The following is a 72,089-nucleotide window of genomic DNA, read 5'->3' on the forward strand; positions in this document are numbered from 1 at the left end:
AAAATATTTATATATTTTCAATATTTCATCAAAATGGATACATAATTTGTATTACTTATTATATACGAGAAAGATCCAAATCGAGTTTTCCTTTTTCTTTTCAACATTAATATTATTATAAAACAATATTTACAAATTTTACAATTTCTCTCCAATGTAGGTGTATTTTACGACCTCACCGAATGTTATTATTTGTAGGCAATTTGACAAGCATGTAGTGGGATACATGACCACTAAGAATCCGTGTTTACTTGACACATGGCATGAGTATTAGATAATAAATAGATTGACACGTGGCTATGACCATCTATTTATATTAATAGTATTTATAAGGGAAATTATATTGGGTGATACAATAAAAATCTTATTTAGCAATATTAGCACTAACCTTTTCAATTTTGCAAATATAGCAACTTTTTAATTTTGGTTGATATTTCTTATTTTATTTTTTCGTTATTCCAAAATTGCCCTTCTTTGGTGTTTTCTCTTCCTCTTTCGTTTTTCTTTATTGTTCTCCTTCATTTTTCGTTTTCTTCTTCTCTTCTCTGTCGTTCTTCTCCATTTCTCCTATTCACCTACTTCTCTTCTCCTCGTCTTCTTCTGCATCTTCTCCACCATCCTTCTCTTCTCTCTTCAGTTTCGTTCTTTTAGATTTCTCCCTCTCGTCGGTTTTTTTTTTTTTCATTTTCTCCTCGTCTTCTTCTCCTATTCTTCTCATTTTTTCTTCAGAGAAAACAAGAATTATGCATGTATTTCTTCTCCTTTTTTGAAGCCCGAATATTATTTCTGTGAATTGCTCATATATTATTTATTAAAATTAGGGCTACGATTAGTTCTTCCTCGTCTCTTTTATTTGTTCTTTTATTTATTCCTAATATCTTTTATCGAAAGGAACTTCGTAGATTAGTTTGGTTTTATTTAGTTACGTTCGGTTCTGTTTTTTTTTTTAATTTGTATCAGTTTTTTATATCAGCGATATGATATACTTATATTATATGTATTAGTTGACTGATATACTTACTACGTGTTTTTTATTTTCCCAAAATTGTTGCAGTTCATTGTAGTTATGGTTAAATTGGCAGTAATTGTTTTTCAGAGTGGTCAATGGGATGAGCAACATTACTACGTGGATTACAAAACAAATTGTGTTTTGGTTGATGGAGTGATATCATCATTTGATTCTTTTCGTGAACTTGATTCATACTGAAATTCAGGTTGAGTCATGTATTAAACTTTCAGTTTTAATTTGTTGACTATAGGTGATAATGATGTTCAACATGTTATTAAGATTGTAAACATACCATAACAACTGTATCGACAATACATAAAGTGTATCATGCTTAGTGCATCAGGTGTATTTAATTAATTGAGTGTATCAACAGTTTCGCAAGTGTATCAACAACATATCAAATGTTTCAAACTAATAATATGTATCAATGAAGTTTAGCAATTGATTAAGTGTATTACATCTATCAAATGTATTAGCAAACAAACAAGTGTATCAACGATATATAAAGTGTATTATTCTTAGTGCATGAAGTGTATTTAATTGATTAAGTGTATCAATAGTTGAGCAAGTATATCAACAACATATCCAGTGTTTCAAACTAATAATATGTATCAACAAAGTTTAACAAGTGATTAAGTTTATTACTCAAGTCTATCAGCAAACAATAACAAGTGTATCAACGATATATAACGTGTATCAATGATATATAAAGTGTATCATTCTTAGTGCATCAAAGTGTATTTAATTGATTGAGTATATCAACAGTTGAGCAACTGTATCAACAACATATCAAGTGTATCAAACTAATAATATGTATCCATGAAGTTTAGCAAGTGATTAAGTGTATTAAATCTATCGAGTGTATCAGGAAACAATAACAAGTGTATCAACGATATATAAAGTGTATCATTCTTAGTGCTTCAAGTGTATTTAATTGATGGAATGTATCAACAACATATCAAGTGTTTTAAACTAATAATATGTATTAATGAAGTATTAGAGAGAAAAAAAGTGTACGAGCAGTACATCAGAAAACAAATCAGGTGTATCAACGGTATATATTGGTGTATCAATGGTATATATTGGTATCAGTAATGACTGAAGGATAGCTTCGTAATTTCGTATTTTTAAAATGCGGGCTGAGCTTCAATTTTGTTATTTTTGCAAATTTAAAAATGATGTGCTATGGGCCTAATTTATGATACTATAATTGTCATATTTGCAAGAGTCCCTATTTATAATATAATTAAGCTTTTTAAAACATATATATAATAATTAAAAATTAAAAATTACATTTTTTCAAAATTAAAGAAAATGATTAAAAAAAGGAAAAACATTGAAAACTAAATCCACGGCCGAGACTCAAGACTTGCCCACTTCTTAACATTTAATTTATTTTTTTCTTAAATATTAGTCAAGTGTTCAATGCTCGACGTTTTGGGTTTTTTTTTAAATGTATTATTTAAGGATGGTAGTCTTTGAACATCTTGTTTCTGCTCGACCACAGTTTTATTAAGATGTTGATGTCTTCCCAAATGTTTGTTGTGCTTTTTTCGAGATTTTTGAATATTCTGTTGTTTCTTTCCTTCAACATAGACCATAGCACACCTAATCCAACATTGAGTGATATAACATTCCTTCTATTTGATTGAGCCAATTTGCTAAAATACTAGCTGGGGGACGTGATGTTTTGAGTATCAAAACCCAATCCAATGTCTAAAGATATCCTTTCCCAAAGAAATGTAGATCATTTTGATGTAGTCAAGTGTGTGAATTCATCTTGTATTTTTTGCCGAAGCAATTGAGAATTCATTATTTCCATTTAGGATCTAGTTTAATATGTTATATATAAATGTACATACATACTTGAGTGTATAATCTGTGGTGGTTGGATTGTGTTTATATTTAAAAAAATGCAAGGGTGGAGATTTGAACTTGAAATCTCCAAGTCTACAAGTACATACAGATGCCAATTGAGCTAAGCTTATATTGGCCACTAAACTACTTTCAACCTAAGAGTCCTAACACCCTTAATTTGAATTAAAAAAAAAAACAAAATTCAAATGACAAAACTTTTTTTTTTTTTTTTTTGCAAAATGCACATGTTTGCATGCCATTTTATAAAATAATAGAATATCCACATTCGAGGATCGTAATTATTTCAATACTTGTACTCTTATCCGAGTCTCTCCAATGCAATAAATTTCGACGAATAGAGATATAGCAACCCCTATCATAACCTTCATAATATATGTTTAAAAACTTTATTTAATTTTTTTAATTTCAAAATAACCATATTATTATTTTTTATTGGTTGAATCTTAACCCTCGCTTTTATTTCAAAATATTCTAATAAGATTTATTTCCAATCATAACCTTTTCATATATTTCAGGATTTAATAGTTGTTTTGAATATTTAAATCAATTTAATAGTTTTGAATTTTCAAATGTTGGACACTAATTGCAATTTCTGAAAGTTGTTTTTAGGTTTAAAATACTACAAATATATTAATTACAAATATGAGATTTGATTTTTACATCATAGTTATATCAACAAGTTTGAATTGTTTCAGAGTTTTTTAGACTTCTTTCCTAAAAAAGTGAAATTTTAGCATTTTTTTCAAAAATGGTCAATAGTAGTAAGAAAACACGCATGATCGCTAGTTGTAACATACTGAACTAAAAATTAGCATTTTGTGAGTGTATTTTGGTAATTGGATATTTTTTCGCTTGAGTTAAACTTGTTAATTTGTCATTTCCTGCAACAATGAGGCTATTGAATAAGAAATTTTGGAACCAATTACAAATTGTCACGTCATTTACTAAAATAATTGTATTTGAAATTAACTATAAATAGAGAATTCTCCCAAAAGCTAGAAGTCTCCCAACTCCTGAAGTCGACCACCCTCGAAGATTGAAGCTCCTTTGAAGATACAAGCTTTCTTCCTAGACTCCAACTTCAAGAACATCACGTGCTCTACTTCCTCAAATCAAGTGTAAGTATCCAGCCAAGAGAGAATCAGAGGATCACATTCTAGATCAAATCACATCGCATTAAATCAACATAAATTCAACATCAACCAAAGTTCAACTCCATGAATCAATTTCTTCGAAAATATCGTGTGAACAAATTGGCATGGCCAATCGGATATCTCCACCTCTCATCTCTCTCTCGTCATCCAAATCTACAAGAAAATCAATAGCATTAAAGAATGTTGGATCCAAATCTTCTGTTGCAAGCAACGCTTACACAGAATCCATCACCCACAGTCATTCTAAGGGAATCACTCAGGAGCAGAATCAAGGTTCTGACATTGCTAAGAGCATTCTTAAGCAGTTAATGGAGTCTCTTAAAGCCGGGATTGTCCTCAAAGAAAATTCTTTGTATGATAATTATGATTCTGCCTCTAGCAAGTCAAAGAAGGAAGCACACCTTGAGTAATGTCTATCATAATGGCTAATATAACAGCCGAGGCTGTCATGGCAGAGATGGAGACGAAAGTTAACTTCCTGATGAAGGTTGTGAAGGAACGAGACCATGAAATCACAGCTTTAAGAGAGCAAATGCGGACTCATGAAACTGCTGAATCAAGTCAAACTCCTATTGTCAAAGCTACTGATAAAGGGAAGAATGTGGTACAGGAAAACCAACCACAACAATAATCAGTTTCTGTTGCTTCTCTCTCAGTTCAGCAGCTATAGGATATGATCGTGAATTCCATTAGAGATCAGTATGGAGTACCGCCACAAACTTCTTTCATGTACTCTAAGTCGTACACCAAGAGAATCGACAACTTGAGAATTTCATTTGAGTACCAACCTCCAAAATTTCAGCAATTCGATGGAAAGGGCAACCCAAAGCAGCATATCGCCCACTTCGTCGAAACATGTGAGAATGAAGGATTAAGAGGAGACCAACTTGTCAGGCAGTTCGTTCGAAGCTTGAAAGGAAATGCTTTCGAGTGGTACACGGATTTAGAGCCGGAAGTCATTGACAACTGGGAACATGATGAAGCTTACAAACACCAAACAACGGAAGGTTGTGCTCTAATGTGGAAAGGTAAAGTGATAGCTTATGATTCTAAACAGTCGAAGAAGCATGAGTGTAACTATGCAACTCATGATGTGTAAATAGCCACAGTAGTGTTAGCAGTAAAAATATGACGACACCTTTTTTTTTATGGAGAAAAAATGTCATATCTTGATAGATGCTAAAAATATTTATTTTTTGTCAAAAGAGTTATATTAGACATGGAGGATATGGTTAGGGTTGATCAATGATTTTAACTACACCATTGATCACCATCTAGGAAAATGAATGTGAAAGTTGATGCTCTGAGTAGAAAGGCGACCCATCTTTAAGTTTCCTTGAAGACCAGAAGTTTTTCTTTGTCTTGGGTCAATATCGTAATTCATTGTTGAGTGTGGATTCTTATGGAGTTTTTCTTGCACAAATTTCGATAAGGCTTACTCTTGTTGGCAAAACTATTAAAGTAAACAAAAGATGAAGGTTTAAAGTAGAGAGTACCAATAAAGCAAGGCTTTCAAGCAAACTATGATCTAAGAGGCGATGGAGTAATAACAAGATACAATCAATTGTGCATTCTGAACAATTTGGAGTTAAAAGAATGAAATGATATAGGAAGTTTAAGTCTCAATTTATACTATGACTTCAAGAAGTACCAAGGTGTATCGAACTTTGAAACAACATTACTGGTGGCCTCAAATGAAGCGAAAAATAGTTGAGTGTGCATTAAGATGTTTGATTTGCCAACAGGTTGAATTGTTTAGACAAAAGCAACATAACTATTGAATCCATTTCAACTACTAAAGTGGAACTAGAAACACTTTATGATGAATTTTTCTTTTGGACTTCCTTGAGCATGGAGAAAACACAGTGGTGTTTGGGTGATAGTCAACAGATTGACAAGGATAACATGATTTTGTTTTTACCTTTACATGCTGCTTAGTACTTGGATTAATTTGGCTAAGTTTATAGCAAGTTGTAGTTACTAAACTAAGGTTTAGTACAACCTTTTATCCTCAAACTAAGGGAAAGTCAGAGCAAACTACTTCGACATTATAGGATATGTTACAAGTCGATGTTTCATAGTTTAAGGGTAACTGGAACTCATATCTCTTATTGATGGAATTTGATTGTAACAATAGTTCCAATTCCAACATTGAAACGACTCCCTTCGAATTTGTTTGTAATGATATTTTATGGGATGAAGTAAGGTTGAGAAAGTGACTTGGCCAAGTGATATAATTCATCAATAAGACAATAGAGGTTATCTGAAGCAAACAAAAACCAACCCATTATCGCAAACGGAGTTTTGTAGATAAATGTTGAAGTTAATGTTAAAGTTTTCCCCTTAAGTTTCCTCTTTGGAAAGTTTTCTTTGTAGAATAAGGTCTTGAATCATATGAGATATTGAAAGGTTTTGGACCATTTACATATCGTTTAGTGTCGCTTATGGAACTTGCTAGGGTTCACGATGTGTTTCATGGTCGTTCTGGCGTAAGTATTTTCCTGATCCCTCTCATATTCTCGAGGCACAACCGATCTCCATTTGAACAAGGACTTGTCTTACGAAGTGGAACCAATACAAATTCTTGACAAGAAAGAACAAGTGCTAAGGAACAAAGTTATACCGTTAGTTAAGGTTCTTTGGAGGAACCACAATATTGAAGAAACAACGTAAGAGACAGAACAGGCAATGAAAGCTCGATACCCACAACCCACAACTTTTCACGTCATCACCTTGATCGAATTTCGCGGACGAAATTCTTAAAAGGAGATAGTAACTTGTAAGCCCCATTCCGTTTTCTTCTATTTTACCTATTTATTTAATATCTCCTTAAGATTTATTTGTGTGATAAGAAAATTTTAGAACTACAACTTCTTCTTGTTCTTCTTGTTCTTCTTCTTCTTCTTCTTCCTTCTAGAGAGAGAGAGACCGACGGCTTCCCCCTCCTTTCATTCAAAAAAATTTCTTCCGCCGCCACATCTCCCTCTTTCTCTCCTAAAACCGACACCATCACTTGTCGATGACCAGCATGCCACCGTTCTAGCTTGGATTATGGTTAGCGTCGTTCGACCCTCTTTCTCCTTGCGCGGTGCTTAAGAGTTCAACTTGCACACCACCATTTGCCGCTATCACACCAAACTCACGAATATGGTAGTAACTTAGTTTTCATTCGAATTGCTGAACTTTAGGGCAGGTTACTGCAATGTTCTTGTCTCGTATTTGTCTTGTACCGCAGCTATAAATTCTATGGCTCCGCCGTTCTCACTAAATTTTGGCTTCGGAGTAAGATCTATTATATTTTAGTTGGGTTTCTTGTACACTTTCAAATACCCACTAAGTCTTGACTTGAATTAAACATTACCCACAACATTTCGATGCTAGATTGGACTATTTGAGGAGTTTGAGCCACTGTCCAGTACTTGAAAGCTCGAATTTAGGCATTTCGGCACAACTTTGGTTAGATTCTAAGCTTTATGGAGTCGATCTTGAGCCCATCTAAATTGAGTGATAATATTTAATAGCCCATGATAGTGGATGATTATTTTCGAATTAGGAAGTTGTTAGGGTGATGTCCATTAAGATTAAGGCTACTTTGATAACTGTTTCGTAAGATTTTGGGTAATTTCGGTAAATTTTGTGAATACCCATTTGGTTTTAACATGAACTTGATATTACCCATAACGTTATGTATAAAAGATAGAAGATTTTGTGAATTTGAGGCTGAAGAGGAAGAAGAGAACTTTGGAAAAGTGACAGCTATAACAGAAGTGTGGTAAACACATACCACCTCTGATGTTCTGATCGGTTTGAGCTACACAAAAAGAATTAAGAGTTGAGGTTTAAATTTTGAAATCTAATTCATTTTTGAACAAATTTTATGAAGGAAGCTTAAGCAAATTCTGAGGTTTATTGGGTGAATTGTCACACAAAAGACAGAGCAAGTGTTTTCACGCGAAATCAGAAGATCTCTGTTCTTTTTAGTATTTTAGGGTGTACCAGTGAAGTTAGGATCTCTATTTAGTATGGTTGGAAAGCTTATTCAATGTACTACAACTTTTTGAAGAAATTGTGAGCTAAATATGATTAGAAGTAAGCTTAATTTTATAAACAAGTCAGGGGATAGCAGAAGACTCTGTTTTTGAACTCTCTCTGTTTCGAGCCATTTCTGTAGCAATCTGTTGCGAATCCTATTTTCCTTCCTTCAGGTAAATTATAAAGGATATCAAAATGAAGGTTTGACATAAAGAACACTCATTTTGGTTTAGTATTGGAAGAGTTGTGATCATTTAAAGTTCATGTTGCGAATCTGAAAATTTTTTTAGATATGTGTTGTCGAGGTGATTTTGATATGGTTTTAGATAAATTTTAGTGGGTTCTCTCATGTTTGGGTGCTTGTGGCGTTAAGAGATTAATGTAATGCTAAGGTCCAAAGTTGGAATTTTTAGAATAGATTAAAGCATGAAGGGATAATTCAATTTAAGTCTTGAAAGAGAGCAATTGGAGTCTTTGGAACATAAAATAGTTTGAGTTGGCTTTATGAAGTATGTTGAAGATTGTTGTGTCGTTTTTCTTGATGAAGTTAATTGATAAACCTTAATCTTTGTTTCAGGCTAAATTGAAGTGGGGAAAGCGTAAAATCCTGGGGGATCGAGTAATTGATTGTGAGTGGATTATTTTTAAGCTTTCTTTATACATATACACGTTATCTCTTGATATTGCTTGGAAACTACCATGACTCGTTTATGACCACGTTTTCGTTTATGTTTAAACAATGTGTTTTACACATCGCGATTTAATGAATGTTATGACTTGGTGTTTATAAAAATGGGTTTCGACTTCCTGTTTTCAATTACACTTAAACGACTTGTTTGTTCATCACGATTGTAATAATGTGCATGGCTTGAACTTTTTAAAATCGTATTTGAAATTTTTATTATACTTGGTTTTGAAATATGGTTAACGGATGCTTATGGTGAATGAGAAAGTGATTTTCCTAAGCTACGTGAGTGTGTTTCCGTAGCGCCACCTAAGGTTGTCAGGGGATTCCGGGGTTGAAAGAGGCCATGACCGAAGATCCACGAACCTGAGCCTAGGTGAGGACGTGGATGGAAGATTGTGATATGGCTTCATGCCTAGCTTAACCCATGGTTGGGTGGCTCTATGTGCACATAGGAGCGGTATGTTGTTACCGTGGTAGGTGCTAAATATGCGTGAGCTCCGTTTGGCAGCGTGTTTCCTTGTGGATATGGATCACGTGTGAGCTATTTCGGGCCGTGTATTTAGTATGCTATCATGGTCGGATTGGATGGAGGTTGCTATCGTGGTATGTGCTAAGTATGCGTGAGCTCCGTTTGGCTTCGTGTTTCTTTGTTGATTTGGAGCACGCGTGAGCTATCCTTGGGTCGTATGCTTAGTATACTATCATGGTTGGGATGGATTGGTTGGATCGGATTGGATGGAGGTTGTTATCGTGGCAGGTACTATATATACGTGAGCTAGTTTTGGCTGCATGATTCATTGGTCATGTGTGAGCTATCTTTCGTCGTATATTTAGTCGCCTTGCCATGGTTGACTGGGTACAGGTTTGTTGGCCTTACTTTTGGTTTATGGTAATATATGATTTTATCGTTGTAATTATTATTTCGTTATTGAGGTTATATTTAAACGGTTTAAAGATATGTTTTATAAGCTTTTACTTTTAAAACTTGCCACTCATTGAGATTTAGCCAACATTTTCAATGTTTTCTCCCCCTTCCTCAGGTAGCAGTCAAGGACCAAGCATTGGTTAAGCTTCCCGTCATTGATCGTAGATTTTCATTCTTTTCGTATGTTTTTACTTCAAGTTTGTATTTGTATAATGGGGTGCTTATAAGTAATAAGGGTCACGCCAAGGTCATGTGTTTTTAGACACTTTTGAACTGTAATTATTTCTTGGCTGGTATCTAGTTTGATCATGAGCTCTGCCTGAAACTCTAAATGAGATTCTTAAATTTTCTGGATGATTATGTGGTGAGACACACTCGATGTATTTGAGTTTTTAACAAGCATAGAAGTGTGATTTTCTTCTATTTTCAGGTGTGGTTAATCCGTTTTTCAGGGGAGACTCTGTCGAATTTTTTTTAGAATTTTTGGAAAGCATTTTATCAATCTTACGTTTAAAGAGGATTGTTTTAAGGAGTAGATTCACACAACGATCTAGGTTAGAGGGGAAAATTTAGAACAAGGTGTGACATCGATGCAGAGCTCTAAGTCTTGACTGCAAAGATTGACTCACCGAACTGTCGGCTGTAGAAATATGCACCCAAGGCATGCATTGGGGACTCCTCTACATTCTACAAGGAATAAAGCCACGCACATTTGAAGAGTTAGCAACTCACGCTCATGATATGGAATTAAGCATCGCCAACAGAGGGACTAAGGATTTTCCAGTTCTTGAAGTAAGAAAAGATAAGAAGGAGACGAAGGGTACTGAAAAGGTAGTGATGAGCACCGTGAAGAATCTATGGTCGTAAACGCGACTCCACTGAAGTTCTCTAAAAGAAAAGAAGGGAGAGCTGAAAAGAAGGATGATGGAAGCGAGAGACAACATCTGACTTTAAAGAAAGATAGGAAAACGTTTTCCCATTTTTCAATTCAGATATTGCTGACATGCTAGAGCAACTACTGGAGAAGCAGCTGATCCAACTACCGGAATGTAAGCGACTTGAGCAAACAAGAAAGGTGGATGATCTCACCTACTGCAAGTATCATCGGGTCATCAGTCACCTAGTAGAGAAATGTTTTGTGTTGAAAGAGCTAATTCTAAGGTTAGCTCGTGAGAAAAAGATTAAGCTAGACCTAGAGGAGGTAGCTCAAAAAAACCATGCTGCAGTAACGATAATGTTAGAGGCACTTTCGCTAAGATTGATTTTTAAACAAAGGGAAAGCTTGATCCAGTTCGGGACCTTCAAGCCTATAGTGGTCCAATTCCATCAGGAAGTTCCACCCAAGGATTCTCAAGAAAAAGAAAAATCGATCGAAGAAGACGATGAAGGATGGATCGTTGTGACTCACTGAACGAAAAGAAAGTCGACTTCGACCTAAAAAGAGTCTCGCTTCTACATAAATTATAGAAGAGGGAATAAGGCTCAAAAGAATAGGAAAAAGAAGAAGACTCGAAAGCCTAAGCTTGTGCACGAGGAAGACAAGGATTTCCCTCAACCTCAGTGCTTAGTAACCTTGGCAGACTTCTCTCCAACAAGATTCCTTTGTGATCATAAGGATGAAAATCCAGGAGTTGTTGTATGTCATGCTATTAATGCAATGAAGGAAGAAAGCATCCCGCCAAGATTACTAGAGGAGAAGGGAGTGTCAAAAGACCTATCGAGGTTCAATGTGGATTATTTTTTATCACTTCCTCAAGAAACCGAAACCATCCTTATTAATGCATTATTGAATCCAGCAGCATCAAGTTCTAGTGCTCCAACTGCGACATACGAGAGTACTCTTTATTCCATGTGTATAGACTTCTCAGATGAGGATTTACTGTTGGGATATAAACTTCATAATAGACTCTTGTATGTTTTTTGATATGTTCGAGAACAGAGAGTCGATCGAATTCTCATCAATAATGGATCAGTTGTGAACATAATGCCAAAGTCGACTATGAGGCAATTAGACATCTTAATGGACAAACTCTCAAATAGTAAACTAGTAATTCAAGGTTTCAACCAGGGCAGCTAAAGAGTAATAGGTATGATACGCTTAGAACTCATAATTGGTGACCTAAAGGCTAGTGCATTGTTTCATGTTATAGACTCGAGAACCACTTATAAGTTGTTACTCGGTCGTCCTTGGATTCATGGAAATGGAGTAGTAACTTTGACAATGCATCAGTGCTTTAAATTTTATCAAGACGGTGTAAAGAAGGTTGAGGCCGACTCTAACCCGTTCTCAGAGGTTGAGTCTCACTTTGCAGATGCAAAGTTTTATTTAAAGAATGACAATAGCCCAAAAGCCATGCCTATAGAAATTCCTTTTGTAAACAGAAAAGATAATTTACAGTTGAAATCACTTGCAAGCAGGGAACCACATAAAAGTACAGGAACCTTTAACTTTGAAAAGGGTGAGGCATCCACGAGCATCACAAAAAGTATGATCTTGATGGACGAAACCACCGATTTTGCACTATGTCCCTCTGTCGAGATGCAAGAAAGGCGAATCACCATTTGTAGAGTCCCCACAAGGCTTGAAAGTTGGTGACATTGAAGTCCTAAAAGAAAGCTTCACTACACCGCTTACCAAAATAACTAAGTAAGAAATAAAGATAGACCTGATGGAAGCAAGCTTGCCTCAAAGGCAGACGAAAGATGGGTTCAACCCCAAGGCTTACAAATTAATGGCGAAAGGAGGTTATGACTTCACAACTCACACCAAGTTTAAAAGCTTGAAAATTCACGAACAATCTGAGCTCTTCTCAATCCAAAAGAAGCTGTTACAGGAAGGACATTCTATACCCGTGTCAAGAAAAGGACTCGAATACAAGTCACTAGAGCCAATTCATATAACTAGAAAGGGGAAGGAAAAAGTGGTTGACAGCAACATATAACTGTAGAGAAGGTTGATAGTATGGAAGAAAAAGAAGGTGACAGTTAGAGAACCTCAGCATTTGATCGAATTAGACCGCATGTTGCACGCGACCCAGTATTTGAAAGACTAAGCATGATAGAGATAGAAAGAAAAGGCCACCAGTCAACATCTAGCCTTAACCAACGATTGGTCTTTCAAAGGCTAACTACGACCTTTAAAAAGGAGAAAGACACATGTCAGGCCTCGACGACTACATGACCATCAACCTTTGAAAGGCTAAGCATGGCTAAAAAGAAAAATGTACAAACACCCCGTGCTTCAATTTTTAATCATATTGGGGATGGAGGCCCACGTGTCAAGACTGGTTCTAGCATAGATACAAAGAAGAAGGAACCAACATCTCGCGTGTTAGTTTGGCACCGAATTAAGCATACAGACATCGATAATTACCATGGTAAGTAGTTTCCTTGTGAGGTAAAGGGAGAGAGAGAAATTCGTAGCAATGTACTGTCCCGAATGAAAAGAAAATTTTTTGTTACACTTAATACAAGTCAAGGTTCCTCGAAGGTGAAAAGACATGATGTTATACTAACTAATCCTAAAAAAGAAGACTCATAACAAGAAAAAGGTGAAACCTCATGTCATCATATCACCATTCTTGAGTAATTAGAGATTGAAACCCCTGAAGAAGACACGAAAGATGCCCCCACAGAGTTTAGAGGATGGTGGCTAATCTACCATAGATGAGCTGAAAGAGGTAAACCTTGGTACAATAGAGGAACCATGTCCAACTTTCATTAGTACATCTCTCTCTAGTGAAGAGGAGGGTAAGTACATGAGTTTGCTCACAGAGTATAAGGATACTTAGATTTTTCTTGGTTATACAAGGAGATGCCAGGACTTGATCCAAAAGTAGTAGTCCATCATCTCGCAATTAAACCAGGGTATCGATCGATTAAGCAAGCGCAACGACGTTTTCGACTAGAGTTTATTCCTCAGATCGAGGTTGAAGTCAACAAGTTGATTGAAGCAGGATTCATTCGCGAGGTCAAATATCCAACCTGGATAGTAAACATTGTCCCTGTAAAAAAAACGGGTAGCTTCGCGTTTGTGTAGACTTTCGTGACCTGAATAATGCATGCCCTAAAGATGATTTTCCTCTGTCCATCACATAAATCATGGTTGATGCAACTACTAGACACGAGGCGCTGTCCTTTATGGATGTGAGTCATCTGGATATAACCAAATACGAATGACTCTTGAAGATGAAGAAATGACAGCTTTTAGGACTCCAAAGGGAATATATTGTTACAAGGTGATGCCCTTTGGATTGAAAAATGTTAGCGCCACTTATCACCGTGCTATACAAAAAGTGTTTGACGATATGCTACATAAGTATGTCGAGTGCTCTATTAATGACCTTGTGGTCAAATCTAAGAGACGATAAGACCATTTGAAGGATCTAAAAGTTGTGTTGGATCGCTTGCGAAAATATCAGCTGAGGATGAACGCCCTCTCAAATATGCATTCGATGTAACTTCAAGAAAGTTTCTTGACTTCATTGTAAGGCACTGAGGAATTGAGATATACCAGTCCAAGATTGATGCCACTTAGAAGATGTCAAGGCCAAAGAGTTTGCATGACCTAAGAAGTCTTCAGGGACGATTGGCTTACATTCGAAGGTGCATCTCCAACATGGCCGATCGGTACCAACCTTTTCAAAAGTTGATGAGAAAAGTAGAAATTTTTGTGCAGGATGAGACTTGTCAGAATGCTTTTGATAGCATAAAGAAATACCTGCTTTATCCTCCAGTATTAGAAGCTTCAGTACCTGGCAAGCCATTAATATTGTACATTACTGCACAGGAAAGGTCTCTAGGCGCATTGTTTGCACAAGAGGAGGAGAAGGGAAAGAAACGTGCTCTCTACTATTTAAACAGAACCTTAGTTGGGGTCGAAGTTAACTATTCTCCCATTGAGAAAATGTGTCTTGCACTTTTCTTTGCTATTGATAAGTTGAGCCATTATATGCAGGTGTTTACAGTTCATCTAATAGCAAAGGCGGACCCTATAAAGTATGTTTTGTCTAGGCCAATTATCTCTGGTTGCTTAGCCAAATAGGCAGTTCTACTCCAGCAATACGACATTGTCTATATTCTCCAAAACGCGAGAAAATGACAAGTGTTGGTAGACTTTCTAGTAGGCCACCCAATTTCTTCATATTGGAAGTTATGTGAAGACTTGCCAAACGATGAAATTTTCTTCACGGAAGTTATTGAACTTTGGACTATGTATTTTGATGGCGCGACACGGAAAAGTGACGCGGGGGCAAACATCATCCTCATTTCTCCTGATAAACATATGTTGCCTTGTAGCTTTTCACTTGCTGAACTATGCTCAACAATGTGGTTGAATATCAGACTTTGATAATTGGCCTTCAAATGGCATTAGAGATCGAAGTATCATTCAAAAAAATGTACGATGATTCAAAGTTGATAATCAATCAGCTCTCGCTTAAGTATGATGTGAAACATGAAGACTTGAAGTCATACTTCGCTTATGGTCAACAATTGATGGAAATGTTTGACAGTGTGATGTTGGACCATGTCCCTAGAACAGAAAATAAGAGAACAGACACATTGGAAAATTTGGCCACTACCTTGACGATGGTGGATGACGTAGTTCTGAATATACCACTTTGTCAATGATGGATTATGCCTCCAATTTTGTCTGATTGTCAATAAGCGAACATAACAACATCTCATTTGATGGACGAAGAAGTTTGGCGTTAACCTATTATAGAGTATCTTGAACATGGAATGCTTCCAAAGGATTCTCATCATAAAATTAAGGTACGAAGAAGGGCTGCACACTTCATTTATTACAAGGGAACCTTATATTGTCGTTCTCTTGAAGGGCTCTTCCTACAATGTCTTGGAAATGAAGAGTCAATAAAAGCTCTAAAGGAAGCGCATGCAGGTGTCTGTGGAGCACATCAATCGGGACTAAAGCTTCAATTTCAGTTGAGAAGAATATGTTATTATTGGCTTAAGATGATTCAAGATTCAATGGACTATGCAAAGGAGTGTGAAGCTTGTCAATACCATGCAAACTTCATACATCAACCTCTAGAGCCTCTACATCCAACTGTGGCTTCTTGGTCGTTCGAGGCTTGGAGACTTGATCTGGTTGGCCCTATTACACCAAAATCATCAGCAGGACATTCTTATATCCTTCCAGCAACAGATTATTTTTCAAAGTGGGCTGAGGTCATTCCCTTGAGAGAGGCCAAGAAAGAGAATGTGGCGAACTTCATTCGTATCCACATCATTTATCGATATGATATTCCTCACCAGATCGTGATAGATAATGGAAGGTAATTCTCTAATAACATGATAGACAAATTATGTGAAAAATTCAAGTTCAAGCAATACAAGTCATCTATGTACAATGCAGCTGCGAATGGCCTAGCAGAAGCATTCAATAAAACGTTATGTAATCTTCTGAAGAAATTGTCTCTAGGTCGAAGATGGATTGGCAAGAAAGAATCGATCAAGCATTGTGGTTTTATCGAACCACTCATCGCACTCCTACAGGGATTACACCATATTCGCTTGTTTACAATGTAAAGGTTGTCCTTTCCCTCGAAAGAGAAATCCCATCATTAAGAATGGCAGTGCAAGAGGGGTTGACTACTGAAGACAATGTCAAGTTACGTCTTCAAGAGTTAGGCTCACTTGATGAAAAGCGATTAGAAGCTCAGCAAGCATTGGAATGTTACCAAGTGAGAATGTTTAAAGCTTTTGATAAGTACGTTAAACCTCGCTCCTTTCAGATTGGTGATTTAGGACTTGTTGTAAGAAGACCGATCATCACAACGAGGCATACATGAAATAAGTTCACACCTAAATGAGATGGACCTTACATTGTCAAAAAAGTTTACACAAATGGCGCATACAAGATTGTTGATCAAGGTGGATTAAAAATTGGCCCAATCAACGACAAGTTCCTCAAGAAATTTTATGCTTAACGTTATTGTCTAGTAAAAAAAACAAATCAATTGAATTACGTTATGACTTGATCCCTATGTTATAAAAAGGGTAAGTAGGCAGCTTAAGGTTCACTTTAAGTTCAGTCACACGTAAAAAAAAAAAAAACAATCATGTTTCATTGTCATCTCATATATAAATTGCAAAATAAATATAAATGTAGCCACACTAGAATAAAAAAAATCTTTTGCATTATCATTCAACAAATTTTTTTTTATACATTTACAAGGATTGCAACAAAAGAAAATGGGGCAAATGAGGCATAAATCAAAGCTTCCATGCTCCTGGGAACCGTAGCCAGTGCCTCAATCACTTCTTCAGTAATAACAGGGTGCTTTCAAGGGTGTTAACTTCATCTTGGAGCTTGGCAACTTCTAGTTCTTGCTGGTTTATGGCCTCTTCTTTCTCACAAGATAAGATCGACAGTTGTTCAGACTCAACATTTATCCTCTAAAGTCTTCTTTTCAGTTCCTTCTTTTCTAAAGATAACTGCGTGGCTCTTTCTTGAATAACTTTGGCATCCCCTCGTACTTGTTCCATCAAAGTTAAAGCTTCCTTGATGGCAGATGTCCTCTCGTCTAATTGACGAGCTTTATCTGTTGACAACAACTGTGCAAAATATGAAAATTACACATCGTTGAAATTGTCCCTCTTAAGATAGCTATTTAAATACTCTTCAAGAGGAATCAAGCCATCTGCATGGATCTTTTCAATCTCCGAGAGAACCGTTACTATTTCTAGCCTAAGTCTTGGGATATATTCAAAAGAAGTTCACATGATCTTATATTGAATATCCTCCAACATATATAAGGCTGTTTTCTTGAAGAAGTTTGAAACAATATTTTCATCAACTCACTGAGAAGGTTTAGGGTTTCTCGTAGTCTGTCTATTAGAAGTGTCTAAAAACGATTCAGAAAACTTAAGGGGAGCAGGTGTCGAGCTGACCTTCTGTAAGGGTGCTTTAGGACAGGCATCTCCTTTGGATGAAGGACTCCCAATGTCTTTTCCTACCACTATCATCTTGCCTCGATGAATCTCCTCGAGAAGAGTAGATGGACGTAAGGACTGTTTGGCTGGTTTAGAGGCAGGAGTCTTCGAGGTACCAACTTTCTCAATGGTCGAATCAACTGCTCTATAAGGCCTTCAAGATGATGGTTCAAAGGTGACTGCAGAAGTAAACAATTAATAAGTCATTTGTGAAGAAGATGAACAAAAAAAAATTTAAGAAAGGAAAATGTGCAAACCAGTGGTGGAACATCAGGGACTCCCAAAGCACTTGAAACCCTTCCGTCGAGATCATCACTTGATACCTTCGCTTTCTTCAAAGGTCTCTTCCAATGACGATCACTTTTGATGCTTTCACTCTCATCTTTATGCTCCTTTATCTCCTCCTCGAGAGCAGCATCCATCGCCTCAACCAAGTAAATTTCTTTATCATTCAAGTTGCTCCCTCGGTTCTTAGACAGTTTGGGTTGTGAAAGGGGAGGAATGACACTACTCACCAAATGGTGTCTGTTATCCTCAAAATAGGTATCGTGCCTCGAGGCCCACCAGCCTATAAATTTTTGTGTCACATGCTTGCAAGGCTCTAACGAATGGACGGACAAGTATAACTCAGATAAAGTGTTACGCCTCGTACATATTCTCCAGTGATATAATATCACTAGTACAAATTTGGGTTTTAACGACACTAGTAATCAAAATATTGTGTCGTTAAAAATAAAAAAATGGTGGGGTGAAAGTAAATGTGTCGTTAAAAATGACAAATGCGAAATTTTTTATGACACGGTTTTTGCGTCATTATTTAATTTTTCTTGATATAAATTTTGCGTTGTAAGAATAAACTCCAGCAATTTTTTTGATCTAATGGAAGGGTAATCTTCTAAAGGTTAGAGGTCGTAGATATAATATTTTGTCATTTATTTATTATTTATTTATTTGCTTTTTTATTTTATTTATCTACTTTATTTTGAAAGTGGATTTGAATTTGAATTTAACCATTTGTTTTTTTAAAACAAAAAAATGAATATCACATCTCCTTCGTACTTATTTTCCCTCAACTCACCGAATTTTCTCTCCTAAGATTTTTTTCCTCTGCCTCTTCAGACTCTTCCACCTCCTCCACTCTTAAAACATGGTACTGCTCCCTCTGTCCTATAAAAACATATAAAAACAAAGGAGAATTTCTTTTTGAGAGGGTATGTTAGATTGAGATCAATTGGAAGGGTTGGAAAAAAAAGCTAAGGAAACTATTATGTCAAATTAGTCTTTTAACTTTTTTCCTCCATTTCCTTTCCCTTTTGAGACTGTGATAAATTATAACGGTGTATTTTTTTCCAAATATAAACGATCGTGTAGCAAAATCTAAACGATTGTGTTACCAAATCTAAGAATCGTATAGCCAAATCTAAACGATCGTATATCAAATTTTAAATAAAATTGGTTTAGATTTAGGGTAGTCAAATGTAAACGATTGTGTAACCAAATCTAAACGAATCTAAACGATCGTGTAACCCAATTATTTAAACGATCGTGTAACAAATAGTCAAAAGCACATTGTTGACGAGGTATTTTTGGTATTTTACATGTTGGGCCTTTGGGCTTTTTATATTTTCGGAATTATTCTATACAGTGTAAATACTTTGCCACTTTTTTATATTTTTGAAAAGACGCCTATTTTATTTCCAATATATTATTTTATATTATTTCCAATTTATTTTTTATATTATTTTATATAATTTTCAATATATTATTTTATATTATTTCCAATACATTATTTTATATTATTTTCTATATTTTATTTTCAATATTTTATTTCCAGTATATTATTTTATTTGGTGGGGTTGTAAAATTGTAAAATTTGTAAATATTGCTTCTACGATAATATTAATGTTGAAAAGAAAACAAGAAAAATTGATTTGGATCTTTCTTATATGTAGCAAGTAATACAAACAACATTTGATTATGTACCCATTTTTATGAAATATTGTAATATAATAAATTATTTGTTTTTAATTTTTATAAAAAAAAACTGATTGGCACATTAATTTGGTAGGACACATTTCAATTTATTATACTAAATTAAATTTCAATACAGTTGCAACTGTAAAGCGAATTTCGGATGAGCTTTGTTTGCTTGATTAAATTTTTGGGATGAGCATTATTTCCTTCACTAAATTTTTGGGATGAACATTATTTCTTTAGTTAAATTATTTTTAGTAAACTTGGATTTGGGATGGCCATATTATAGGTTCTGAATATATAAACAAATTTAGTAATAATTGATTTATGTAATGACAAATTTGGCAATAATTAATTTTTGTATCCGTAAATTTAGTAATAATTAATTTTTGTGATTGCATTCCAAAAGTAATAATCAAAGAGTATGGTAATTTAGAGAAGTATGATAAAAGAAAGTGTCCATGCAAAATAAAATAAAATATATGAAAAAGTTTACGATTGAACATTACCTCTTATTGAAATAATAAAAAAAAAATTAAGATTCAACCAAAAAAATAATAATAATATGGTTATTTTAGAATTTAAAAATTAAATAAAGTTGTTAAATTCCTAAAACATATATTAGGAAGGTTATAATAGGGGTTGCTGTACCTCTACACGTCAAAATTAATTACACAATTCCATAAAACAAATTAATTACATTGAAGAGACTCTGATAAGAACGCAAGTATTAAAATAATTACAAATTAATTATTGTAATTCAAATATCTGCATTCTAAATAGTCTTAATATTAACTTTTTAAAATATAAACACAATTCAACAACCACAAATTGTACACACAATTATACAAGATTCGTATGTATGTGTGTGAGTGTGTTTTATTAAAATAATATTGTTTGAAAAACTTATTAAAAAAAATAATGCACTTTAGAAATAATTTTTAAAAAACCAGAAGATCATTAAACACTTGATCAATATTTAAGAAAAAAATAAATTAAACGTTAAGAAGTGGGCGAGTCTCGTTTATTTTTCAATGTCTTTCCTTTTTTTTAATCATTTTCTTTAATTTAAAAAAATGAAATTTTTAAATTTTAATTATTATATATATTTTAAAAAACCTTAATTATATTACAAATACTATTAATATAAAAAGATGACCATAACCACACGTCAATCTATTTATTATCCAACACTCGTACCATCTGTCAAGTAAACATGATGGTCTCTTAGTGACCATATAAATTGCCTATAAAAGAAAATTTGATTTGGATCTTTCTTATATGTTGTAAGAAGTAATACAAACAACATTTGATTTTATAATGTACCCATTTTTATGAAATATTGCAAATATATAAATTTTTGTTTTTAATTTTTATAAAAAGGAAAAAAGAAAAGATTGGCCCATTAATTTGGTAGAACACACTCCAATTTATTATACTATATTAAATTTCAACACAGTTGCAACTGTAAAGCGGATTTTGGATGAGCTTTATTTCCTTCATTACATTTTTGGGATTAACATTATTTCTTTTAATTAAATTATTTTAGTAAACTTGGATTTGGGATGGCCATTCTGAATATATAAACAAACTTAATAATCATTGATTTATGTAATGACAAATTTGGTAATAATTAATTTTTGTAACCACAAATTTGGTAATAATTAATTTTTGTAACCACAAATTTAGTAATAATTAATTTTTGTAACCACATATTTAGTAATAAATGACTTTTGTGATTGCATTCCAAAAGTAATAATTAAAGAGTATGGTAGTTTAGAGAAGTGTGATAAAAGAAAGTGTGCATACAAAATAAAATAAAAGATGAATCTCTTACACCTAGAATGATTGTGCAAGACACCGAAGTTTTGCTAGCATATTGTTCAACACTCTGACACTTACAAAAAATGCAAAATGTATGAAAAAGATTTCATATATGTAATTAATAGATTTCTAATATTTTAAACCTAAAAACAACTTTCAGAAATTGTAATTTGTGTCTAAGATTCCAAAATTCAAAACTACTACTAAAATTGTTTTAAATATTAAAAACAGCTATTAAATCTCGAAATATATGAAAAAGTTTACGATTGGACATAACATCGTATTGAAATAATAAAAAAAAGTTAGAGATTCAACCAAAAAATATAATAATATGGTTATTTTAGAATTAAAATAATTAAATAAAGTTGTTAAATTCCTAAAACATATATTAGAAAGGTTGGTTGCTATACCTCTACACGTCAAAATTAATTACACAAATTAATTACATTTGAGACACTCTAATAAGAACGCAAGTATTGAAATAATTACAGTCATCAAATGTAGGTATTTTGGTATTTTACAAAATAACATGCACGTCACACGTGCATATTGCAAAAAATACTAAATGGTTTTACCATTTTTTCAAAATAACCCCTAAAAACATTGTTATATCTCTTATTATCCTTTATTTTATTTATTTAGATTTTAGTCCGTAGCCATTTGAATTTTGTTTTTTTTTATATAATTAAAATTAAGGGTGTTATGGCTTTAGGTTGAAAAGAGTTGAGTGAACTATAATAACTCTCTCAACACCCTAGTAAATTAAGGGTATAAATAAAGGTGATAAGGATTACTACTAATTTGATACTGAAAAACTATTTAAATTCTAGCGGCTAAAATATTTAAATATTTAAACAAAATTTAAATAAAAAATATAAATAAAGCAACATTTTAAAATTATAAAATTTGTAAATATTGCTCTATAATAATATTAACGTTCAAAACAAAAAGGAAAATTCGATTTGAATCTTTCTTTATACATATTTTTACGAAATATTGCAAATATATAAATCTATTGTTTCTAATATTTATAAAAAGAAAAAAAGAAGATTGATTCATCCATTTATTTGGTAAGACATATTTCTATTGTAAACTCAATTGTACACTCAATTCATGTAATATTCACATACATATGCACGTACATACGTACCTACTTACCTACCTACATACCTACATGCATAAAATAAATGTATGTACTGTCCTATAATAATATAATTTTGACAAGAAAAACGAAAAATATGCTTCGATTTAGATCTTTTTTGGTTCATAAGTAGTACAAACAACATTTGATTATGTACCCATTTTTATATAAATTGCAAATATATAAACATTTTGTGTTAATTTTTATAAAAAGATAAAACTTACACTAACTAATAAATGGTAGAAATGATCAAACATATTGATGGATTCACTTGGTAAGGCATCTTTACCTTTCTCTCTCTTGGCTACTATAAATATGATCATCCTTACTCTTATCTTTCATCACTTTCAAACAATCTCACTCTTATCTTTCACCACTTTCAAACAATCTCATTCTCAAGTGTTTTCGTTATCATCCAAGCAATTTCCATCATCATTCAAGCAATGGAGTCTTTCAACATCCTGTTTCTATTGGTAATCAACAATACACAATAATTTTCTTCTTCTTCGTTTCATTATAACCTCAATCTCACTGTTGTTTTTTTTTTTTTTTTTGAACTATAGATCACTATTATTGGTATTGGGCATAGTTTGGCCCTCACTACTATCTCTCCAAAATTATATTGGGAGTCTATGCTTCCTACCACTCCACTGCCAAAAGCAATTCTTGCTCTTCTTCAACCAGGTGCATTTTTTTCTAAAAAAAAATGTTTTAATAAGTAATATTGATTTGATGGGTAACCATGCCTTGCAGATTTCTTTTTCTCCCCGAAGAGTCACAACGGAAGCCCATCTCTTTATATTGAGGAAAATGCTGGTCAAAAATATGCGTATGTCGATCATCCTCATTCACAAAACAGTAATGTTTCAAGCATCTTCTTCTTAGACAATATGTTATCTATTGGTTCAACATATAACTTGTATTTTCTAAATATTTCATCAAAAAATTCCCCTTTCTTGGTGCGAGTGGCTGCAAACAAATATCCCTTTTCTTCGAACAAACTATTAGACATCCTTGCCAGATTCTCAATAAAACCCAATACCGACGAAGCAAAATTGATAGAAAACACAATTATGGATTGTGAAGTTCCTCCTATCAAGGGGGAAGAAAGGTATTGTGCAACGTCATTAGAGAGCATGGTGGATGTGGTGATCATGAAGATGGGGAAGGAAGTTAAGGTAATGTCAGCTACAGTGGAGGACGGAATGAACCCAACGTATTCACAAGTTTCAACGGTGGTGGAGAAGTCGAAGGTAAACAACCTTCTTTGCCATAAGGAAACATACCCATATGCCGTGTTTTATTGCCATTCAAATCGGGGAACGCGAGTCTATGAGGTTGGTTTTATTGATAAGGATGGAAAGAGGGCCAATGTTTTGGCAGTTTGCCATAACGACACCTCCGGTTGGGATCCAAAACATTTTGCTTTCAAATATCTGAAGGTGAAACCGGGTGGAGCTACAATATGCCATTTTCTTCCTCCATATGATTTGGCTTTCTTTGTATAAAGTCATCACAACTGTGATCAGTGGCCTAACCTATCTTGACTCCAAATAATTATTGTTTGACGTCTGTTTGTTTTCAAAGGTGTGTCCATCCTAGCTAATATGATCTATGGTTGTATTTGGTTTGTTTGTATTTTTGTCCTTCTGTCCCTTTTAAAGTTTGTATCGTTTTTATTATTATATCAATGAGAAGTATTTCTTGTTTGAAAGTGTTTGATTGGAAGAACTAACCTCCTAATTTTGACCAAGAGAAGTAACTACAGGATTTGTACTCACTAATGCTTTTTCGCACATCTTTATAGCTTTATGAACATCTCTCAAGTGACCCCACTTAGGTTGCCTAGCCAATCCTCTGTCATAGAAGATAAAACAACTACCATATAAAAAGGCAGTAGCTTGTAATGAATTTGGGTGTGAATCTATATCCATATAATTTTTGTTTTTCATTTTTATGATTGGAGTTCACAACTTGAGTATAAGTTCATAACAAACTTCATTCTTTATGCACAATTTCAATTTTGAAGATGTAATAGCCAAGTCTTGATGTGAAATCCAGAATTCTCAAGCAATTGAACATAATCAAAATTGAAATCATAACTCAAAAAGGCAATAAGTAATGTATCATTGGCCACTGTCAAGAATGAAGAGATAATTAAAGAGAGGAAAAGAAAACAAATGGCCACCAAAAGCTTCAAATTTGGTTTCACTTTTATTAGTTACGCATTCCACCTCTTTAAATTTTGATGGCATCCTAATTAAAAGAAAATAAAATAAAATAACTATATTAATTAGAAATTGAACCGAGTGTTATATGTATTAGACAGATGTGAAATAAGTTTCATATTCAAAGACTCAATAAGAACTGACCATTGGTGTGTTTGTCTTTTTCAGATATATTCTATGTTTGTACATCATTGAAGTCTTCTACCAAGCATGTTTGTCTTATATTACTCAAATTTAGGAAAGAAAGAAAGAGGTTGAGTGTGGTACAGCCGATCAGGCAACCCCACATACAAATGTGACAAGGCTTTTAGAGTACATATTGTTATATTGTTAGATTTTATCTTGTTCCACCTCAATTGTTATATTGTTAGATTTTATCTTGTTCCACCACATTGTTAGCTAGCTCTTACAAGGGATTTTATTAACCGTATGCAGACTTTATTTGGTGTTCTCTTACTTGCATATTTTTCTAGTTTGGATGTTCTCTATAATGGAGGTACAGATGTGATTACTTATGAATTCGTGGATACTTGAGAAAATGAAGAACTTGTCCAAGGAGAACATCTATGTCCTGAGCGACAAGCAAACTTATATTCAAGTCAGTATCAATTTCACAACATCCTGTGATATTATTACCTTTAACGATAAAGATCGATATTTTATGTTTTTTCTTTTCTTTTTTTTTTTCCACCAAGACATGAAGACAACAGATAAAGATTGTAGTACATACAATATATATATATATATATATATATATATATATATATATTAACAAACTAATATGCACATATTTACAAAGACTAAAAACTAGAAAAATAATGCAGCTCGAATTGTACCTTTGAAAACAATAAATTTATAAAGATATAATAACAAAAATAAAAGAAATAAAAATGGAATTTTGAATATGGAACAAATATGCATTGTATTGAAATAACCGATGTATACAAACACGGTGAGTTTAATAAATGAAAAAAATAGATTAAGGAGGTATTTGGGGCATTGAGTTGGTTGTTATAACTAATAAATATTGTAGCTTGTGAGTTATAATATAGTCCATGTTTCGAGTGTAGGCTATTTTATTGTGTGGGCAGAAAATAGTAAAACTATGTAAGAAAGAGATAAATAGAGGACTAGTAGGAAAGAATAAACATTGTAACCGAAATTTGAATTGGTAAAACTACATTTAATTGTAGGTTATAATAGTTGAAAATACCAAAAAAAATATATATAATTGGAGCCCAAATATAGAGTGAGTGATATATATCGACCCACTTAAAATTGGTAACCCAAACACTTATCCTATGGCAGATCATGTGATTAGCAGTTTGCGTCCGCTTATCTCCCTAATCAAAAGTAATGAATTTAATGTTTGTTCCTTTAATTGTGGCTCCCATTAATTTACTAAAAATGACTTTCGCATGGATGAATCACATAATGAAGATAGGATACAAAAGACCGTTGACAAAGAATGATGTATGGAAATTGGATATATGGGACCAACTGAAACATCATTCAATCGATGTGTTTGTTTACCTCTCCCACTCAACAACAACAACAGCAGCTTTAGTTTTCGTTCGAAGAAGCTTTTAGTTTCTTATATATTACTTATACTTTTTCTAGTCTTTTTTATGGCATCTTTTTCTTCTTCTCTTAATTTAAAAGAAACGTGCAATTATTTTAGGAATATGTTTGTTTTGTAATAATAACCTCGAGTTTAGGCTCACGAGTACTCAACAATAGAATGGTCATATTGGTCGTAGTTCATGACTTCAACCCACTTTATCTTTGAACACAACTTGACGCACTTGGGAAGTCTTCAATTTAACCCTCGGGTTCTTTTTTACCGGTCTTGTCCAACTACTAACAAATGTAGTTTTGATACTATGTTAAATTACAAATTGTGACCCAAAATTTTAGATGATGAGTTACGGTGAAATTTGATTACATCAACAACTTAATTAACACAAAATCTCCCTCAAAATCAAGGATTTTAGTCAAGAATCTGAACATTAGGAATGAAAGAGGAATGCAGTAGCATATAGAATTGAAGGAATAATAGGCTTTTAAGTAGCGGTTGCTTATAAACTTCGATTCTCAATTATTAAAGTAGAGGTTGCTTATAAACTTGGATTCTCAATTATTAATTAGGAAAGATTTAGAGGTATAGCCTTCACTATGCTGATTTTCATATATATCTCATTATCATATACTACATCTACCCTAATTAATTTTCAAAATTCTAACTCTTTACTATAATGTATTTGTTTCGATATATACTGTATTATATACACAGTAATGTATCATTATATGCAATGAGTTTTTTAAGTATATATTATTTTTTTCAATATTTTTGTATGTAATTAGCTTTTTATAGTATATTTAACTACTTTTTAGTAAGATGTTATGTGGTGTATTCGTGATAACTTTTTTAATTATATAGTTTCTTACCTTGTAACTTTTTTTCAATATATACTGTTATATTCGCTATAAATTTTTTTAATTACATAATTTCCCATCTTGAAACTTTTTTTAATTCCATAATTTCCAATCTTATAACTTTTCTTCAATATAGATTGTGCTATATTCAGTATATGTAAACCCTCAAGCTTGGTCGTCCATTTGAAAATAAATTGTTGATAAAAAAATATTTATTTTAGATGTGATTCTATATTTTTCTCAAAAATATATTTTTCATTTTTTTAAACCATCATAATTATTATGGGTTTATGAGACAATTGAGCACGACATTTTTTAAAAATCTTAGCACATTAGGCTATTTATGAAAAAATAGTGAATTTAGATTAGACCATTGTAACATTCATTCTTTGGGGTATGATAAATTTAGCAATGAAATTATCCTCCAAATTTAATCTAGCTAATTGATAGGGTCATGTTATCATAATGAAACTTCTTTGAAATTTTAGCAGCTGGAAGTGAATTGTGTGTATCTTAAATGAATTATTGAATGTTTTCTATAGTTTTATTTAGCATATATATACTACAAAATACAACTAGTTTTAATTTGTACCTCATTCTTTATGTCTTTATGGTTAACGTTCATTCTTTGGAAGGTAATACACAATCTTATCCCTCAACATATAAATAAATAGAACATTTAGAAAAAAAAAATTGGGAATGGCAAATACTTAAGAAATTTTTTGCTTTATATTTAGCGTTATTAATATATTTTATTATATTACTACTCCTATTTGACTAATAAGTTGGGACTTGTAGATTCTCAATTTGTGGGACCTGTCATTTTGAATAAACTTCTAGAGGTTGGTTAATTCCCATTTTTGTTTTTGTTTTTTTTTTTTTTTCTCTTTTGTAATTAACATCTCAATAGGTAGGTTTATTTTCACTTTTGAATGAATGCATCTTTCACACCATTTAAATTGATTTTGAATTATTAAAAACATTTTTGAAATTGACAAAAACCATTTTTAATATTTTAATATTACTCCAAAAAACATGTTGTCAATTATGTTCCTAAGATTCAAGCAGCTCAACACTCAAATTCGAAATTGGGCTTAAAACAAGAACTCCAACTCTGAGGCTGAAAAGAAGAAATGGATCAAAGAAATTGATGATATTGATAAGCTTGAAAAGGAAAATAACTAAAAGGATGTGAATAGCTCTCGTCGGCTTGCTCTCAAATCTAATCTTAGTAATCAATTCCACAAAGAAGCTCAGATCTGGGCCCAAAGATGCAAAATCTTATGGCTTGTTGATGGTGATGAGAATACGCCCTTTTTTCATAAAATACGTAATGCTAGGAAAAGAAGAAGCTCCATTTCTAGCATACATAATAATTTCGGTGAAATTTGTAACACAAACAATTCCATTGAGAAAGTGTCTGTTAATCGTTTCTCTAATATCTACTCTGAAAACAAATAGGTGGCTTGGCTGATTAACAACTTGAAATGGTCTCCTATCTCTAACTATTTACGGATTATCAATTGGTGGTGTTAATGAGACTTATATTGCTCAAAAAAATAAATGTTGCAAACGTGGGAATTACCTATTAGCCTATTAGCCTCACTGTTGCTCTCTATAAGCTTATGGCTAAAAATTATGGCAAACAGACTAGAAGAAACTCTCCCTCATTCCATCTCTGGTTATCAAATAGCTTTCATCAAGAAAGACAAACACGGATGCTATTCTCATTGCACATGATGCCATTGATTATTGGAAAATGAAAAACGTGAAAGGTTATGTTATAAAGCTTGATATTGAAAAGGATTTTAACAAAATTCAATGGGGTTTCATCGACTACTTTCTATTGAAGAAAAATTGTTCCAATCAGTGGAGATCTTAGATGCAGTCATGTCTTAGCAATGTGCACTACTATGTCCTTATTAATGGAAGACCTAGAGGGAGAATCAAACCTTCAAAAAGTACTATTCGTCAAGGTGACCTCTTTCCTCATTTATATGTCCTTGTCATGGATTATTTTAGTAGAATTTTATTACACTTGCAAAGGCAGGATAAAATCAAGGGTGTTTTCATCAATGATGGATGTAATCTCACACATATTTTATTTGCTGATGATATCCTCATATTTGTGGAAGATAATGAAGATTATATATCCAACCTTAAGAATGCTATTTTCCTCATTGAAGAAGCTTCGGGGCTCAATATTAATCTTTCAAAATCATCCTTATCACCTATAAATGTGGATTCTAATAGAGTTGATGAGATAGCAAATAGTTGGGGGATCCAAAAAAAGTACCTGTCCATCAATTATCTTGGTGTTCCATTGGGTGGCAAATCATCCTCTGCTCATTTCTAGGATAATATTACTGAGAAAATCCACAAAAAGTTGAATAGTTGGAAATACTCTTATCTTTCCAAGGGAGGGAAGTTGAACTCTTTTTCACTCAACTCTAATCAGCCTTCCTACATATAAGTTGTCTGTTTTCAAAGCCCCCATTGACATTTGTATATCAATTGAGAAATTGTGGCTTAATTTTCTTTGGAAAAATCGTAGCGAGGACAAGCTCACGCATCTCCTGAGATGGTCAAAAATTACTACTCCAAAAGAAAATGGAGGTTTAGGTATTCATAAATTGGTGGACACAAATTTCTTTCTCTGTAAATGGCTACGGAGATTCTAAAAATAGTCCCCCTCTGGAAAAGAGTTATGCTTGCAAAATATACACAATCTGCTATTCATGAAATTCTTACGATTGCAAAACATAGTTCTTTGAAACTCTTGGAGGAATATTGTAAAAGATATTGATTAGTTCAATTCTCATATTAAATGGCAAGTTAACAATGGGGAAGTCCCACTTTTTGGAAAGGCAACTGGAATATCGATGGCCCTTTTATCTTTGAAATATCCAAGATTATTTGCTCTCTCCACTATTCTGGATGGCTCAATAAAAGATGCTTGGAACTCTGTTTCCTTTGATTGGGATTTTCTTCTTAGGAGACCCTTGGGCAGCATTGAACCTCAACAATGGGAGGAAATTAAACATTCACTCGCCCAAATGAAGAGAGAGGCAAAGATACTCCCATCTGGAAATTAAACTCAAATGGCAGCTTCTCTATTGCTTCTATTAAAAGATATATTATCAACATTGATCAAGACCCTCTTTCAAATTATAGCAATGGCATTTTCAACCAGCTCTGAAAATCAAAAGGTCCCAAAAATGTAGATTTTTCATTTGATCTCTTATTCACAAATGCTTAAACACTGTTGAGGTTCTTCAAAGAAAAATCTCAAGTCTTCATCAGAATCCAAACTAGTGTATCCTATGCCAAAACAGCTCCGACGACCTTGACCATATTTTCATTAGCTGTCGTATTCCACAAGTGTTTTGGGCAAAGGTTGAAAGTCTCCTATTATGCAAAGTGCAGCACCACAGTGTCTCCACTATGTGCTCTGAATGTGCGATATGAATCAAAAAAACAAAAAGGGTATCATCAAATTCAATACCATCTCGACTGTGCTATGGGATATTTGGTTGGAGAGAAACAATTGTATTTTCAATGAAAAGGACAGCTCTACAATCAATCTTTGGGTGGATATTTACGCTCTTTCGGGTTTTTAGGCCAGTAGATCATCGCTATTTTCAAATTATAGTGCTACTTCTATTGCTCTCAATCTTAATGCTTTTTAGTTTCTTGTATCGCTTGGTCTTACCTCTAGCCCTCCAACTGTTGTTGTTGTTGGTCCTCTTCCTTACTTCTCTTGTTTTCGTCTCATATATTAATGAAGTGTGAATGATGAAGGTGCTAAGGGGGTGTCCACCTAGTGGAGATGGTCAGTATCTTTTCTAAATTTTTTTTTTTTTTAAATTTGCATATGTGCAGTGCATGCGACGTGGAGATCCACGTGGAATTGGTTACATTTATGCCTTCTCAATATTTGTAGGAGTGGTATGACCCAAATCCTCTTTCTTATTTTGGCCACATTTATGTGAATGAATTTGTAGGTTGCCTTTTTAATTATATTCGGTTGTTTTAATTTAACCCTCATGGTTTTTCTTGTTCAACCATAAACAAACTTTTTAATGATTAAACTTTTTAATGGGTGATTTAAAAGGAAGTGGGATATTTATATGAGACTACCACCTTTCTATAATTTGAAATGGAACTGGTAGTTAAGAAAGTTTCCTAATATATGTGCCTTCAAACAGTTGCCAAAAGAGCTTGTTTTGAAGGCTTTATAATATTATGTTTCTTTTCTGGGATAGCTATTTGGAGTGTTATGTGAAGCACAATATCTTCAGAATGTGATGCATGTTGGTTTTCGATTGAGATCAATGTTGGTAATTAATTTTTTTTCACTCGTGCCTTATTTGATCTTTTAGCTAATTCGAATGCTTTGAATAGTAAATGCTTTTGTTTTCTTTAGTTTAGTTTGATTGTAGTTTAAGCATTAGTCTGTTTTGATATACTTGTAGTTTGCGTCTATTTTTCGTAAATCAATGAGGTAGACCTGTGAGGATAGAAAGAAATTTAGTACCGGAAAGATAACCAACTTTGAGGTACATCCTCCTCATCCCCCCCCCCCCCCCCAAAAAAAAGAATCATTTAAAAATAATGATTATACTAACAGAGATATTCTCATACCTTCACGACCTTCCAGATTGGTATTTTCTTCTTCGATAAGTTTGAACGACCTACAAAAGAATATTAAACTGTTACCTACTTAAAGTAGTGACATACAGAAATAAGGACTAATTAGTTGATTGAGGACTAATTTCCAAGTCTAGTATCGAATCAAAAACATTAAAACAAAAACATCACGGAAAATCTTCAAAGAATGTAATACAAAAGGTTATTAGTCATTTACCAATGCTCGAACTTGACGTGAAATTGAATCCCCAAAGTCTCTATAGTCAGAAATACGCTTTAACTGACGTGTTTAGTTTGTGCTCTAGCTTCTTTCGTATCGGTTAATTATAGGATCCACCAACTAAGAAAAGTGGAAGAATAGAATAAGCAAAGAGAAGAGATTGAAATGGAAAACTTCTGGTTCAGAAAATGTTATACAACATTGTATCATACAACAAAAATAGAAATAACCTTCTCTGTCTCATTTGATCTAAAAGTTGGTGCGTGGTAGCAATTGAAATAACAACATTGTATCATATAACTGGTATGTCAATCCTCCTTGTGCCCCTAGCTTTTCTTGAAACATTAGACTGGACAAATGCAATAAATCAATTTATTTAAAGACACCAATTTTTTGTGAAGTACACTGAAAGAGATGAGAGACAAATTTCCAGGGAAAGAAAAGTTGGAAGATAAGAAACATAATATGATCTAAGATAGTATTGGCATGTCTCCCGAGAGAGAGAGGTAGGGAGGGAGGGGGGAGAGAGAGTATAGGCATTTCCAAAATATAGAATCAACAGCAAATCCATATTTCTGATGCATATAAAGCTTTTTGAGTACTGAAAGGAATCTCTTCAATACCTCTGAATGGGAAGAATCAACAAACTCGGTCTCCATCTTCTCTGTGTTCGAGTGAGTAGCATCTCTCCTAGGAATTTGTTGATCTATAGTATCCTCTATAATCTAAATTCATAGTTCATATAAATACTTAGAAATTTCTAGTAAACAGTGGGAAGTCTGACGGAAATATTACTTACTGTAGCTGATTCAACAGTAGTGATGCCATTCATAGTTAATTGAACTCTGACTTTAACCCTTGAATTCGAGTTGTTTGAGCCTTGGAAAGGAAAAATCTACATCTCAAATGACTTAACATTTAACAATCAATTCCAATCCAACCTAAGAAAAATTAAAAAAGAAACAGAAACAGGTTAACACACTCTCTCGAGTAGTTTCTGAACACTGCAGCAGTTGAAAAGCCTTCCGACTCGACAAGAACTACTTCAATGATAACAATAATAAATAAAAAAGATTAAAAGTGAACATACTGTAAAGCAACCAATTTTTGAAGACATGCCAGGAGGTAGTTCATCCGGGTTACTATAGACTGCTTCCAAGTGGAATAAACTATTGCGCTGGAATGATAGAATTTTAGTACTTGGAATGTGCTGGCCTTTGGGAATTAGTACGTTATTTATTCCTAAGCAAATTAGGCCTGCATCTGATGAGAAGCCAATTGAGAATGGAAATGAATCTTGCACCTGTGTTCCATCAACCATATACCATTTAGCATCCATGCAACTAACAAGCCCAGAAGAAGGAACATGTCAATTAAGTAGATGAAGAAAACACATAATTACAAGTTGCAAAATCGCCTAAATCATGTTATACAATAACATGAAATATCACATTGCACCCATTTCTAAAGAAAAATAATCGAACGGTTTCTCTTCGGGTCAACAAATTTATTAAGGTCAATGTTGGTAAAAGGAGTAGGATCCAAGAACCCTGCTTTGTCCAAGTACATTACACCCAAGAACCAAAAAGAAGCTAGAAGAAGAAAAGGAAAACAAGCAGAACCATGAGAGTTTTGTGTTTTATCCAGATCCAGTCATTGGCATTAAAGATTCAAGTTCATGCTAGGAATATAATCTTTTCTTAACTCCCCATTAAATGCCTAGCTAATGCAAGTTATAAAACCCCAAGGGAAGTGTATTTGAGAAATCTGGGTATCAAACGATACAATAGAGACTTGAGTATTTGATAGACCTCCAATAATATTCCAGTATTCCAGTATAGCAGAAGAAATAAGGTGTGGTGGGAGTGGCAATATTGTAATAAAAGACTTTTAATAGTAAGTTTGTTAGAAGTCTGTTATGTTAGAGGGAGGTCGGTGTTAGCTAGTATAAATAGAGTGTTTGGGCAGGAAATGTTTCTCGTGAAGTTTTGAGAGTTTAGTGGGCTTGTTCTTCCTGAGAGGAGAAGACAAGAGATTTCTTGTAATTGAATTGAGTTTCACTCAATTCAATCTATATTGTAATCGATTTCATTCTATCAATACAATTCAGAAATTATTTTCGAATAGTTCAGTATCTACCATATTGGTATCAGAGAAAGATCGATCCGAAAAGGAGAAGTGACGATGGTGTAGACAAGAATCGAAGAGAAGATGGAATTAAGGAGTTGAGTAAGATGTCGGTAATCGAAGCAACGTTGATCGAACTTACAAAGAGTATGGAATTGAAGAAGCAACAGTAGGCCATATTGTCGTACATGGAAGCAAATGCGAAAGAGAATGAAGCAACTTCTAGTCGAGAAATCAGAGAAACCAGCACAGAGAGAAAGGCCGATACAGACAAAATTTCAGGAGATCGAAGTAAGTTCAAGAAAGTAGAAATGTCGGTCTTCACCGGCGACGATCTCGATTCCAGGCTTTTCTACGCGGAAAGGTATTTTCAAATACATAAGCTATATGACTCTCAGACAATGTTAGTTTCTACGATTAGTTTTGATGGACCTACATTTAATTGGTATCGCTCGCAAGAGGAGAGGGAGAAATTTGTGAGCTAGTCCAATTTGAAAAAGAGACTACTAGTAAGATTTAGATCTACTAGAGAGGGGTCCATTTGTGGCCGATTCTTGAGAATCCAGCAGGAAACTACAGTAGAAGAATATAGGAATTTGTTCGATAAGCTGGTAGCTCCTTTGTCGGATTTACCAGAAAGAGTCGTAGAAGAAACTTTTGTACTTGAATATTACCATGGAGACAAGCAGAAGCGACTTTTTGTAGACCGAAAGGTTTAGCCGAAATGACGTTGATCGCTCAGTTGGTGAAAAACAGAGAGATTATTAAAGGCGAAGCAAATTTGAATGGATTCGCTGGCAAGAAATATCCTCCGCAAGCTGCAGCAAATGCGAAGTCTACAACTAATCAATCCATCAACGATAACAAAGGAAACACTTCGTTTCCAATAAGAACCATTACACTAAGGAGTCCAAATACAGGAGAAGTGCGCAAGGAAGGAACTTCTAAGCGATTACCTGATGTAGAATATCAATTAAGAAGAGAAAAAGGACTCTGTTTCAGGTGTAATGAGAAATATTCGGCTGATCATGAGTGCAAAATGAAAGAGCAAAGGAAACTCAGAATGTTTGTGATCAATAGTAACAATGAAGAACTTGAAATTGTTGAAGAAGTTGAAGCTGAGAGTATAGAATTGAGGATGGTAGAGGTGAAAAATAACACTACAGCCTGTGTGGAATTATCGATCAACTCTGTGGTTGGTGTGAATGATCCGGGAGGTTGTAATCTTGATTGACTGTGGTGCCACACATAATTTTGTGCCTGAAAAATTGGTAAAGTCTTTACAATTACCAATTAAAGAGACTGCTCATTATGGTGTAATACTTGGTTCAGGCACGGCTATCAAAGGAAAGGGAGTATGTGAGTCTTTGGAGGTAAAATTGAATGAGTGGGAAGTAAAAGAGGATTTTCTACTGCTAGAACTTGGAGGGGTAGACATCATCCTTGGTATGCAATGGCTTTATTCGCTAGGGGTGACAATGGTAGACTGGAAGAATTTCATATTAACCTTCTATGATCATGGAAAACAAATTTGTACCAAAGGTGATTCGAGCCTTACTAAGGCAAGAGTAAGTCTGAAAAATTTGTTGAAGACTTGGGAGGATCAAGATCATGGTTATTTGATTGAATGTAGATCACTTGAGTTGATTGAACTGAATGGACTAACTGCCGAAGAAACAACAGAATCTAAAGAAACAGAGGAAAGAATTGCTCCTATGTTGAATCAGTACAATGATGTCTTTGAGTGGCCAAAGAAACTTCCGCCCAGAAAGAGTATAGAACATCATATACACCTTAAAAAGGGTACTAACCCTGTAAATGTCAGGCCATACCGTTATGCATACCATCAAAAGGAAGAAATGAAAAAACTGGTTGGGGAGATGTTAGGCTCGAGAGTCATAAGACCGGTTTTGTGTAGATTACCGAGCCCTGAACAATGTCACGGTTCCAGATAAATTTCCAATCCCTGTAGTGGAAGAATTATTTGATGAATTGGGAGGAACATCGTTATTTACTAAGATTGATCTGAAGACTGGCTATCATTAGATCAGAATGGCAGATGAAGATGTGGAAAAGACTGCTTTCCGGACACATGAAGGCCATTATGAGTTTCTAGTAATGCCCTTTGGGCTAACTAATGCTCCGGCTACCTTCCAATCATTGATGAAATCTATTATAAAAAGATACTGTGCTGAATGCTTGGTAATGTCAACAGAATAGGCCTCTGTGCCCGTCTCCAGTAGGATTATTGCTGCCATTGGAGATTCCTACACAAGTTTGGAGTGACATATCCATGGACTTTGTGGATGGTCTACCTAAGGCGACTGGTTTCGAGGTTAAATTTGTAGTAGTAGATCGACTGAGTAAATATGGCCATTTCCTGTCATTAAAACATCCATATTTTGCAAAATCAGTAGCTGAATTGTTTGTCAAGGAGGTAGTTCGACTTCATGGATTTCCCACATCCATTGTATCGGATAGAGATAAGGTGTTTCTTAGCAATTTTTGGAGGAAAATGTTTTGTGGAACAAGATTGAATTGAAGTTCTGCGTATCACCCTCAATCCAACGGTCAAATGGAAGTGGTGAATAGAGGAGTTGAGGTATATTTGCGATGCTTTTGCAGTGAAAAGCCTAAGGAGTGGATTAAGTGGTTACCATGGGCCAAGTATTGGTATAATACCACTTTCCATAGGGCTTTAGGCATGACGCCTTTTCAAGTAGTTTATGGGCGAAAACCTCCATCTTTGCTTTATTATGGTGATCAGGTAACATCTAATGCTACCTTGGATGAACAGTTGAGAGAAAGAAACATGGTACTACTGTCTCTAAGAGAACACTTAAGGCTTGCACAAGATCAGATGAAAAAATATGCTGATCAAAAGAGGTGACATGTGGAATATGAAGTTGGGGATCCTGTCTTTTTGAAGATAAGACCACACCATCAACTGTCTTTAAGGAGGAAGAGGAATGAGAATCTTTTTTCTAAGTATTTCGGACCTTATAAAATCCTTGAAAGGATTGGTCCGTCCAGTGGCCTATAAACTAGAGTTACGGGGGAATCCCCTGTCTTTCACTTACAGAGCTGGAGGCAGATATTCACCACAATATTCAAAAAGAAGAGAAACGATAGATCAGGTAAAAGAAACACACTTGACTCTAGGATCAAACAACATACATAAACAGTCGTACAGATCCAAAGTAGTGCTACCATCAAATAATCTCCAAATTGTTAATTTCAAGTAATTTGGTATTAACAAACAATTGTAATATAGCGGTCAAACAAAAAATTTAAATGTAATTAACAAACGTATGTCCTTGATTAAACTATCAGATTCATGGTCATTAATTAGAATGCTATTCTTTCACACATACAGCCCTAGCAAACCACAACAAAATTCATCAAAAAGAAAAGGGGGGATTCGTTAAGTGCCTAATAGATGCAGGAAATGAAGTTGCATTGCATTGAGTGCCACGAAAAATCAAATTTGCTAAATGCGGATAAAAAGAATTCACGTAATGGTCGCTCGATCTAATCAATAGAGAAACATGAGATGAGAAACATGAAAACCCACCTGAGGACAGCCAGTCAGAAGGTAACGGCGGCAGGAAACAGCTCCGGAGATGGAAAAATGTATGAGAGAAAGAGAGAGAAGTTTTCGTCGGGGGGGGGAATCTAGGGAGGGAAGAGAGTCTTCTGTTTCACATTCCATTGGTTGGGCGACGATTTCGGGGAAATTATATATCGGTACATCATAAGGCGTGGAGCGTGAGACGGAACGAGCGAGCGGCGGACGAACGAAGATCGGAGCGTGAGAAAATCGGGGAAGAAGACGGAAAGATTGGACGAACGAAGACGGAAAGATCGGAGAAAATCGTAGAAGAAGGGAGAATATTGGGTGAGGGGGAGTTCGGGATTTCTTTAGAAATCGAGTAATAGGAAAAATCTGGGAAAGTTAAAAGAAGCAAAAAATTATTTTTTTAGAAGAAATTGAAAATATATATTCCTTCACATTTAAAAAAATATAAAATAATTATAATAGAAATAAATTGCTTAAATCAATATTTAATCTAATAATAATAGAAATAAATTGCTTAAATCAATTAAAATATAAGTGTAACGCTCCAAAGTAAGTTAATTTTAAATTTAATTAGCTTAAGTTTAATTTGAATCATGTTGAAATTATTTTGGGTGTTAATTGAGTTATTTTGTAGAAATTATGGCTAATTAAATAATTGTTGGAATAATGTTTAATTGGTTTAAGAAGAATGAAGGAAAGTATCAGTATCTTAGGAGATCTAAGCTATGCAACATGTTCTTGATGCGATACAGATTGCTTGACCATTTTATATTTAAGGTGAACAACCTCTCAGTGCCTAAACACCACACTTGTTCTGCACGTGTTTGGTTATATCTTTGTTACTTACTCTTTAGAGTAGTTAGTAAGAAACACTGGCCAAGCAATGGAGTCAATCTAAGCTAAGCATGATGAGACTTATAAATAAAGAATCCTTACCAAATACATAACCTAAACTTAAACTACATAAAACACTTCAACAAAGTGGAAAGTAAATAAATGGAAGACAGAAAGTGGATAAGACTGCATTTTATACATAATGTAAGCCTCTTGGCCATAAAGTAAAAAGCATTCATACAATACATCAAAGAAATACAAAAATGTAAAGAAAGAAAATATGTCGAGCCGCAAAATACTTGCATTCTTTGGCTCTTTTACAAGTTAGAGGAAATGGTGGGGGAAGCTTCTCTTTCTAATCTCTCTCTAACCTCTCATTTAGACATTGACGAGAGAAGAGGATGAAGGAATAACTCTACTACAAATGATGGACTCTAAAACTTGTCCTTCACGGGACTCCTTAAGGGATGTCCTCCTTTGATTCTCTTTTCAAGGTGGAGTTGCGCTTCTTTTATAGACACACTTTAGGTGTTAAATTAAGTGCTCATGTTGCACATCCGTCTTTGCCAACGCTGCCAATTACCCTTGCCTACAAATGTCAGTGTAGAAAGTAGTCATTTTTTGTCATATCACCACTTGGTCATCCGTGAAGCCCTCTGTAAGTTTCCTCCTCCTCCATCATGCCATCTACAATTGTTTGCTGATGCTTTGTCCCTTACTTCATTATGGTGCTCTTCGAAGGGTAGATGATATAAGGGTAGATGATTAGAAATCAATCAATATTGACCATTTTTTCTCTTTTTCTGGAACTATGGAAGTTGGGATTTTTTTTTTTTTTTGCCTTTTTCTGCTTCATGCTTTTATTTTATTTTTGGACTCAATAACTTACTTTTGATATTACTCTTTTGTAATGGATCTTGAAGTTTCAAAATTTTCTCACATAGAAAGATAATTAGAGGTCACCATGGTTGATTTTGTAAAGTGATATTAACCATTTTAGAATCACTCTTTATCATCTTAATCGTGTCCTTCATTTATTAGATGGAATGAGGGTGGAAAGGGAGGCATTGACTTCAAAACCACACAAATGATAGAACTAGTATCGATGCTTTATCTTAATTGCGCCTGATTTCTCATAATTACCGAATGATAATTAACAACTACATTACGTTTACGAAGACACAAATTTATTTATCACTTTATTTATTTTTTTGGAGGAATTACCAATGCGAACTATATAATTGATTGATTTAACTTAGGATATTAAAACAAAACATATAACTTATTTAACTTGAAAAGCTCCTCCAAATGTTTCTTTGGTATTGTATTCATGAAAAGATTGAGGTCTAAAATCCAAAGCAATCCTGATAGATAGCTACATGGATTCTGCATCTTCAAGTGTGCTCAAGATCAATTCCAAAAAATATACAGAATTTAAAATAATTTATTATCCTTCCAAATCTAACAAAAGAGGTCACCACATTCTTTTTTCAAGTTTTAAACACATTGAAAGTGATGGAAAAAACAAAGCACTAGAGACATGCAGCAACGAAATTTAAAGGATCATGATTTACTCCATATGCATCTAAACAATTTAGAAGTTAACATGGAACTACTATGCGATGGAATTAAACGAAAAGCCAAAAGGTAAACGATGTTCTTACCTTTGTAGTTCTAAACTTCTTCTTTAATCCAATGCTTCTTTGCCTGAATATCACGAACAAGGACAACCACCAAGCTGACCTACTATGCTCAGGACCAAGAACGGAGTTGTGGGACACGGTTATGCAAAGAGAATCATTACAAGAAATTCACCTTTTGCCGATGACAAAAACCGTCGGCATATCTTAAAAAAACCGTCGGCTTTTCTTTTGCCAACGATTTTCAGTCGTCGACAGAAACCGTCGGTGTAGTTCCGTCAGAAGAACCTAAGCCGACGCCCGAAAAGAGACCATCAGCAAATATTGGAATCGCCGACGAAATGGAACTAACGGAGCTATACCGACACTAGAAATTAACCGTCGGCGAAAGGGATATTCACCGACGAAAAAAATATTTCGTCGGCATTTATTATGCCGACGATGTAAGAATGTCATCGGCATATCCTTGTATTGCCGACGACATTTATAGCCGACGATGTTGATTTATTATGCCGATAGCTAAAATTTTCGTCAGCAAATCCATGAAATGCTGACGGTTTAAATTAATGTCGTGGGCAGAAGCTTTTTTTTTAATATATATTTTACATTTGTATTGGTTTTCCACAATTGTTTTGGTTTGTACCTAAACACAATTCAAACTGTGGAAATATAAAATATTAAAATTCATTTAATGTTTCAACAAAAGTTAAAATTGTTTCTTACACAATTAATATAAGCAAAAAACAGTAAATTCGTCCAAAATAACAAAAATTACAACAATACATAAAACTCTACATAAACTTCTAATTTGCTTGAAGTAATCCCCATTGAAAGGTGAACCTGAAAAACAAATAAAAATAAAACAATAGAAACATATTTAATAAACTAAGTATAATTTACACTTTACATACATATGTATACACAAAAAGTACTTTACATACTTTAATTTCTTGAAAAACAAACTTAGAATAACAAGTTACATACTTTTCTCTACAACTAAAACAATAACAATTACATACTAAATAATCAAACTTTACATAACCAAAACAATAACAAAAACAACAATAACTTACAAAAAGAAAACTACATTTCATCCCACATCCAAGAAAACAAATCTAAACTTCAAATCTAAACTTATGTTCATGAACCTTTCTCTACAACGAAAACATAACTACTTCATACTAAGTAATCAAACTTTACATAACCAAACCAATAATAACTTACAAAAACAATGACAATCATCTTACATTTTCTCATCCCACATTCAAAAAAAAACAAATCTAAACTCAAAATATAAACCTATGTTCATAAACCTTTCTCTACATACCAAAACATAACAACTTACATTTACTAAAAACTCCTTAATCCAACTTTACATAACCAAAACCATATAAAAAACAAAAACAACTTAAAAAAAAAAAAAACTATATTTCATCCCACATTCAAGAAAACAAATCTAAACTTCAAATCTAAACCTATGTTCATGAACCTTTCTCTACAATCAAAACATAACTACTTCATACTAAATAATCAAACTTTACATAACCAAACCAATAATAACTTACAAAAACAATGACAATCATCTTACATTTCCTCATCCCACGTTTTAAAAAAATAAATCTAAACTCAAAATATAAATCTATGTTCATAAACCTTTCTCTATATACCAAAACATAACAACTTACATCTACTAAACTCCGTAATCCAACTTTACATAACCAAAACAATGACAATCATCTTACATTTTGTCGTCCCACATTCAGAAAAACAAATCTCAACTTGAAATCTAAACCTTTGTTCATAAACCTTTCTCTACATACCAAAACATAACAACTTACATCTACCAAAAACTCCTTAATCCAACTTTACATAACCAAAACCATATCAAAAACAAAAACAACTTACAAAAAAAAAAGTATATTTCATCCCACATCCAAGAAAACAAATCTAAACTTCAAATCTAAACCTATGTTCATGAACCTTTCTCTACAACCAAAACATAACTACTTCATACTAAGTAATCAAACTTTACATAACCAAACCAATAATAACTTACAAAAACAATGACAATCATCTTACATTTTCTCATCCCACATTCAAAAAAACAAATCTAAACTCAAAATATAAACCTATGTTCATAAACCTTTCTCTATATACCAAAACATAACAACTTACATCTACATTTTCTCATCCCACATTCAAGAAAACAAATCTACATTTACATTTCACTACATTTTAGGCAAAATTGCATAATAAATCAGAACATCTCTCCTAAAAACATCTCAATTGCTACCATAACTGCAGGATAGCAACAAATTCAAAGAATGGTAAATCTAAGCAATCCCTAAAATGGTAATGTATTACAATTGCTACCATAACTACAGGATAGCAACAAATGCTCAAACAAAGGTCATATGAATAAAATAATAGTGCATACCTATTTTGAAGTTCCTTCTTGTGACGCCATGAATTGCTTGATTAATTCTTTCAAATCGTCAACCTCTGCCTTCGTTGCCATAAGCTCTTCCTTTGTTACATTCCTCACTTCTCTCTCTTCTTGAATCTCCGCCTTTTGCATGTCTAGTTGTTCCTTCAAATTTCTTATCTCAATTGCTTGTTCATATTCTTTTTGCTGAATTGATGAGATCGATTCTGACGAGTATCTATGTTTCCTTGGCTTTAATTTTGGACCCCCTGGATGTCTTCCCCACACTATCTCACATATTTCTTCCTCTGATGGTGGTTGACTCCCTTCTGAAGTTGGCAATCCTTCTAACTCTACCATCCAACTTTTCAATTGTAACAATGATCAATACACAAGAAATTTATGTAACATGTCATATATAAACACATATTATAAGAAATAGGACAATGGTTTACATGTGCTGCATGGGAGGCCTCATTCACCCAATTTTCATCTTTTGCATGTGTTTTCTTGAATAATTCAATTAGTCCACAATGTTGACCATCCTTCATACTCTATAATCAAAATCCCACCAAAAGTAAGCACATAAGTGATTAAACAACTGAAATGTAGATAATTCTTCTTATCATGCAAGTCTTATAAGTTCTTGTTGTATGTTGATGAATGTCTTGGGTCCAGCTCGATGATTGTATGTCAATTTTTCCCGATTCTTTTTGTTAGTCTCTGATGATTTCTAATAAAAAAATTACACAATTTAAAAAAGTACACCTTTCTAATGAATGCCAAGTCAAGAACAAACATACCTTGAATTCAGGGCTCTCAAACTTATCACATAAAAAATGTCAATCTTCAATGATAGTTTTAAGTCGTTTTGGTGGGTTCGCACGTGCCTCTTCATCAGTCTTATAATGCTTGTAATGCCTATGCAAATCTGATCTGTACTCTCTAAAGGACTTTTGCATTTGTTCTTCGACGAATTTTGACACATGTGGTAAAGACATGTCAACCTGAAAATAATTCTACATACAAAAAAGCTTTTAGGGCAAGTTCATATCTATTGATCAAAAGAAAATTATACACTTACTTGAACTCGACTTTTAGCAATCTCAATAACATCTAATGGCACGTTAGACCAGGTTGTACAGCGTACTGGAAAGCCTTCCCTCATAACATTACCAATAGTGTTGCTGAATTTTGTAGCCTAAGGACTGATCGACTTCTTCAACTCAATCGAGATCTCAATAGGAATTCTTCCAAAACGTTCGACATGTTTATCTTATTCAATGTTACGTGAGTACCCACGTGTTCTAGAAACCATAGAACTTCCATCTAAGAAGAACTAAACATAATTAGTCGTTATGATTTTGATTTGAAGTAAGTATGATATAAGCTAACTAATTACCTGAAGTGTCTCATGTGGAAGATCGCACGCTAGGAGGATCAGCACTACCAAATTCATCCTCTGCCTCACGGTTATCATCCAACGGACCAGCCATATTTAAGCACTCACCTACAAAAAAAACAAAGTTAACAAAAAAAATCAAGATATACACTCATAAGATGGAAATCTCATCAAATTACTTAGCCATCTGGAATTGACTAATCAGGCAGTTCATCAGATCTCGAACTAATGTTAGAAGATGATGGTGTATCTTCTGATCCATCGTTTATGAATCCAGCATCGTCATCTTGGGACTGTAATTGTTGTTCCACGAGGGTAGGTTCAATATCATTTCTACAGAATATGGTATCCTCAATTGATTCATTGACTTCAATTCCAACAACTTCTAACACATCAAGTTGGTCATTCCCAATATCACCAACTTCTGGCACATCCCACAAGCGTTTATTTTGATCTATTTGAACAACTTTCCAATTCATACCATATTTAGGGTCATTGAGGTAAAAAACTTGTTGTGCTTGATTGGCAAGAATAAAAGGGTCATCGACATACCAATAATGAGATGTATTAATTGATGTGAATCCTAAATCTATGTGAGATCTTTTTTTTCTAGGATCGGTGTCAAACCATCTACACTTAAACATCATAACATGTCTTCTTCTTACATATTGAAAGTCTAACACCTCATCCAAGACACCATAGAAATTATATTGATCACCTTCACTTTCTCTAGGCACAAATATTCCACTATTTTGGGTTGTTAGGCGATTATCACGTTGTGCAGTATGAAATCGTACCCCATTAACTATACACCCACTATAAGAGCGCACCTCATAATTCGGTCCCATTGCTAGTGAATAAATATCATTTGCCACCTTTTCTCTGTGAACCTATATAATTACATTAGAACATTATATATAAATACAAACATAAAGATACGTGTGTGTGTTTAATTTGAATTTGACAGAGAGTTCTATATACTACATACTTGAGATTTGAACCAATCAGGAAATCGTTGTTTATGCATTTGTTTGAGATCAGAAGAGTTTTGTGCTTCTTGACGAATTTGTCTCAAATGTTTCCTACGATATGGTTCTAGTTGTGGACAATTGTTCAATATATACCATTGTGCAATTCTCTTCTCATCTACTGATAAAGTCCTTAAAGTTGAGGTCCCTATCGGTCGTGCATTTTGTGTGAACACTTCAAATTCACCACAAACATCATTGTCGAGAATTCTATCATTATTTCGTTCATCTCGATTGAATCTCGTTTCAATTCCACATAGGTACATTGCACAAAAATTAAGTGATTCATTCATTACAAATGCTTCTGCAATAGAACCCTCGGGATGTGCTTTGTTGGTACATATTGCTTTAAGGTCCGTAAACTCCTTTCAATTGGGTACATCCAACTATAACTCACTGAATCAACCACTTTGAGTTCATAAGGCAAATGAACCGATAAATGCACCATTACATCAAAGAATGCTGGTGGAAATATTTTTTCTAATTTACAAAGTATGATTACAATATCTGCTTGTAATCGATCCAAGTCACTTATGCGTACTGTTTTCGCACATAAATCACGACAGAACTTACATAACTCAACAATAGCAGTTGCCACATCCTTTCGTAAGTATGCTCGAACGCCGATAGGAAGAAGTCTTTGAAGTAAAACATGAGATTCATGAGTTTTTAACCCCCATATTTTTCCATCTTTCTCATTCACACAACATGATATATTTGATACAAATCCATCAGGAAATTTTACTGATTTCAAGAACTTACAGAACTCAACTCTTTCATGAGTTGTTAATGTATACGCAGCATGTGGCTTTACAAACTTAAAACCTTCATGTCACAAATGTAAATCTTTTCGTATCTTTAAATCTTGTAAATCTAACAGTGCATTGGCCGTGTCTTTTGTTTTTCCATCAATATTCAACAACGTGCCTATCAAGTTGACACAAACGTTTTTTCAATATGCATCACGTCCAATTTATGTCTCAACAACAATCGTGACCAATATGGAAGTTGGAAGAAGATGCTTTTTTTTGTCCAATTTAGATCACGTTTCCTTTTCTTATCTTGTTTCGTTGGATGTTTGCTAAGCACGGGAAGATTTACTGTACTTAATTGTTCTAACATCTCTTCTCCATTCATTGTAATTGGAGGAGGTCTATGTTCAACCTTTCCATCGTGTTGCTTACTTCTACGCCAACTGTGATTTTCAGGCAGATAACGTCGATGACCCATAAAAGAAATCTTTCCTCTAATCCCAAACGATGATTTATCCTCCTTACAAATGTGGCATGCTTGATAACCCTTAGTACTCCACCCAGATAAATCACCATATGCTGGAAAGTCATTAATAGTCCATAACAAACTTGCACGTAGTTGAAAGTACTCACCACTAACACTGTCATAAGTACGAACACCAACATTCCACAATTCTTTCAACTCATCCACCAATGGTTGCAAGTAAATGTCAATTTCTTTTCCTGGAGATTTAGGACCCGGTATAAGCAAAGACATGAAGAAATTTGTTTCTTTCATGCATTTCCATGGTAGCAAATTATATGGAATTAGCATAACAAGCCACATGCTGTAAGAAACATTCATGTTTGCAAATGGATTGAAACCATCTGAAGCTAATCATAAACGAACATTTCGTGAATCTGAAGCAAACTGAGGAAATTCACAATCAAAATGCTTCCACCCTTCTCCATCAGCTGGATGTCGTAATATATCATCTGTTACAACACTCTTTTCTTTATGCCACCTCATTTTAGATGCAACATGCCTCGATGCAAACAATCGTTTCAATCTTGGAATCAATGGAAAGTGGCGTAAGACTTTATGTGGGATCTTCTTACCTTTTCCATCGTTAATTTTATACCCAGGCTCATTGCATATTGGACATTGTTGGCAATTAGAAACTTCCTTCTAATATAATATGCAATCATACTTGCACGCATGAATTAGGTCATAACCTAGCCCTAAGTCACGTAACTTTTTCTTAGCTTCGTAATATGAACTAGGTATAGATGCATCTGTTGAAAATGCGCTCTTTAATAATTCAAGTAGCATATCAAATGACTTGTTACTCCAACCATTTAAAACTTTAATATGCATCAATCTTACTAAAAAGTTCAATGAAGAGTATTTTGTACAACCTGCATACAATTGATTGCATGCTTGACCTAGTAAATCTTCAAATAGTTTAGAATTATCACTCTCATGGACATTAATGGGTACCTCAGTCTCGATATCTTCTTCATGCAACTCTTCTTCAAAGCTTCGAACTTGTAAATCATTTAGAATATTCAACATCTCGTTTTCTTCAGTTGGCACATTAGTAAACTCTTCAGGATTTAATTCTTCACCACGTATTGAATGAGTTGTTTGATTTAATTCTCTAGATAAATTACTTGTTTCACCATGATAGACCCATTGACTATACAATGGAGACATTCCATATGTGAGCAAATGTCGCTCAACCCCGTCTAATGATTTCCACACTGTATTCATACAATTTTTACACGGACATCTTGTTTTCCCCAAGTTATTGACATGAAACTTTGCTTTTTCAAGAAATTGAGTTACTCCTTCCATATAGGTCATTGAAAACTTATCCCGAAGATGAATCTAACCTCTATCCATTTCAATTATATTCTTTCCAACTAGTTAATAACTTGACCTAGAGTGTTAGAGCCTAAAACCTATACAAACAGCACAAACGATCAAAGTTAGCTTAACTAACTTTGAATCACATCCCCAACATCTAAAGTCTTATTGTAATTATACAAATTAGGAATAGTTCATTAAAAATAAAATAACTAATAATCATACTTGAATGTAAAATTATAAAAATTAAGCTAATAACAATTCATTCCAAACAATACATAATAACAAACTATATCTTGAGGCATTTGAGTATTCATAGACACAATTTGGTCGAGCAAATGAACCAAGAAACCACTATACATTTTAGGCTATAAGTGTCAAAATTTCTCAAGATCTTAAATTTCAATGCAATTTTATTACAAGAAAATTTACTTTATACCACACATGCTTATTATATCCAAGCAGAAAAGTAACTAAAACATGATGATCATCAACTTGATTCAAAGTACTTAACCTTTTATGCAATATCTTTAAGAGCAAAAATCATTAAATTTGTATGTTGATTATGAGTAGTAATTATGTGAACTTATTTGTTAAATAAAATCATAATTCATTGGTTCTAAAATGTTTTCCCTAAAAATTAAAACAAAAATTTATAAATTAAATTTACACTAATCAATCCAAACAAAATCCTTAGTTGAAATTGAAACAAGAACAAACCTAGGAAATACAAAATAATGAAAATGGATGATAAATTGACAAGAAAGTAAGAATGAAAAAGAAGGGAATTAAATTTGAACTTACGAAGAAGAATTGGAGAAAGAAGAAAAAAGGAGGGCACTCCGACAACGGCGGCTAATGGAGACTTGCAACGGTTGGCGGCCAATTGAATCGGATTTGGGAAGAAGAAGCAGTGGCCGATGGAATCGAAATTGGGAAGAAGAACCTGCGTCGGCGTATTCTGGGAGAAGAAAGACATAATCGAGAAGAAAAGAAAAACCCTACTTTTGTTTTAAAAGAATTGCCGATGGTAATTTTAATTTCGTCGCCGTTTGTTCATCTAAGCCGATGGTTCTAATCCACCGTCGACATATGTCTACAAATGCCGACGGTAAAAAATATGTCGTCAGCAAAAACATATCTACACCAACGCTTTAATTATTGTCGTCGGTGATTCCACTTATTGTCGACGATAACACAATCTGTCGGCGTATACCACTTCTACCGACGAACTTTAAGGGCGTCGGCATGTTTGTCGTCGGCAAAGGTAAAATTTCTTGTAGTGAATTTTAGAGAGAGATGGAGAGTGAATCGTTTAGGTGTTTTTTCAGAGAAAACCTCATTCTTTTTTTTTCATTCGGTAATGAGAAGTTTTATATGAAATTTACATGCAAATTGCATGTAAATTATTTCATATCTTATCAACACCCAATCAATTCATGAACTCTTTAATGAAATTAGTGGCTTCAAATTCATAATAATTTGCCACATTTCCCATTAACCATTAATTAATAAAGTAATTAGTCAAAGAGGCATTTTGGTCATTTGACCAACTTAAGTCAAAGTCAAACTTTGACTTTTCTTAGTCAAAAGTCAACTTTTTGACTTTTTACTAATTTTCCCATTTTCACTAATTTCAATCTCTCGAGTATGAATCCGTATTCATTTTTCTAAAATTCAAATCATATTTGAATATAAATCTGGTCAAAGTTCAAAGTTAAAAGTCAACATGTTGACTTTTACAACTTTGACCGTTTCAAAACTTTTCAAGCTTTTAAATATGAATCTATATTCATATTTATTTAAATCATATTTAAACACAAAATTTAACGTTTATTTCTACTGACTTATATCTTATATATTTGTCAGTTTCTCTCTCTTGTCTTTATTCGAACAATTCGAATTACTTCAACATACTTGTTATTAGTTGAATCCATATGAGCTAGTAGGGGAACGTAATAGACCTATAGATCATGGACTCCGACCTATAGATCATGGGCTCCAACGATTTGAGATTAACTAGCTAAACTCTTTTAGACCAAGCTTAATCAACATTCGTTAACTAAAGAGTCATTCCACTAAAGACTCTTAGTTGCACTCCCCTCACTATAGATATATTTTTGTCCACCTGATATAACCATGATGAGTAAGTCGATCCTTCACAGATTGTTCGTAATCTCGACTGGGTCAAAATACTGTTTTACCCCCGAGACTACATCTTGTTCCTTAAGACCCATTGATCCACTATTGAACAATTGGTTTAAGGTCCAACCTATAAACCTGAATCCTTCTTGGGCCAATGAGAAGGTGGGGCCCCTTGTTCAAGACTTGGATTCAGTCCTTAAGGGAACAACCTATCTACTATCCCAAAAGTAGGTAGAAGTGAATTCCATCTTGCACCCTATGTTCCTAGCTATCCACTCGATCTTACCCCTGAAATGGGAGGCTTATTGGGTCAGCGATGTTGAACTGCCCTCACCTATGCAGATCTAAAGATACTACCGAATGAACAGAAGGTCATAGTTAGCTCAGGATTAAGATCAAGTTACCTAGGTTATCATAAATGAAAATAGTCAGTTTATAGTTTACGGTGTTACAACTAAAAATGACTACTTCATGGATCCAGTCTTATGCAAACCATTTACATAGGACGCCCCCACTCCCATGTCTCTACATGAACGATTCAGGATTACATCGTTTGTACTTATTACGGAGCAGGGCGCATCCATAGTGTTTATCTAGAATAAGGTGCCTAACCTTATTCATACACTATAGACCATTTTGGGCTATTAACTTGAACTTAATCCATGTTTATGTCTCTACATAAAGTTCAAGTATATGTGACAAACTAGTAAATAGCCTCGGAACCTTAATTTATTGGTTTTATGATTATAGCATTCAATAATAAATTATATTGAATCAAATAACAAAATACGAGTTTTTAGGACACAAATTCCAACAAACTCCACTTGGACTAAAACTCCAAGTAAGTTAGAATTTTTTAATGAGAGAAAAGTATATATACATGAGTACAATAAACATTTATATAAACTAGGGCATAATCCCAATAAGTCTCCCACTTGTCCTAGTTTACAAACCACGTAGACCTAAACCATGTAGGTGGCTCTCAAACACTTTAGCTGTGAGAGCTTTTGTAAACGGATCAACCATGTTTTGCTCGAAGGAGATTTTTTTATAGTAACGTCTCCTCGATTTACGATTTCCCTGATGAGATGGTACTTTTGTTTAATGTGCTTTCCTCGTTTATGACTTCTAGGTTCTCATGAATTTGCAACTGCACCACTGTTGTCACAGTATAAGGTGATTGGCAGATGCATATTTGGATAAACTTCCAAATCTGTTAAGAACATTTTAAGCCATACTGCTTCTTTTCCTGCTTCACAGGTAGCTACATATTCAGCTTCCATAGTGGAGTCAGCAATACAAGATTGTTTTATGCTTCTCCATACTACTTCTTCTCCGTTCAGAGTGAAAACTGATCCTGATATAGATGGGTCGATGCACCTTTGCATTGATTACAGAGAGCTGAATAAGGTGACAGTCAAGAACCGCTATCCATTGCCCAGGATTGATGAGTTGTTTGATTAGTTGTAAGGAGCCACTGTTTTCTCTAAGATTGATTTACGTTCAGGCTATCACCAGCTGAGGATTAGAGACAGTGATATTCCTAAGACTATTTTTCAATCTAGATATGGACATTACGAGTTCATTGTAATGTCTTTTGGCTTGATCAATACCCCTGCGGTGTTTATAGACCTGATGAACAGGGTGTTTAAGGACTTCTTAGAAACTTTTGTTATAGTTTTTATTGATGACATCTTGGTTTACTCCAAGAAGAGGCTGAGCATGAGGAGCAATTGCATCAGGTTTTGGAGACTCTTCGAGTTAATAAGCTATATGCTAAGTTTCCTAAGTGCGAGTTCTCGCTGAAGAAGGTGTCATTTCTTGACCATGTAGTATCCACTGAGAGAGTCTCTGTGGACCCAACGAAGATTGAAGTTGTAACCAGTTGGCCTCGATCGTCTACAGTTAGTGAGGTTCGTAGTTTTCTGGGCTTAGCAGGTTATTACAGAAGGTTCGTGGAAGATTTCTCTAGTATACTCATTCCATTGACTCAGTTGACTAGGAAGGGAACTTCTTTTGTTTGGAGCTCAGCATGTGAGAGTAGTTTCCAGGAGCTTAGGCAGAAGCTTGTGACTGCGCTAGTCCTTACAGTGCCATATGGGTCTGGAAGTTTTGTGATCTTCAGTGACGCCTCCAAGAAAGAACTAGATTGTGTTTTGATGTAGCAAGGTAAGGTAGTTGCTTATGCCTCTGATCAGTTGAAGAGTCATGAGCAAAGCTACCCTACCCATGATTTAGAGTTGGCAACGGTAGTTTTTGCATTGAAGATATGGAGACACTACTTGTATGGTGAAAAGATACAAATTTTTACTGACCATAAAGCCTGAAATACTTCTTCACCTAGAAGGAGTTGAACATGAGACAAAGAAGATGACTTGAGTTAGTAAAGGATTATGACTGCGAGATTCTGTATCATCCAGGTATGGCAAACGTGGTAGCTGATGCACTTAGTAGGAAGATGTCACAATCAGCAACACCTATTACCGAGCAAACCTCTTTGCTTAGAGACTTTGAGAGAGCTGAGATTGCGGTTTCAGTAGGGGAAGTTACCTCACAGTTGGCTCAGTTGTCAGTACAGTTGACCTTGAGACAGAGGATTATTGTTGCTTACATAAATGACCCATATTTAGTTGAGAAGCGCTGCCTGATAGAAGCAGGGTAAGGTGAGGAGTTCTCCATATTCTCTGATGGTGGACTTATGTTTGAGAGGCGTTTGTGCATCCTAGCAGACAGTGCAGTTAAGACTGAACTTTTGACTGAGGCCTATAGTTCCCCATTTTCTATGCATCCTGGAAGTACAAAGATGTCCCAGGACTTGAAGCGAGTCTACTAGTGGTAAAATATGAAGAGAGAAGTTGCAGTCTTCGTTAGTAAATGCTTGGTATATCAGCAGGTAAAGGCACCAAGATAGAGGCCAGCAGGTTTGTTGCAACCCTTGAGTGTGCTAGGGTAGAAGTGGGAGAGTGTGTTTATGGACTTCATTGTAGAACTGCCTAGAACCCTTACAGGTTACGCAATGATTTGGGTTGTTGTTGATAGGCGTACAAAGTCAGCTCATTTCACCCTAGGGAAATCCACTTGCACTGCCAATAAGTGGGAACAATTATACATGACTGAGATACTAAGTTTGCATGGAGTGCCCGTATCTATTGTTTTTGGTAGAGATGCTCATTTCACTTCAAAGTTCTGGAAAGGACTTCAGCTTGCATTGGGCACGAGGTTAGATTTCAGCACAGCCTTTCATCATCAAAGTGATGGTCAAACAGAGAGGTTGAACTAGATTTTGGAAGATATGCTGCGAGCTTGTGTGCTAGAGTTTTCAGGGAGTTGAGACTCTCATTTTCATTTGATGTAGTTCGCCTATAATAACAATTACCAGGCTACCATTGTCATGGCACCATTTGAAGCTCTGTATGGTAGGTGTTGTAGGTCTCCTGTGTGTTGGGGTGAGGTTGGTGAGTAGAGAATGTTAGGCCCTCAGTTAGTTCAGACTACCAATGCAGCCATACAGAAGATAAGAGCTCGTATATTGACAGCATAGAGCAGACAGAAGAGTTATGCTAATGAACAACATAAGGATCTTGAGTTTGATGTGGGAGACATGGTGTTTCTGAAGGTAGCACCTATGAAGGATGTTCTGAGGTTCGAGAAGAAGTGGAAGCTAAGTCCACATTTTGAAGGGTCATTTGAGATACTTGAGCGGATTAGCCATGTAGCTTATCGTTTGGCGTTGCTCCCAATGTTTTCTATAGTTCATGATGTATTCCATGCCTTTATGTTGAGGAAGTATGTCGCATACGACACATATAGTTGACTTTGAGCCGTTGCACATTAATGAGAACTTGAGCTATGAGGAGCAACCCGTTGAGATTTTGGCAAGAGAGGTCAAGATGCTCCGTAATAGAGTGAATGCACTGGTCAAATTTTTTTGGCGAAACCATGGAGCTAAAGAAGCCACATGGGAGAGGAAAGATGACATGAGAGCCCAGTACTCTAAGCTGTTCGTGGATGTAACGCCCCGAACTTTCGAGGTAAATTTTTTTCGTTTTATATAATTTTTCGGGAATGTTAAATTTTGGATTAATTTCTGAAATTCTGAATTAATATTTGTAAATTTATATAATAATAATATAATAGTAATTATATTATTATTATTATTATTTATTATTATTATCTTTATATATAATTTAATATTAATATTTTCTTTTATTATTATTATTATTAGTATTATTATTATTAATTAATTTTTTAAAAGTTAACATATATATATATATATGTATATATATAATAATATTTTATATATTATTATTATTAACTATAATTATTAAAAATTAATATATATATATATATATATAATAATAATAATAATAATATTCTATTTATTATTATAATTAATTATAATTATTAAAAGTTATATATATATATATATAATAATAAATTTTTTAAATTTAACCCTAAAAACGCGCGGCTACCCCCCCTCAATCCATTTTCGTTTCTCTCCCCCGCGCCGCCGCTCCTCCTCCTCCTTCTTCTTCTTCCGACATCGCCGCCGCCGTCGTTTTTCTTTTCTCTTTTCCCTTCCGTTCGCGCACATCTCCATCTCCGTCTCCGTGGTGGTCGTTCGCCTCCGTCTACACCGTCGAACTCTCCAGCTTCATTGTCCTACCGCCGCGGCCCCTACCATTTCGGATCTCCTCTCGGTTTCAAATCGTCCGACCGTGTCCGCCGTCAAGCCGTCGTCCTCCGCCGCGTGAAAACAGAGCAGTCGTCGGACTCCTCCCAGCCGCGACACATCCCCGTCGTCGAACGCCTGAAGTTGTCGTTGAGGTTGCCCGTTTTCAAGCCGACCCGACCCGAAAACCCGAATCAAATCCGACCCGTGTTTCAAGCTGCGAGTCGAGCCGCGAGCCGAGTGGAGCCGAACCGCAAGCCAAGCCGAGCCGAGTTGAGCCGAGCTGAGCCGAGGCCAAGCCGAGCCGAGCCGAGTTGAGCCGAGCTGTGAGCCGAGGCCAAGCCGAGCCGAGCCGAGCCGAGAGTGAGCCGAGTTGTGAGCCGAGGTCAAGCCGAGCCGAGCCGAGAGTGAGCCAAGCCGAGCCGAGCCACCTAAGCCTTCCTTCCTCCACTCCGGGTCACGGTGAGTTGTCGGTAAGGATTGTTTTGATGAATTCCCTAATGTTGCTGCATCCGATTCGAGTTTGAATATTTGAAAGAAGATTTGGTCCTACCTTTTATCCCTTGAAGGTATTAAGGAGTTGACGTTCAAGTTTTCGGGTTCCGCGGCAGGCTTGGTTGGAGATAGCTTTCCTTCCCTTGGGTAAGTCAACGGATGTCGCTTAGGACCATTTAAAATGACTTCTACTAGTGTCATCGATTAAAACCTTCGTGTTTTCGTTTAGGTGGATCTGTTGAGCGTGGACTCGATCGAGGGGCATAACCGAGTTTCAGGTAAGGGTTTTCCTACTACTGGACCTCGGAGCGAGGCTGGAAACGTAGTAGTCCACAGGGGATTACACGTTAGTAATTGTACCGAATAAATATATGTGTGTTTGACTTTTAAGCATTGTTGATATATTCTTGTCTGATGTAGGAGAAATGCGACCGCTAGTTGTAATTTGTGCGTTATCGGGTATAAGGAGTTTCTTGCTAGTAGACCCCGATGCTAGATGTCCGGTATAGTGTGGTTATGTTAACGGGCTACGTGGTAGATTGGAATTTCATGTCGATGGACCTTGAAGTTACGGTTACGCGTATGGCAACTGAGGATGTAGTTGTTTAAACCTGTTCTATCTGACTGGCAAAGCCTATGGCGAAATTGTAATATGAGTGTGGACGGGGTATGACTGTTGTAGACGGTTTAGTATGGACTGAGGGGTAACGGTTAGCTTCATCTATGGGGTAGTGTGCCTTACTGATATGTGCATCCTTCGGGAGCACTAGACTGATGTGTGCATCCTTCGGGAGCACTAGACTGATGTGTGTATCCTTCGGGAGCACTAGACTGATCTGTGCATCCTTCGGGAGCACTAGACTGATATGTGCGTTCTACGGAACCACTAGACTGTTATGTAGGGTACCCCTGAATAGGAAGTTAACTGTTGTTCCCTGACGGGCCCAGTAGTGGGTCCCTTACTGGGTATGTTTATACTCACCCTTTTCTCTTCTTAAACTTTTCAGGTAAGGGCACAGCGAGGGGCAGACCGACGAGAGGCAGGAAGGACGCGTGAAGGCCATATGGACGCGTCTGGTTTTCTTATTGCTTCCGCTATGTATTTTTGTCAGAATATTTGGTTTGGGATTTTGAACTGATGACTTGAGTTTTTATTTGAGACTTTTATGACTGGTTTAAAATAGGGCCCGAAACTGTTTTTTTTTTGTAATGTTTCTAACGTTTTTAATGAATCGTAACCGGTCCGTTTTAAATTTTATGTTGTGTGGTCGAGTTTTGGTATTTAGTAGTGACCTCAGCTTAGTCCGGAAAGTTGGGTTGTTACAGTGGATTAGAACTTTCGAGAACAAATGTTTCTCAAAGGAGGAAAGATTGTAATGCGGCAAATTTAAGGTAATTTATTTGTAATTATCTCAAGTTAAATTTTTAATTTTTTGGTGTTACTTATTTGTGGAAATTTGATTAATTATATATTTCATTGTCTAATTAATTGACTGTGAAGTTAAAATAATTATTTTAGAATAAAATAATTATAGTATGAGGATAATATAATTATATAAGATTAGTAGTTTGTTTTTAGAGAAAAAGTTGATGTGATTGGAGCGTGGGAGAATAATTGATTTAAAAGAGGATTTGATGGGTTTTAAATGAAGTAAAAGAAGATATGGTTGGTTTATTTGGGAAAAGAAAGAAAAAAAGAACAACAATAATAATTTATTATTATTATTATTAAATAGCCTTCGAAAACGTGGGAACCCTATTCATCTTCTTCTTTTTTGAAAAAAAAACCCTTGCCTCCCAAGTCCACTGCCGCCGTCACTGCTTCAACCTCAAGTCGTTACAACTCCTTCGTCGCAAGCCGAGACAATCGCTGTCGTCGCCGTGGTTTTCCATCGTAGCCACCACGTCCAGCCCATCATTCTCGCCGCTCGCATTTCGCCAGTCGTTCGCCTCCGTCGCCCGTCTATAGCCGTCAGCATCTCCGTTGCAAGTCCCGGTCGTCCGCTTGCCGTCACGGTTTGTCGCTCGCCGTCGTCAATAAATGCGCTCCATCTGTTCGAAGAGCCGTCTTCGAGCGCAGTCTGAGTAGCACGCACGCCCCAACTCCAGCCATTAACCCGCGCAAGTTGCAAATTTCCACCAGTGTTGTCGACTTTGGATAAGTTGAAATAATTAGAATTTTAATCCTTAAGCGACTGCTAAATAATTTATTTACTTTAGTTATTAAGTTCTCTTGTTGTTTAGGACTTTACTGTTGGAAAGCTTGACCGTGACTGTTAGGATAATTTTGGTTTAAGCTAATCTCTAGGTAAGAGATTTTCCTACTAGACCTTCGTATTGAAGTGAGAGCTTGCATGAAATTCTTTTATTATGCTTTGATGTAGCTGGTATGCATAATATGATCATGTGTAAGACTCTCAACTCCTTAAGTCGACCACATTCAAAGATTGAAACTCCTTTGAAGATACAAGCTTTCTTCCAAGACTCAAACTTTAAGAATATCACGTGTTCTGCTCTCTCAAATCAAGCGTAAGCATCCAGCTGAGAGAGAATCAGAGGATCAAATTCTAGAGATCGAACCACATCACATCAGATCAACATAAATACAACATCAACACAAGTTTAACTCCACAAATCAAATTTCTTCAAAAATCTCGCGTGAACAGGGGTCATGGGCTCAATTTTAATTTTATATTTTGCCATGTCCTAGCCAATGTTATTTTTCAAAATTTACAAATCAACGCATAATTAAAGTTGTAGCTCATACTATGAATTAATTAAAGACCAATAATATGATAAAGATGGTAATTATATTCTAAAATATATATAAATAAAAGGAAAATATATTTAATTCGATCCTAATTAAGAAGATTCTAATTACATTATTATAATATATAATATATGTTCACCTTTCTTTTGCTTGTTTATATGTTGTCTTGACCTTCAAATACTAATTTGTGCAAGTATTGAGCATTGGTAACTCCTGTACTTTGAATAGTTGTTTTGAATCACTACTTCAAAAATTGGATTACTTGACGTTAATATAGTATTAAGTAAACCTTTACTTGATGTTTTTAAAAGCATCAAGTAATCAACTATCAAGTATAGTCAGATTACTTGACACTAAAAAACCGTCAAGTATACCTTTACTTGACACGAATAAATCGTTCAATCCAAGTGTTAAGTCCTCATTAGTTGGTAGCTCCATTGTATAAGAATCAATCTAAGAAATAAAATAAAGTTTAGTTAGGAAAGTGTAAGATGCAAAATATTCATAAAAATTAACAAGTAAAAACACACCCAAACATTTACTCATTAGAAATCCATGTGCCTTCACAATCAGCTCGTACATATGTTGGAGTGTTCTCATCTTAATCAGGTCTAGATTCAATATCTAATGTATCTTTGGGCATTCCTTGACAATTTAGAACTGTATTTCCAAATTTGTCATCATTGTGTTGATCCTCGAAATCTCTTTGGGGTAGAGTAAGAACAATAGACCACCGACTATCACTTAGATCCTCGACAAAAAACACTTGTTTTTTGCTTGGGTTGCAAATATAAAAGAATCGTTCTTATTCCCTACTCTACTTAAGTCAACTAACACAAACCCAAGCTCGTCAGTTTTGATATCACCACTATTTTCAACCCAATCACATTTAAAAATAGCATCCTTGAATGAATTATAATTAAGTTCCCAAATCTCTTCTATCACACCATAAAAAGACATTTATCCGATTATAGGATTTTTTATCTTTCGCGCTACATACTTGCATTGTTTTTGCAACTAAACTAACTCCACTATTCTGTACAGTTTTGTTCTTGTCATGCGACTTTGTGTGGTAGTGACATCTATTAATAGTGTAACTATTGTAACTAGTCACAACTGGATGAGGGCCATGAGCAATCGACCGCAAGTTATCTGAAATCTCCACATCTTCTGTTGCAAGTTCCATTCCAACCTAAGTGACAACGACTAAAACAACATTAGTTAATGTTAAATAATTAATTTCAAGTTATACCTTTTCTCGTAACCATGATATGAAGGTTTGATTGTGTTCATCTTAAATCCATTTCTTTTTTGATCTACTCTGTGTTGTTGTTGCAATGTGATCATATGTTTCCTTGTGATGTACAACAAGGATGTTGAAATGTAATTACTTTTAGTTTCATGAATTTCAATCAAATAAATAGATTATAGATAGAAGAACTTACTCTATATATGGTTGCACAATAACAGTATTCTCCAAAACATATCGATGAGCTTGATGTAAAAGCTCTCGTTCAGGTAGGCTAGTAACTCCACTTAACAATGGTCTACCAAGTTCTGAATTGTCAAAATTGTCTCTTAACTTTTGACAACCAAGTCCAATAGGATCTACTCCACTTAAAAATTCTGAACAAAATTTAACAACTTCTTTTAATATATAACCTTCAGCAATACAACCCTCTAGATGATGTTGATTCCTCACAGCATTTTTTCTAACCTTCATGAACCTTTCAAAATGATACATCCATCGCAAATAAATGGGCCCACAAAGTTTTACTTCTCTAACAAGGTGTACAGTGAAATGGACCATTATCGTGAAGAATGAAGGAGAGAAGTACTTCTCTAGTAAACATAATGTAATCATAATGTCTTCTTGCAGCTTCTCTACTTGTGTAACATCTATAACTTTGTTACATATAGAATTAAAAAAAGAGACACAAACGAGTTATAGCATATCGAACATGTTTTGAAAGTACAGATCTGATGGTAACGGGGAGCAATTGTTGTAAGAGGACATGACAATCATGAGATTTTAGACCATTCAATTTTGAATCTTCTATTGACACAAGATTCCTATCATTGGATGAGTAACCCCGAGGAACTTTCATTTTTGATAACGTCTTCTAAAGAAACATCTTTTCTTTCTCAGTAAGTTTATAACAAGCAGAGGGAATGAATTTTTTTTTATCCCCATTAATAGGAGTAAGCTCAGGTCAAATCTTCAAATCAACTAAATCACGTCTAGCATTCAGACCGTCCTTAGTTTTCCTGGAATATCGAGAAGTGTACCTAAAATATTCGTGCAAACATTTTTCTCAATATGCATCACATCTAAACAATGTCTAACATGAAGATGCTTCCAATAGGGGAGCTCAAAAAAAGCAGACCTCCTATTCCAAAAACTCTTGGTACTTCCTTTAGAGTGTTTTCTTTTATTGTTTATTTTTCCTCTTTCAAAGTCAGATCTTTAGTTTTTTTTCAAATACAACCTACCTAGACAAAGGTTCTGGAATACTTCCAAGTTCTCACTGACCATTAAACGATTTCTTTTGACAACGAAAAGGATGATTATGTGGTAGAAATTTTCAATGCCCAAGGTTACCATTTTTTTTCCATATTTCGATCGTATTGAAGATGTGTTATCTTCAGAAATTGGACATGCCTTATACCCTTTCACATTACATCCACTAAGGTTTCCATATGTTGGAAACTTGTTAATCGTCCATAATAGAACTGTTCTTAGGTTGAATAGTTCCTCATTATAGGCATCATAACATTGCACACCACATTTCCACAAAAGTTTTAAATCATCAATCAATGGTTCTGAGCATATCCCAATGTCATCTCCTGGTTGCTTTGGACCCAAAATCAAAATTGATAACATCATGAACTTTTGTTTCATACATAACCATGGGGGAAAGATTATAAATCACCATCACGACTGGCCAATAACTGTACTTGGAGCTCATATCACTATAAGGATTTATTCCATCTGCTAACAATGCTAAACGAAAATTCCTAGGTTCATGTAACGACCCAACTTTTCGGACTAAGTTGAGGTTACTACTTACTGCTAAAACTTGACAGTAAAACATGCAAACTCATAAAAAGAAAAGCAATTTCGGGTCCTATTTTAAATCACTTTCCAAAAGTTTCAAAATATAGTTCATGGCGTCATGAAGACAAAACAGAAGAACAGTTGTTCCAACCATGACTCCATTTAATAAGTAAAAAGAAACAGAAATAACAAATACATTCAGCAGAAGCATAAAAAAACTAGACATGTCCATATGGCCTTCACGCATCCTTCTTGCCTCTCGCCGGTCAGCACCTCACGTTACCTTTGCCTGAAAAAGTTAAAGAGTAAAGGGTGAGTATAAAAATATACCTAGTAAGGGATTCAATACTACGCCCGGTGGGGTAATAACAGTTAGCTTCTTGTTAAGGGGTACCTTACATAAAACAGTCTAGTGGTTCCGTAGAACGCACACATCAATAAGTCTAGTGATCATAAAGTATACACGTATCAGTCTAGTGATCCCGTCGGATACACATATCAGTCTAATGATCTCAGAGGATATACATATCAGTCTAGTGATCTAGAAAGATACACATATCAGTCTAGTGATCCCGAAGTTTGCACATACCAGTCTAGTGATCCTAGAGGATACACATCAGTTTAGTGATCCCGGAGGATACACATATCAGTCTAGTGATCTTAAAGGATGCACATATCAGTCTAGTGATCTCGGAGGATGCACGTATCAGTCAAGGAATCCCGAAGGACACTGTACTTGCAAGGTACACTACCCCATAGATAAAGCTAACTATTACCCCTCTGTCCATACTAAACCGTCTACAACAGTCACATCACATCATCGTTCGAGCTAACGGCTCAATTTATAAGCTTAGTCAGTCAGACAGTTTAGGTTTAGTCAACAGTTTCATCAGTCACTATACATATATCCAATTCAAACAATACTGTCATCTTATCTAAGTCCAGCCAATGAATCAAATCATCACTACGGAAATACACCCGACAATCATTTCGTTTCAGTCCAAACGCTAGCATAACTACAAGTAAATTATATTATGCATAACGTCCATATTATGCTTAACGTCCCTATTCAGTCTACAACACATTCCATCAGCGAATACAGAATCTACACACGAGGTTTTCGAACCCTTGGTCCATCAACGACGTAACTCAACAAATAGCAACCCAACAACATTCTTTAACTAGACATAGCATCAAGATTTTCATAATCCATCGACATTACTATTTCAGTTAACAGCACGGTCCATCAATATAACTAAATTACATAGAACATCCGAGCATCCATACTTCATCGGCAGAACAACCCATTCACATGTATATACATGTAATCTACAACTGACAATCATATCACCTTTAATCAGTCAAGAGTACATACTAATGATGTTTTCTAGGCATACATGCATCAATCAGTTCAGTACAGTCGCTATTTTGTAATCTTCATATGAGTTACTACATTTCCAGTCTTGGTTTGGGGTCCGGTAGTAAGAAATCCTTTACCTGAGATTTAGCTACAATCCTTGTTCGAGTCAACGTCCAAACAAATCAACCTATACACGAACATAAGGATTTAAACGATGACACCACAAAAATCCACGTTTAAAACACTCCAAAGAAACATTCACAGACTTACCCAAGTAGAGGAGAGTTAACTCCAAACTACACTTGCCGTAAAACCCAAGAATTCGAGCATCACCTCTTTAACGCCTTCAAGGATCAAAAGTTAACCCAACCAATAAATCTAACGTTTTATTTCAACATCTATACTCGAATAGGCTATAGAAAACGTTAGGAACTCACTAATTCACCCTTGCCAAAGACTTACTGTGACTCAGCTGGAGGGAAACGGCTTAAGTGACTTGGTGAAAAGGGAGATCAGCTTATAAAATTGGCTTGCCTTGGAAGGCAGCTCGTCTCGAGTCGGCTCAGATCGCCTCGTGGCTCGGCTCTGCTCGCAGCTCGACTTGGTTAAATAGGCATCGACCGGAAGAGGAGATGATTTGGGTCGGGTCAGATAAAGACAGAAGCGGTGACTGGGTCTTGCAAGAATGCGACAAACGAAGGACGGAGAGGGATTGAGATGGCCGACGGTCTATGGATACAAGAAAATCGAAGATGTGACGTAAATCGCTCCACCACGCGGCTGCCGGACTTCACAAATAGAGACAGATTTTACCGACGAACGAGAAGATGCACGGCGGTGGCTATTGGGCTTCGTCGAACGACACACGAGGAGAAGACAGGGGCTCGACGGCTGCGACGACGGACAGAGAAGAGGAGAGAAGAGATTGAAGATGAGCGTAGGGGGGAGAGGCGCCGCTGGAGGAAGAAGAAGAAGAAGAAGAAAACGCAGGGGAGCTGGCGACGCGCGGGAGAGAAGAAGAGAGATTTAGGTTTTTTTTAAATAATAATAATAATAATAATAATAATATAATATTACTATAATAAAATTCATATCATATTATTATTTTATTATTTTATAATATATCATATTATTAAAATTTACACCCTTCATTTTCTTTTTCTTTTCTATTCTAAACCAAATAAATTTAACACCCAAAAATTTTTAAATCATCAAATTAGTACAAGTGTCAAGAAATTTACCTAAAAAATCTGGAGCATTACATTCTTCCCTCTTTAAGGAACTTTCGTCCTCGAAAGTTCTATTCCTCGAACAACTCTGGATAACGAGCTCTCATGTCATCTTCTCTCTTCCATGTAGCCTCTTCAACTTTGTGATTCCGCCATAAGACTTTAACTAAAGGGATCTCTATGTTTCTCAACATCTCTACCCCTTTAGCCAATATTTTAGCTGGTTGTTCTGTAGAACTCAAATTTTCATCTATCTCTAATGGCTCGTAATCTAGTACATGGGATGGATCTAACACATACTTTCTCAACATAAAAACATGGACTATGTCATGAACTACCGAGAGTGATGGCGGCAACACCAAACGATACGCCATAGGGCCAATTTGCTCCAGAATCTCAAACGGTCCAACGAAATGAGAACTCAACTTTCCCTTCTTTTCAAATGTAAGACACCTTTCATAGGTGCTACTTTCAAGAACACTTTGTCTCCCACATCAAACTCAAGATCTTTCCGTCTCACATCAGCATAACTCTTCTATCTACCTTGTACGGTCTGCATACGTGCTCTACTTTTCTGTATTGCTTCGTTAGTAGACTAAACTAGCTCAGGACCCATTAACTGTGCTTACCAACCTCATCCCAGTAAATAGAGGATCTACAACATTTGCCATACAAGGCCTTAAACGGTGTCATGCCAAGGTAGCCTGAAAACTGTTATTATAAGCAAATTCCATCAAATGCAAGTGAGAATCCCAACTACCTGAAAATTCTAATGCGCAAGCTCGTAACATATCCTCTAAAATTTGGTTCAGACGCTTAGTCTGACCATCAGTCTGTGGGTGGAAAGTAGTACAGAAGTCTAACCTCATGCTCATAGCAGCCTGTAAACCCTTCTAGAACTTGGAAGTGAAACGAGCATCTCTATTAGAAACAATCAACGCTGGCACTCCATGCAGTCTCACTATCTCAGTCAAGTACAACTATGCCCAGGATTTTCTCGGAATGAAGTGTGCTGATTTGGTAAGCCTATCAACAACAACCAAAATCACTGTAAAACCCCTCAAAGTTCTAGGCAGTTCTATAATGAAATCCATAGACACATTTTCCCACTTCCATTCCGGCACACTCAAGGGTTGTAATAAACCTGCTAGTTTCTGCCTTGGTGCTTTAACTTGCTGACACACCAAACATTTACTGACAAATTCTGCCACCTCTCTTTTCATATTACGCCACCAACAAACTCGTTTCAGGTCCTGATACATTTTTGTATTTCCTGGGTGCATGGAAAATGAGGAACTATGAGCCTCAGTCAATAATTTTGTTTTACTACATCGTTTGCTAGCACACAAAGGTGCCTCTCAAACAAAAGCCCACCATCAAAGGATATGGAGAACTCAACAACTTGCCCTGCTTTTGTTAGGCAACGCTTCTCAACCAAATAAGGATCGTTACGCTAAGCAACAATAATCTTTTGTCTCAAATTCGCCTGCACCGACAACTGAGCTAACTACGAGGCGACTGCCCCTACTGATACTGCAATCTCAGCCCTCTCAAAATCTCGGTACAACGGGGTCTGTCTGGTAATAAGTGCTGCTGAATGTGATACCTTTCTACTAAGAGCATCAACTACCACATTTGTCTTGCCAGAATGATACAATATCTTACAATCGTAATCCTTTACTAATTCAAGCCATCTTCGTTGTCTCATATTCAACTTCTTCTGAGTGAAGAAGTATTTCAAGCTTTTATGATTCGTAAAGATCTATATCTTTTCACCATACAAGTAATGTCTCCATATCTTCAGTGCAAAAACTACTGCTGCCAACTCTGAATCATGGGTAAGGTAATTCTGCTCATGACTCTTCAACTGACGAGAAGCATAAGTGACTACCTTATCTTGCTGCATCAAAACACAACCTAAACATTTCTTAGAAGCATCACTGTAAATTACAAAACTTCCTGAACCATCAGGTACAGTAAGAACCGGTGCAGTAATGAGCTTCTGTTTAAGGTTTTGAAAACTATCCTTACAGGCCTTGCTTCAAACAAAAGGAGCTCACTTCCTGGTCAACTAAGTAAGAGAAGTAGCTATACGGGAAAATTCCTCCACAAACCATCGGTACTAGCCTGCTAAACCCAAAAAGCTACGAACTTCACTGACTGTGGAAGGTTAGAACCAACTGGTAACTGCCTCTATCTTAGCTAGATCCACAGAAACACCAGCTTTGGAAACTGCATGGCCTAGAAAAGATACATGCTTCAACCAAAACTTACATTTTGAAACTTTGCATACAATTTATTAGCTCGAAGGGTTTCTAGAACCATGCGTTAATGCTCCTCATGCTCTGCCTCTGTCTTGAAATATATCAAAATATCGTCAATAAACACAATCACAAAAGTGTCTAGGAAATCCCTAAACACCATGTTCATCAAATTCATAAACACTGCTGGGGCATTCATCAAACCAAAGGACATCACAATAAACTCATAATGCCCATATCTAGAACGAAAGGCTGTTTTCAGTATATCACTATCCTTAATCCTCAACTGATGATATCCTGACTGGAGATCAATCTTAGAGAACGCTATAAATCCCTATAACTAGTCAAACAGATCATCGATTTTGGGCAAAGGATATTTGTTTTTAACAGTTACCTTATTCAACTCTCTATAGTCAATACATGAGCGCATCGACCATCATTCTTTTTAACAAACAAAAGTGGTGCACCCCAAGGTGACACACTCGATCGAATGAAGCCTTTGTTAAGCAACTCGTGTAACTGCACTTTTAGCTCTTTCAACTCTGCTGGGGCCATTCTATATGGAGCTCTAGATATAGGATAGTACCAGGTTCCAGCTCAATAGCAAAATCAATCTCTCTGTGATGAGGTAATCCTGGAAGTTCTTCGAGAAAAACATCTGGATAGTCCCTCACAACTGGTTCCGATGACAACAACACATCAACCTCTCTATTATCTACCACATTGGCCAAGATACTTCAAGTTCCCTGGTTAAGCAGTTTGCTGGCCTTCATAGCTGAGATTACCTTAGACAACGACCTTGATCCTTCCCCTTTAAATTTAAAGCTGGCCATAAAGGAAGGGTTAAACGCTACCTCCTTACGGGAACAATCTATACTAGCATGGTTAGCAGCTAGCCAATCCATACTCAGAATTACATCAAAATCATGCATATCCAAGACTAACAATGTTACTTCTATTACATGACCTGTTATCTCAATCTGGCATGCCTTTACCTTTTCTTTTGACAACATACTCTCCCTAGAAGGAGTAGATACTGATAAAACATGGTTTAGGGGCTCTACCTCTAAGCGTGCATGCAACACAAATGCAGAAGAGATAAAGGAATGCGACGAACCAAAATAAAAAAGAACTAAGGCATAATGCCCTAACACTGGAAGCGTACCTATCACTATAGTGTCTGCTCTCTCAACCTCAGACTTATTCATAGCAAAGACTCTACCTTGCTCTGAAGCACCTGGTCCCTAATTCTGTGCAACCCTGGTAAGTCTCATCGGGCATCTATCATTCATAAGCCCTCTTGCTTACACTTGAAACAATTCCTGGTCCCAAACAAACAACGACCCAGATGGTACTTCCCACAGGTGGTACATAAAGGCTTCCCTCTAGCAACTTCCCCTGCCTTAAAAGGTTTCTGCTGGAAACGACGAATATCTCCACCTGATCTAAAGTTCCTCGACGACAGTGTAATAGGCTGCTACTTAGCCTTTCTTTTCTGTCCTGAAGTCGACCCTCTTCCTGCGATCTTGAAGGAGTTAACCCTCTACTGTAAATTGAGATCCACTGTCAGGCGCAGTGCATCGGCATTGGTGACTGGTCGAAAGGCTCAAACGAGACCCTGGATATCTAGCTTAAGACCTCTAAAAAACTTATAAGCTTTGGCAGCCTTGGTTGCTATCATCTCAAGAGCGAAGCGGGACAACATATCAAAATCTGCATCATACTACTCCACTGTCTTATCGCCTTGCTCTAGGTTTAGAAACTCTTGCCGCTTGGCATCTTGCAAACTGGCAGAGAAGAATTTCGCATAGAAACTCTCCTATTACTATTCCCAAGTGATCTTACCCACATCACCTCCTCTCTACCGTCTCCCACCAGGCATTGCCTCTGTCTGTTAACATAAAAATGACGCACTGAAGTTTCTGATCATCATTTGAGCCTTTGTGGGGTCCTCCAAAGATTCGTTGAATTTCGTAGGGTTGTACTTTCTGAAATCCCTCAAATGTTTAGCTTCTACTGAAAACTAGTCCGGTACGTTCTGGGGTACAGTTGGAGCCTGAGTAGGAGCTAATGGGGCAGCCTACTACGACTCCCGCATCTACATAATAAAATCCCTGAACCTCTACTCCATAGCAGCGAGGTCTGCATGAGTGACTAGTGAAGCAGGGTCGATAGCTTCAGCTACAGGTTGCACTTCAGGTTGAACACGTCCTGCTCCTCTTCCTCGACCTCTTCGACCACCCCTATGAGCACCTCTCCTTGGCGGCATATTTCTAACAACCACCAATGACTCCGTTAGTCTCATACAATAATTTACTTTATAGTTTAACTTATTCAAGGTCATACATATAGAGTTATACATATAATTTCATGAAAGTGTACCTGACGAGTGGCAAAGGATCGTTTAGCCATAAGGACACAAAACACAAACTCACATCGTAATTCAGTCTACAAAACCTAAAACTTAGGCTCTGATACCTACTGTAACGATCCAACTTTTCGGACTAAGCTGAGGTTAATACTTATTGATGGCTCTGATACCTGCTGCGGCTCTCGCATCTGTATAATCAAATCCCTAAACCTCTGTTCCATAGCAGCGAGGTCTGCATGAGTGACTAGCGCTGCAGGGTCGGTAGCTTAAGCTATAGGCTGCACTTCAGGTTGGACAAGTCCTGCTCCTCTTTCTCGACCTCCTCGACCACCCCTACGAGCACCTCTCCTTGGCGGCATATTCCTAACAACCACCAATGTCTCCGTTAGTCTCATACAATACATACAATAATTTACTTCACAGTTTAACTTATGCAAGGTCATACATATAGAGTTATACATATAATTTCATGAAACCGTACCTGACGAGTGGCAAAGGATCGTTTTAGCTAGAGGGACATAAAACACAGACTCACATCGTAAGTTAGTCTATAGAACCTAAAACTTAGGCTTTGATACCTACTGTAACGATCCAACTTTTCGGATTAAGCTTAGGTTACTACTTATTGCTAAGGTTCGACAATAAAACACATAAACTCATAAAAAAACCTGTTTACAATTCATTAAAAACCTTCAATACATAAGAAAAGTAATTTCGGGCCCTATTTTAAATCGCTTTCAAAAAGACCTGTTTACGATTCATCAAGACAAAACAGAAGAACAGTTGTTCCAACCATGACTCCATTTAATAAGTAAAATGAAACATAAATAACAAATACGTTCAGCGGAAGCATAAAAAAACTAGACATGTCCATATGGCCTTCAAGCATCCTTCTTGCCTCTCGTCGGTTTGTCCCTCGTGTTACCTTTGCTTGAAAAAGTTAAAGAGTAAAGGTTGAGTATAAAAATATACCAAGTAAGGGATTCACTACTGGTCCTGCTGGGGTAATAACAGTTAGCTTCTTATTAAGAGGTACCCTACATAAAACAGTCTAGTGGTTTCGTAAAACGCACACATCAATCAGTCTATTGATCCTGGAGGATACACGTATCAGTCTAGTGATCCGATCGAATACACATATCAGTCTAATGATCCCGAAGAATGCATATATCATTCTAGTGATCTTGGAGGATACACATATCAGTCTAGTAATCTCGGAGTATACACATATCAATTTAGTAATCCCGAAGGATGCACATACCAGTCTACTGATCCCGAAAGATACATATATCAGTCTAGCGATCCTGGAGGATCCACATATCAGTCTAGTGATCCCGAAGGATGCACATATCAGTCTAGTGATCCCGAAGGATACAAATATTAGTCTAGTGATCCCGGAGGATATCAGTTCAATGATCCCAAAGGATACATATATTAATCTAGTGATCTTGGAGGATGCACGGATTAATGTAGGAATCTCGAAGGACACCATGCCTACAAGGTACACTACCTCATAGATAAAGCTAACCGTTACTCCTCAGTCCATACTAAACCATATACAATAGTCACATCACAATATCGTTTAAGCTAACGACTTAGTTTATAAGCTTAGTCAGTTAGACAGTTTAGGTTTAGTCAACAGTCTCATCAGTCATTAAACATATATCCAATTCACACAATACTGTCACCTTATCTAAGTCCAGTCAACGAATCAAATCATCACTATGTAAATATAGCTGACCATCATTTTTTCTCAGTCCAAATGCTAACACAACTATGAGTAAACTATATTATGCATAACGTCCACATTATGCTTAACGTCCCTATTCAATCTACAACACAGTCCATCAGCGAAGACAAAATCTACACATGAGGTTCCCGAACCCTTAGTCCATTAAGGACGTAACTCAATAAATAGCAGCCCAACAACATACTTCAACTATACATAGCATCAAGGTTTTCATAATCCATCGACATTACTATTTCAGTTAACAGCACGGTCCATCAATATAACTAAATTACACAGAACATTAGGGCATCCGTACTCCATCGGCAGAATAACCCATTCACATGTATATACATGTAATCTACAACTAACAATCATGTAACTTTTAATCAGTCAAGAGTGCATACTAATGATGTTTTCTAGGCATACATGCATCAATCAGTTTAGTACAGTCGCTATTGTGTAATCTTCATATGAGTTACTATATTTCAAGTCCCGGTTTGGGGTCTAGTAGTAAGAAATCCGTTACATAAGATTTAGCTACAATCCTTGTTTGAGTCAACGTCCAAACGAATCAACCTATACACGAACATAAGGATTTAAACGATGACACCACCAAAATCAACATTTAAAACGCTCCAAAGCAACATCCACAGACTTACCTAAGTATATGAAAGTTGACTGCAAACTACATTTGCCGTAAAACCTAAGAATTCGAGCGTCACCTCTTTAACACTTCAAGGATCAAAAGTTAACCCAACCAATAGGTCTAACATTTTATTTCAACATTTATACTCGAATCGGCTATAGAAAACGTTAGGAACTCACTAACTCACCCTTACCAAAGACTCACCATGACTCTGCGTGGAGGGAAACGACTTAAGTGGCTCGGTGAACAGGGAGATCAACTTGGAAAATTGACTTGGCTTGGGAGGTAGCTCGCCTCGGGTCGACTCGGTTCGGCTCGGCTTGGTTCTCAGTTCGGCTTGGTTAAATAGGTGTCGGCTGGAAAAGAAGATGATTTGGGTCGGGTCGGATAAAGACAGACGCGGTAGCTGGGTCTTGCGAGGATGCAGCAAACGAAGGACGGAGAGGGACTGAGATGGCTGGCAGTCGACGGATAGAGGAAGACCGAAGACGCGATGTAAATTGCTCCACCATGTGACTGCCAGACTTCACAAATAGAGATAGATCTGGCCGACGAACGAGGAGATGCGTGGCGGTGGTGACTGGGCTTCGTCGAACGATACACGGGGAGAAGACAGGGGCTCGATGGCTGCGGCAGACGGAGAAGAGGAGAGAAGAGATTGAAGATGAGAGTTGGGGGAGAGGCGCGACTAGAGGAAGAATAAGAAGAAGAAAACGCAAGGGGGCTGGCGGCACGCATGAGAGAAGAAGAGAGATTTAGGTTTTTTCTAAAATAATAATAATAATAATAATATAATATAATAATAATAATATAATAAAATTCATATTAAATTATTATTATTAAAATTTACACCCTTCATTTTCTTTTTCTTTTCTCTTCTAAACCAAATAAATTTTAACACCCAAAAATTTTTAAATCCTTCAAAAATTAGTACAAGTGTCAAGAAATTTACTTAAAAAATTTGGGGTGTTACAGTACAGAACTAAAATTTGGCCACATGGTGTTAACTAACTTCCAAGCTAGAGAGTCATCACGGTGCCTCAATTTATCTTCAATTTCTCTTTCATTAACATACCAAGTTAAGTTTTTAGCACATTCAACACTTCTAAACATTTGTTGAAATCGTTGAATAGGTGGAAAGTACCACACCTAGACTCACTACATTCCGAGCACACAATTGTGTTGGCATATTCCTTTCGATACAAGCAACAATGATTAGGGCATGCATGAATCTTTTCATATTTCATTCCTAGTGCAACTAACATTTTCTTTGCATCATACATTGATGTAGAGAGGTCATTAGGAGAAGGTAAGATGTCTTTTAATGCTTTCAGGAGTTTTGAGAAACTAATGTTACTCCATCCATATCTAACTTTTAAGTTATACAACTTCATTAATGTAGACAATTTGGTGAATTTTTTGCATCCTTCGTATAACGACTGTTCAACATCATTAAGCAATTTCTCAAAACCACTTGGATCCTTTGAATATTGCTCATGAGCAATTTGAACCATTTTTTTTATATTTCCAACATCATTCTCTTCATACATACACTTAGAGGAATCTCCATGGAAGGATGAATATTCACCATGCCAAAA

The 72,089-nt window shown here is 35.5% G+C and overlaps 2 protein-coding genes across 9 annotated transcripts; both read right to left on the reverse strand.

Annotated features, from left to right (window-relative positions):
* Positions 1-16,841: 16,841 nt before the first annotated feature.
* LOC127149515 (uncharacterized) lies at positions 16,842-18,353 on the reverse strand. The gene is made up of 2 exons (XM_051085279.1): positions 17,903-18,353; positions 16,842-17,824 (listed from the first exon to the last, which is right to left on the reverse strand). The coding sequence occupies exons 1-2, from the start codon at positions 18,065-18,067 to the stop codon at positions 17,675-17,677; spliced, it is 315 nt and encodes a 104-aa protein (XP_050941236.1). The 5' UTR covers positions 18,068-18,353; the 3' UTR covers positions 16,842-17,674.
* A 4,144-nt stretch (positions 18,354-22,497) lies between these two features.
* LOC127149514 (heat shock 70 kDa protein 16-like) lies at positions 22,498-38,204 on the reverse strand. 8 transcript variants are annotated; one of them, XR_007821191.1, is made up of 8 exons: positions 37,820-38,204; positions 33,209-33,421; positions 32,918-33,059; positions 32,742-32,843; positions 32,349-32,467; positions 32,116-32,238; positions 31,893-31,942; positions 22,498-24,439 (listed from the first exon to the last, which is right to left on the reverse strand). XR_007821191.1 is itself a non-coding variant. In XM_051085277.1 (8 exons), exons 1-5 carry the CDS (start codon positions 37,955-37,957, stop codon positions 32,411-32,413), a joined length of 606 nt encoding a protein of 201 aa, XP_050941234.1. In that variant the 5' UTR covers positions 37,958-38,204; the 3' UTR covers positions 22,498-23,397; positions 31,893-31,942; positions 32,116-32,238; positions 32,349-32,410. The 8 variants fall into 8 exon arrangements, 2 of the variants coding, with proteins under 2 accessions (XP_050941234.1, XP_050941235.1); XM_051085277.1 differs by having other exon boundaries at positions 22,498-23,397; positions 32,918-33,013; XM_051085278.1 differs by lacking the exon at positions 22,498-24,439 and adding an exon at positions 24,466-24,840 and having other exon boundaries at positions 32,918-33,013.
* Between the last annotated feature and the right edge of the window lie 33,885 nt (positions 38,205-72,089).

Source organism: Cucumis melo, chromosome 5 (genome assembly GCF_025177605.1).
Source record: "Cucumis melo cultivar AY chromosome 5, USDA_Cmelo_AY_1.0, whole genome shotgun sequence".
Lineage (NCBI taxonomy): Eukaryota > Viridiplantae > Streptophyta > Magnoliopsida > Cucurbitales > Cucurbitaceae > Cucumis > Cucumis melo.

What these genes read in the sequence shown, in the direction of transcription:
- LOC127149515 (XM_051085279.1), bottom strand. Translation starts at nt 18,067, where the DNA reads ATGGATGCTGCTCTCGAGGAGGAGATAAAGGAGCATAAAGATGAGAGT. An exon ending in TCCCTGATGTTCCACCACTG is followed by an intron (nt 17,825 to 17,902) that starts GTTTGCACATTT and finishes TTACTTCTGCAG; the next exon opens with TCACCTTTGAACCATCATCT.
- LOC127149514 (XM_051085277.1), bottom strand. Translation starts at nt 37,957, where the DNA reads ATGGAATGTGAAACAGAAGACTCTCTTCCCTCCCTAGATTCCCCCCCC. An exon ending in TTCTGACTGGCTGTCCTCAG is followed by an intron (nt 33,422 to 37,819) that starts GTGGGTTTTCAT and finishes GATGGAACACAG; the next exon opens with GTGCAAGATTCATTTCCATT. An exon ending in CTACTGTTGAATCAGCTACA is followed by an intron (nt 32,844 to 32,917) that starts GTAAGTAATATT and finishes CTATGAATTTAG; the next exon opens with ATTATAGAGGATACTATAGA.